At 37.3% G+C, this 72,089-nt stretch overlaps 2 protein-coding genes across 2 annotated transcripts; both read right to left on the bottom strand.

Moving 5' to 3' along the window:
• Nucleotides 1–26,505: 26,505 nt before the first annotated feature.
• On the bottom strand, nucleotides 26,506–27,640 carry LOC114357075 (glucose 1-dehydrogenase 1-like). The gene is made up of 2 exons (XM_028310524.1): nucleotides 26,771–27,640; nucleotides 26,506–26,598 (listed from the first exon to the last, which is right to left on the bottom strand). Exon 1 carries the CDS (start codon nucleotides 27,559–27,561, stop codon nucleotides 26,791–26,793), a length of 771 nt encoding a protein of 256 aa, XP_028166325.1. The 5' UTR covers nucleotides 27,562–27,640; the 3' UTR covers nucleotides 26,506–26,598; nucleotides 26,771–26,790.
• A 480-nt stretch (nucleotides 27,641–28,120) lies between these two features.
• LOC114357088 (glucose 1-dehydrogenase 1-like) lies at nucleotides 28,121–28,686 on the bottom strand. The gene is made up of 2 exons (XM_028310546.1): nucleotides 28,391–28,686; nucleotides 28,121–28,217 (listed from the first exon to the last, which is right to left on the bottom strand). The coding sequence occupies exons 1-2, from the start codon at nucleotides 28,684–28,686 to the stop codon at nucleotides 28,121–28,123; spliced, it is 393 nt and encodes a 130-aa protein (XP_028166347.1).
• Between the last annotated feature and the right edge of the window lie 43,403 nt (nucleotides 28,687–72,089).

Genomic DNA, 72,089 nt, shown 5'->3' with positions numbered 1-72,089 from the left:
AATTTGTCTGTCACAGAAAAACTTTATAGCGCGCGTCCCTGTATCAAAAACCGGGATAAAAAGTATCCTATGTTCTTTCCCGGGACTCATACTATCTCCATGCCAAATGTCGTCAAAATCGATTCAGTGGTTTAGGCGTGAAAGCAAGACAGACAGACAGACAGACAGACAGACAGACAGACAGACAGACAGACAGACAAACAGACAGACAGAGTTACTTTTGCATTTTTAATATTAGTATAGATAGTATAAAATAAAAAATATCAAATCGTTTATTTTTTGCAAGTAGAGCTCCCAAAGAGCACTTTTATTCACTCCAACCCTACACTTGATAATTAGATTAATTATTACAATTATTGAAACATACTTGTAAAAGAAATAGTACTAAAGTTTTTGTATGATAGTCAATATCATAGTTTATGGCTCCTCAGATATCATCTGATTCAAATTATATCCGTCTGATGTTATGAGAAGATCACAAGCTATCTTTTATAGCCTGCTCATAAAGTTGGTTAAGGGGAGGCCTACTACGCCTTTCAGTTTTGAAGCAAGTGCAGGAATGCTGTTGTCACTTCTCGCAATGAGGGCTATCGTTTTTATACTTAACAGTTGGCACCCCTGGCGATTGACAGGACCTTACTCTACAGTGGCGCAATCTTGATGAGTGCAAATACGATAGTCCTCCTACCACTTTCGCGCTCACCAGTTGGTGCCACTGTCTTCGCTACTAGCAAGTGACAGGACCTTACTCTACAGTGGCGCTAACTGGTGAGCGCTAAAACGATAGCCCTCATTCCTTTTTCTATACAATGGTTTCAGGAATTTAATACCTACTCATTATTGGCTATGATATTTACTTTATTAAGTTACTCTTTTACGATGGTTTAATTATAGCACCGTACAATTATTTAATAGGATGATGTTTTCTTGGAAAAAGTTATCCAGATTATGCTTGAACCACAGTACTAACGCGTGCAGATCGCCATCGCAGCCGCGATTACGGCGCGATCATAGGCCAATGACAGTTTGCGCACCTGTCATTGGTATTTGATCGCGCCAGCGATGGCGATCTGCAAATGTTGAAGCTTTAATTAATTGCCACAACATTATGTAAGACTGGCAAAACCTAAAACTACTATATTGTTTTTAGCATTTCTCGTCAATTTTGATGTGGTTTGATGGTCTATTTATCAATTAACCTTCTGTTTTATTTTCGTATTTTCCCGAAACTGTTTACATCTCATTTTCCTTTCCTAGCACTATTCGAAAAGGGTCTACAAGACAATCTAAACAAATTAACGCCGCTGGGTCTGCGGGTGTCTATGGGCGACGGTAATCACTTACCATCAGGTGATCCGTCTGCTCGTTTGCCTCCTGTCACATAAAAAAAAAGTTATCTTTTGCCTGAACACACTTTGCATCTAAGTCTCACTTTATTTTTGAGCAAGCTTCCCCTTAACAAAACAATATAATATAGATTTGTGGTCAATATCGGAGATAGCTCGTAACAATGTGGCCATACCTTGGTGGCAGATTATATAACATGGGAACATAAAATGTTACAAGGTGATTTTACCACCGCAATGAAAAATATAATATCTATTGATATTGTATGATATTGCGAGCCGTATTTATTTATTGTTTGAGCTTTTTTCATAGTATCGGTTTGCGATAAAACTTAAGTAGCGGCAATGAAAGTAAGCCGGGCATTTTTTGAAGAAAGTAAGTATTTTTTGTTTACTTTCTGTGAGGAGGTACAAGTCCTTTTATGAGTCTTAACTTCAATTATTGTCTATTTATTATTATACAAAAGTCGTGTCATTTGATTATCCCCTTTTGAATAGGATTTGGGTTTTTTTCTCACAAATACTCCCTATTAACTTAAGGCTTATGCACACAACATTTTATTTCAGCCGTTTACATTTTTTTAATTGATTCTACTATAGCGCCATTGCTGTGTTGCTAAATTAGATAATTTTATTGCATAATTACATAGATTGCGATAAACACGTAAACATGGTGTCGACGGCTCCTGAAAATAAACATGTGCATGAGCCTTTAATTTAAAGCAGCTACTTTTTAAGTTGCTCTTTATGTTTCCACTCTCCTTTAATTTCCAGTCAAGCGTGAAAGGCAATATAAACTTGTATATGATCACAACAAATCGGCCCTTCGGAGGTGAACCTAGTTTAGTAATACACATAATTACATACGTCACACCTGAAAATGGCAATAAAATTAACTATAGAGAAAATATACAACTCAATATTCAATTCATCATACGAGTAAGAAAGTACATTAGGTATCCTTTTTTACCATAGTTATTAATTTTTTTTTAGCGTTAAGAGTCACATTTCAAAATTATTCAATGATTTTGACCATTTTCAGAACAAAAACATGTTCAATTGAGTTAAAATCGCACAATTTTAGGGGTTAACACACGACACAATTAACCGGCTCAATCAGTGAACAGTCGCGGCTCAATCCAAATTTGATTGGACCTCAATCGACGTGTTGGGCTAGCTAAATTGCGTATTGACTAAATATAGGAGACTACATAGACGATCAATGACGTAAATAATTGACAGTACATGTTTATCAAACATAGTTAGAAAGATGTACAGGTATATTTTATAATAAGGATAACTGAACTTTTTAATTTTTGTTTATTTTTATAGATTCACACAAAAATTCAAAAAGAGCGCTGAAGTCCAGAATCTCTTTATGTTTACTATCGACCCGACTATTTTCTATCCAGTGACACTATTGGTTTTATGCGATGCCCCATTCTTTAAAACTAAATAATCCAATAAGTATGACTAAAAATCACAATCATGCATCTCAAAAGCAAATACTACAAACAGTAAATTATTTTTCCAAAATAAAGATAATATCTTTATACTTTCAACACCCCCTTCTGTAAACCAAAAGATTAAAAACTCCACGCAAACAGTAATAATCAAACGAGTTAAGTTTTGCTCAATTCAGTTGTTGGTAAGTGCGCCTTGGGGCATCTGCTTTGAATAATTCTAGGCACGGAGCTGTGATGAGTCTGCAGATGCCACCCTGGATTCGTCCCTGTGTTTTCTTATTATTACGTCGTTCACTTTTAAGCCATATTTTCAATACTCAATACTCAAATCTTTATTGCATTTCACAGTGTACATTAGGTCTTAAATATACAGTGTGAGTCACGTTAAAGTGTACATATGAAAATAGATGAAACTAGACCTATTTTTATCGCCAAAAAAGAGGTCAAAAAATTTTTGAGATTTTTTTTTTAATTTTTATAGAATTTTTTTTCTTCCAATTACTTATTGTAAAGAAAACGTAATAACTTTTAAACTAAGCGGTATATCCTGATAAAATAAAAACAGTAATAATGCTAAATAACAGGCGATACTAAAAAAAATACATAAAATACACAAAAAATGCCAACAAATAATAAAAAATGATACTTTTTGAAAAAAATCTGCTTTCAAATTCGTGTTTTTTTGTTTATTTGATAAATTTCTCCAATAAATGCCCCTATAACAGGTGGTTTTTATTACTTTGTATTATTCTCTATCGTATTATCTTTGTAAAACCAAAAATCGCACGTGTCTATCCCTATCACAACATTTGCTATGATCGTTTGAACAAAGGCCTGCCACAACATTATTCTCCACTACAGGTAGAGACAATTTTAATTTTAACTAAAATGCTTATTTTACTTCGAAATCTTTTGTTTTTATTTGAAATCCAACTTGTCTTTATCAAAATTACAAATCTAGAGCCATTTTCAGTTTCGTTGTTAACGAAGCATTGAATGGCGCGCTCGGATTGGCTTAGTTCAAACGATCATTGCAAACGTTGTGATAGGGATAGAGACATGCGATTTTTGGTTATACGAAGGTAATACGATAGAGAATAATACAAAGTAATAAAAACCACCTGTTATAGGGGAATTTTTTGGAGAAATTTATCAAATAATAAAAAAAAACACGAATTTTAAAGCAGATTTTTTTCAAAAAGAATCATTTTTTATTATTTGTTGGTCTTTTTTGTGTACTTTATGTATTTTTTTAGTATCGCCTGTTATTTAGCATTATTACTGTTTTTATTTTATCAGGATATACCGCTTTGTTTAAAAGTTATTACGTTTTCTTTATAATAAATAATTGGAAGAAAAAAAATTCTATAAAAAATTTAAAAAAAAACCTCAAAAATTTTTTGACCTCTTTTTTGTCGATAAAAATAGGTCTACTTTCATCTATTTTCATATGTACACTTTAACGTGACTCACACTGTATAATTGGATCACCATGAACCCTGTCGGGCACAACAACAATGATCCTTTTTTGGTGTACCTACTAGCTTTTGTCCGCGGCATCGCTCACATGTAATTTCGTCTGTTACAGAAAGACTTTTATTAATGTGCTTGTTCCTATTTCAAAAACCGGTGTACAAACAACCCTATGTTTTTCTTAGGGGTCATAAATTATATCTACCACATCTAAATCGGAATTCTTTTTTTATTTTAGTAGGATATCTAGATTATTACGTCATCCACGTCTAAGCCCCTTTTTTACTTTTCTGATACCGAAGAAAAGGATCGAAATGAATTCCATTACGTTTGTAGTAATAAACATTAGACAGACTGAAACCTTGGAGCTAAAACGATTTGACTGACTCGACGAATGTACGCTCCCAATAAAAAGCTTTTCCCGAAATTACGTTGGTATTACCTTTTTTACTTTAACCGAATTTACTAGGAAATTTTTGTCGGTTTATTTCAATTATAGACATGAAAAAAATACCGAAATTAAAATTATGTGCTCGGCAAAGCATTAAAGTTTTAATAATTGTTGGAATCTTTTCATATAATAAGTTTGTAAGTCATTTTTTTTTTGTAAAATAAAGACAATAAATAAAATATCATTTGACAATTTCACACAGCGCTATCTAGCCCCAAAATATACAATTAAATTGTACTCGTAGATTTTAGCAACCCAAAATTTGCACTGCTGGGAAATCTCTGTTGGAGATTCTGCAATAATCACCGTTCAACTACGTGGTGTTGCCTGTTTTTGCGTCGGCCAATTGTCAAATTCGAACCGTTTTTGGTGCAATTCAAAGCGGCCATTTTGCTGTGTTTCTAAAGTCTCTGGATATTTTCTTGTTTCGTTATTTCATTTAACCAGAAATAAGAAACCAATTAGCTTATAAACTAACACTGATTCACAGAAAAGTCAAGGCTCTATTTTTCTAGTAAAAAATAAACAACTAATCAGTACAGGTAAGTTTTCACTGCGGTTGTTAGGAAATACGCCGCGGGGGCCATCTGCTTTGAATAATTCAGCTCAGCACGCCGCGGTAATGAGTGGAGTCGTCTGGGAAAACAAGCATTCTGGATCCGGCCCTGTTTTTTGTCGGCTGGCAAAATTTTGATTGACTTTGGCTATGTCAAATTCAAACTCAAAATACTTTTATTGTGAACTGCATCCGTCGCGTGGGGCATAAAATAAATTAAGGACTTACCTTAATCAAAATCAAAATAAAGTCTAAATGTTAAGTAAAAGTCTAGACTTTAGACTATAAATTAGTTCTTATAAATCGTCAGATGGTCTTAAGAAATAAGCCTTTTTATGTCTCATAATTTTTTGCCCTACCAACACGTCTTCGAGACAAACATTTGGCAAGTGCTGAGAATAAATGCCGCAAAAAACTCAGTAATAAAAATAGAAAGAGTAGGTTTAATCTAACTAAGGTAACTAAAAGTTATTGACTTAATTAGGTACCTATCTAATGAGTCAACATTATGTCCTGGGATGAAGTCTGCCTTTATGGAGACTTAGTAGAGCAACTACTGGAAATTAGTACACAGTCCTACGTATTTTTTACATGATAAAACGTCTAGAGAACTATACAGGGTGTAAAAAAGCACAGCTTAGAGATGATGGTTCAGAGTCGAGTCAAGGATTGAAGAATATAATTATGAAAAATACACATAATTTAATTAAATAAAAAGTAAAAAAAATCATCACTAACGATCATATTGCACTCCTGAACTAAGAGCGTAGATTTATTATTTATTTTTAGAGATTTTTATATTAATTTGTTTTTTAGTCTTCACTTCTTTATGTGGTATTTTAGACTAGGCTCAAACTCTTAAAGGCTGTACTTTTTTCACCCTGTATTAGGCCTTCTAACTTTAGTACTCGTACAGAAACAGACAAAACGACATCGTTGTGTAGGTTGAATGTGATGATGTTATTAAGGTCAATGGTCAATAGACTCTGTAAGTTTCTGCGAACTACCTACATAATTGTTTTAGTAGTTTAGATGTAGGACGTAGGTGCTTAATTAAAGTTGCAGACGGGTTAATGCTTTCTTGCCTTTAATGAAGCGCTTAATGAGGATAGCAATTTTAGTAATAGACCTTTTTGATATTCCAATGTTGTTGGCGATATATTTGGCAAGTGTTGGTGTAGTTGGCCAAACTACTACGTGTTCTTGAGGAATAAAAATAATAAAAATTGTTAAAAGAAATAAAATAATAGAATATAGTTCACATCCTTGTGCAACTGACTCTGCAGTCTGCACGTCTTAACTTTTATATCATCATCATCATCATCATTTTCAGCCGGATCATTTTCAATCATCAGATTGGCCGGTTGGTAGCGGCTCCTCTGTAAATAACAGTTATTGCATTTGAGTAGTACAATCAAACCTTTTTTCTACCTGTTACCCTGTATAAGTACCTATTACTTGGTACTGGCTATGAAAAATGCACGAAGCCATTCGGTCGTTCGTTCTTTTCAGCCGAATGACGTCCACTGCTGGACAAAGGCCTCCTCCAAGGTTTTTCACAATGAACGGTCCTGCGCTGCCCGCATCCAGGCTCTTCTCGCGACCTTCACCAGATCGTCGGTTCCACCTAGTAGGAGGCCTGCCCACGCTACGTCTTCCAGCCCGTGGTCGCCACTCGAGAACGTTTCTGCCCCAACGGCCATCGTCTCTACGAGCTACTAGCTGCCCCGCCCACTGCCACTTGATTTTAGCAATTCTGCGAGCTATGTCGGTAACTTTACGAAGCCATAATTGAAGAAAAAAAACATAATTGACATTTAAAATCTCTCTTATTTACACTCCCGCTCTACCTCTGAATAATTTACTCCAGAGAATGCGACAGTAATGAGGGAACTGCGTCTACTGGGCCCCAGGGAAAACAACAACTGCTTCCGAGTCCGCCCCTGTCGTTCACAATTTACGAGTATTGTGGTATTGTAAGCTTTTACAATTCATACGTTATCTCAGAGCTTGCTTTCTTTGATAGTGAATGTAACTAATATTGAAAGCAATTAAGTATTAGTTAGTATTAAGTAAAATACGAAATATCGTTTTAAAATCATTTAATTATTTATTTAAAACTTACCTGTAGTTAAATCACTTTACATAAGGCAAACCTAATGCCCTTCAGCAAACTCCTCCAGTCATTTACCTTTAAATGAAAACACTTAGGCAGCTCCTAAACCTTCACCACACTTTTTCTCAGAAACGCGTGGAGATTTCAAGGCAAAATTCATAATCAAATACACAAGCCATAATGCTATACATTGAAAGTGGAAGAATTATTAGTGACCTACTTTTTGATAGATCCTTAACTTAAAACCAAGCCATAGTGGCTTTCTACATAGAATTTTTTAGTTAAAAACCTGGTTTTTTTTTAAATTATTTTTTTATCCTGTATTTTATAGGGTTAAAATACAAGAGTTAAAATAGTTTCTCTAATCGGGACTGCACTCAACGTTTCTCGTGTCGACAATCAGCTAGCATTTTATAGCCTAGCGCAGAAATAAAGTCTAGATTTTCTAAGCTGTGACAATGTTAGACATTGTCACCAACGAATGTAATCCTAGATACAGAAAAGGAAACAATTTCGTGGCACTAGCTTAGAATTTAAAGCGTTTTGTTGATGACAGAATAGTTTGTCACTTATGTTAAGTAAAAGCTAGTGTGCTTGTTTGTACTATGTAAGATAAGTATTATGAGTAGTAGGTTGTAGTTGTAGGAGTACCTATAGTTTGCACAGCGAGAGTTGAGGCAATCAATACGAGCAAAGATTTTTATCTGTATACGCTTGTCGCGCTAACGTCTTGCGTATTTTGACAGATTTGTGTGTTCTGTTTTCAAATATTACATTAGTGTGTATGTAGTACTTTATGTGTTCGCCTTAACTTTCGTTGCGCGAACTGTACTATCTATAATAATGATGTATGTAGACTATATTTATCAAGTGAATGTTGAACTTAAATTATACATATTTTGAACCACTTTTCACTTTACCTAATGGAAATCTAAGGCTAGATTGCACCATCTTACTTTAATTATCATCATCATCATCTCAACCATAGGACGTCCACTTTAACTTTAACATAAATATAAAATAATAGGAACTTATCTGACAAATAAACTTAAAGCTAAATGGCATTCCTATCTGAAACTTTATCACGAATCCAAGAAACTAATCCGAAGTCTATTAAGAAATAGAAACACAACATCAGGCTACTATAATATGGGTCGTTTAGGATGTAAGCATCTGTTACTCAACTTACAAAAACACATGAAAAAGTTATGAAAGTTTGTATGGGGAATCCATTCTGAATACTGATAAGGTAAAATCGCAAGGGACTGTTATCATAAAGTTTTCTTTGAAACAATGTTCTTATTTTAAACTGATATGAATGAACGATGTACAGCACCTAATAGACCCAATATAGCACCTATAACCAGCCACGTAAGGTTCTACCGTTTAGTGTGATGTTCCGTCAGTACAAGGGAGCTAGGAACCGAACTGTTCTTGAATTATAGATGGTGCTTGAATAATGCATCGCTGTGTCTGCCAGAGCTTAGGCTGCTTACATACTTGACGGTTATTTAACGAGGTGTTCCTTAGAGCATACCTAAGCTATTAGCACTTTCAGGATTGATTGATTTTGTTAGTGCAACCAATGGTGTAACCTAAAAGGTTCAATGAATAATTTAGGTGCACTTTGATGATGCCTCTGTTTAACTAATTATTGTTATTGATACCTGATGATTGATTATGATTTCTGTTTAACTATTTTTGCTACTTTTTTAACCCACCCGTAAATGTTTTTAAATCAGTTAAGCCCGATTTTCCACTGACTATAAAATGTATTCCATTGTATGCACCTAAAAATACAAATGCCCAAAAAATGTGGACCTTGAGAGAGCAACCTTTACATACCTTGATTATACAATTCTTGAGAAAAAAATCAAAAACTGGCGCTAGGAATAATATTCCATATTGCAAAGTAAATAAAAATACAACTCAAAGACAAATATCATCGTTATCAATATCTCTAACGCGTGAAAAACGTTCAGTCTGCAGCTGCCCTTATTCAATTCGCAAAATGCTAGATTTCAACATTGCAGCACATTCATCAACTGAATTGGTTTATTAACACGTATTTATCATACAATATTTATGCTGTATGGGATCGCTCAGTGGGTCATTATGTATTCATAATGACCCACTGAGTGTGGGTGTACCCCCATAGTGGATGGTGTTTTACAAACAGCTGGATTTTACTGTTGAGATAGTAACTTGGGAAGGAGTTATGAGTTAATATTGTTAATTCAAGATTACTGTGGTGTAGTAGTTTGACCAATCATAAGACGTCATCATCGTTTATAGTCTTTACTGGAGTGCCTCTAGCATGAACGACTTTCGTCTTCGAATCGTTTTCGTATTCGACAAAATTCGATACTCAACCTTCGAATTAAACGATAACGTGACAATTTTGATTGTCAAAATAAGTTTCGTACAACCATTTCTCATTCTAAGTTCACTTTACGACACGTTCACAAGGGCGCTGTTGAAGTTTTCGTACCTACTAAATATAATATCGTACAAAAGCAAGCCCATCTCTAATTTACCATACGAAAATGGAACTCAGAGCTAGGGAAAATTCACTAAGGCTGGGTTGCATCATCTTACTTTGACTGTAACAAACGTCAAATATCTGTCAAACTCCATACAAAAAGCACCCGTTATCGTTATAGTTACGGTCAAAGTTAGGTGGTGCAACTCAGCCTAAGTGTGCCTACACTGGGTGACACGCGACAGCGACAGCCCGGCGATTAAACGCCTATTCTTGTCAATTTCATAATTAGCTTGTCGCGACGACGGCTTGTCACTGTCGCGAGTCACCCAGTGTGCGCCCACACTAAGCGGATATTGGTTATGCCTTCACGCAAAAATAAAATCAATTCAAAAATATTTTATTCAATTTTGACCACTGGTGGCACTTATAAAATACTTATACTTATAAACTCTTTACAGTATTCTGCAAGATATATTGTGCAAGATATAATTATTAAGTTCCTTTTAAAAATCAAAATCGACGTGAAAAAAGTTAGGGGCAAAAAGCTACTCATTTAAAATTATCTGTCAGCTTATTTTGGACCTTAAATTATCTACTTGAGAGTATCTTTCCATTTCACTATTAAACCGTTTTAATGACCTAAAAGCCTGAGCAATGATAATGCCCACATAAACTCGATTGTGTTCGCATCTATGTGTAATTTCCCCTCAAGACCTCTTTACGATGCCATTACAGTTTTAACCACACATTCCAATGTATTTACGCCAAACATCGTATACTTAATTAGTGATGACCAAAAGTTATCGATAGTACCTACATAGGTACAGTCATTATCGATACTTTTGTTTACTTTGAACGAGTGCTTTTATTATTGTTGATCGATCGTGCGTGTCATGCGTGTAAGAAAACTTATGACTGTTTTTTGGTAATATTTTATTCTTACATTTTAAAGAGTATCGATCGTAGCTCTTGAAAAGCTTTAAACTAGCTAAAAAGTATTCAGAATGTGAGGATTGTAATACATAAATTAACACTTAAGTTACTTATAACAGGCTAGTACTTATTGTTTTTGATTTTTTTTATCCCTTTTTATTTTTTAAGTACCTATTTGTGTTTGTTTCTTTGTAACTAAATAATGATAATTATTTTGCAACTTTTAATTTTGATTTCTTAATTTGATGATATTAATTTACGATATTAAGAGTCTATCGACACGGATATCGATTACATCACTAGTTGTAAAGAGGACAATTGCCTTTATATTTAACGCCGTTATTTACGAGTTGATCACCGTTTTGTACCAACATAAAGCTTTGATATATATTTCTGTAAAACTTAAAGTGGGTGTAAATTCTTGCTTATCTCATTTCTGATAAGTAAAATTAATTATACTCGTATTAAAGTTAAAAATGCTTGTGACTATTTTACACTTGTATTTTTTAAAACAGTTGACAAAACACGCTCAAAACTCAATTCAATATGAGTCAAGGATTCTATTGTGTGCTTCGTCTAAATATTAAAATTCAACCCATTCCCCTGAATTTAAATAAATTCAATGCTTGTAATCTAGTCTTGTACTTTGTTCTGAGATGCAAGTGCAGACAGTATTTTTCTTTATTGATAATTATTTTATTAATAGTAATCCATAGACACTGAACCGCAAGGAAGAAGGGTCAGTGAAAATCTTCTATATCTTCAAAAATACCTAACCTAGCATTCTAACTGACCTTTTTACTTTGCAGTCCAGTGTAGAACTAGAGTAGAACAAAAGTCAATTTTTAAAATTTATATTTGACATAATATGCAGCCTAAATGATTGTCTATTCGACCAGCTATAACTCGCAGAATGTCAATGGATCTTCCACAAATACAGTTTAGCATCGACTCTACTGTTTTAAGCACCGTCTAGATCTTAAAAACCTGTCCGTATGGATATAAAAAGTATCTTTATTAAAAGAAAAGTTTAAAAACACTAATGAGAGTGCATTATTTCATTTAAAAACTTATCTACAAAGTTATTCAATTATGCGCCCACTTTGCATTCTGTTGACTATAAGTTAATATTTCATAGTTTTTGACAGTTCACTTTAAGAATTTTCATTAGGGAAAATCTTCGTGCTCCCTTCACAGTAAAGTATGCTTTATTTTGTCAATATAAAGGATTAAATTCCAGTGAATTTTTTTCCAGAAGTTGAACAGATGTCCAAGTTCTTTCTTGATTCCAAACATTTCGCTTACTTAATGCCGTAAATCAAACTAAGAGTAGCATTTCATTAATTAAAGCAAAAGTTTTGTACCTTTTAGTCTTTGGTATGAAAAATTTCATAAACTGTGTGCTTACCATGAGTTTATGTTAGTTGTGCTCGCTAGCGAGTACGTTAAAAATATCTATGAAGATTTTGTTTCTTGAAAGTAGCCGCTAGGGGCGCTGCACAATTGTCATACAATTAATGTCATTTTTTTACGCAGTCGCTAGCGAGCACACCTAACGTAAACTCATGGTAAGCACACTGTTGCTTACCATGAGTCAGTTTTCATTTCAGTACTTAAATAACGTTTTATATTAAGTCCATAATTTATGATCAAACAAACAATAGTAACTTCGAAATCCTCCTACGTTCTTCTGATTAATGTGCGAGTCCAGTGATAGTTTCCACAATGAACGGTCCTGCGCTGCCCGCATCCAGGCTCTTCCCGCGACCTTTACCAGATCGTCGGTCCACCTAGTAGGAGGCCTGCCCACGCTACGTCTTCCAGCCCGTGGTCTGAGCTGTTGGTGGTGGGAAGAGCCTGGATGCGGGCAGCGCAGGACCGTTCATTGTGGAAAACCTTGGGGGAGGCCTTTGTCCAGCAGTGGACGTCATTTGGCTGAAAAGAAGAAGAAGTGATAGTTTAACTTTCCTCCGGGACAAACTTGACCTTCACTGGTTGGGTTTTTAATGGCGGTCAAGCTTAGATCCTGGCTATGCAGGAGGGGCAGCGGTGGACACGAGAGATGGGAATAGTCCCGTTTTGGTCTCGTAATAAAGTCCACTTTTTGGGACTCTTAACAAAGTCTATTAAGCTAAAAAGGTAAAAAATACTCAGAATTGGTTTTAAATGTAAATGACTTCGTTACAAAAGGTGTAATAATAATTGCATATTAATCAAAATTCTAGGAAACTCCGATAAAAAGATATTTACAATTCAGATGAAACTCCAATAACCTTTGTAGGTCCTTCTAATGAAATTCCACGATGGATTCCAGATTCCAGGGAAAACGGTCAATGGGTTGGAATTAAGCAATAATATAAAGAACTCTTTTATTCTGTAGTTATTTTGTTCATACCACTTAATCCTACTCGTACAAATATTATATCGCCCGTATTCACAAACGATGCTTGCTTAAGTGAAGCAGTAAATTGAACGCACAGCGTTGAATAGAGCTTTGTGATTGGCTCGTGTTTCACCCTGTGCGTCCACGCGTACTGTGAGACCTCATAGTAACGCTTATGAATACGGGCGTAAGTGTAAAAGTTTGTGAATATGGATGGATTCCATTACTCTTTCACACAAACCCCACTAATTTTTGTGAAACTTTTTAGTATTAAGTATTTTTATACATCAAAAAAAGATACAGGCCATAAATTAGTGAGTTAATTTGTCAAATTACAAGTATATTGTCAATTATGTCCACCCACAAGATGGACCGACGACATCATAAAGGTAGCAGGGAAGCGCTGGACGCAGGCCGCTACCAATCGATCAACATGGAAAACATTGGGGGAGGCCTATGTTCAGCAGTGTACGTCCTATGGATGAAATGACGATGATGATGATGACAAATAAGTCGGTCATTATGTTGACAGCTAAATTTTACGCGGCTGACCCGCGGATAAAAGCTAGTAAGTCCTGAATATATTAAACTAAAATAATATCAAATTGTCTTGACAATTCAATAAGTGGAGCTAGACTTGTCACGTCCAAAATAATTATACTAACCCACTTCAATATTTCAAAGGTTTAATAAGTTTATTCCAACTGATGCTTTATTGATTTCGTTTGAAAGTTTATAATTTAATAATAGATTGAAGTAGACATTATCGAATCGTAGCGGCGCACGGTGCTAATTAATTAGTTTCATATGGCCTGCTAGCTTGATTAACAAGGGCGATTGATGCTAACGATATTATTCGTGGTGTATGAACAACAAATAATGTATGTACTTAGTTGGTGTTTTTCTCTGGCCTCACTAATTAGGTACTAGTAAGTAATTAGGTAGGTAAGTATTTTAAGTAATTTGCGGTATTTCTACTGAAAATCCTTATGATATAACTTCGCCTTATTTATTTGATACTAAGTTATGTCATTAAAAACACTGATAAATTGACAGGTCAGTCAGGTTTTCGGCCTTATGTAGGAGTTCTGTAGGTTTAAATGACATGGAGTTAGTGTAGGTAAGTTAAATGAAAGTATGATTGCTTTGCCGGAGGCTACCATATAGCATTTTGAACGCACCTTACGAGCTTTTATTCGACATGAATGCTTGTATTACTCCGAATCTGACCGTTCTCTACTTAAGTTAACCATCAGCTAACATACGGAATAACAGTTACTGGTCTCCCCATTTATATTTGTTCGTTGGTTCGTTTCAGCCATATGACGTCCACGGCTGGACAAAGGCCTCCCCCAAAGCTTTCCATAACGACCGGTCATGCACTGCCCTCATCCAGGTTCTTCCCGCGACTTCCATTTAGGTATATTATGAGGATCGTATTTAAACAACATTAATAAAATTGGGTGCAGGTCTAAAGGGCACACAGTAGGTACTCTAATAAAACTGTGCTTGCTCACTACATGCGTACTTGCATGCTGCATAGTTCTTGATATATGCTGCGTCCAGCGTGCATCGTGCTTCCCTGCATGCCAATGTCCACAATTTATTTATTATGTAAATCTCCCGCAACACACCTCCCTAAATCTCCAATATGCATGTTGCGTCAACTTAACCATTTTAGAAAATGTTGAACGCGTCCAAATTGGCAGCTCTCCAAGGGGCCGCAGCTTCGTCCAGATTAATTGTTACTACTTTTGCCAAATGCACTCTAAAGCTTTTATTTATGACGCGAATTTTGTATGTTTTCGCAAATATTGTATGGCATTTGTCTTTCGGGATCATGCTGTTTTAACTCGGGACTGGTGAAATGTTTTTGTGTTTAGATTAGATAAGTTTGTGCTGCAACATTTTTTGAGTCAACCGACAACTACCAACCGGGCGATGTGGAAAATCATTGGAGGACGACTATGTTCAGCAGTCGATGTCATGTGGCTGAAATGATGATGATTAAATACGTCCTTCTTGGATGTAGGTAGATGTTCTAGTATTTTCAAATAAAATAATTAAGCGCAGCATAAAGCCTCTGATTTATACCTACGTAACCTACGTAACCTTAACTAACAGGTTAAGAGCGTTTACGTCTAGCGTGGCATGTCAAGTTTAGGTAATTTCGATGCTAGTTTTATTCACACTAAAATAATTATGACTGTGTGCGTGTTCTCACGCTCTATAGTCAAATCAAAATACTTTGATCCACCATCGTAAAAGTATGCCAGGCTGTCAAGTGACAGCTCAAGGAAACTATAAAATCTTCAAATCTTCCAACACCGACTCCATAATTATAAATAATGGTATACATTAGTNGTAAACGCTCTTAAATTAATTTGAAACCGCGTCCAGTAGACCGGCCACGGCAGCTGTTGTATTAATTAATATAATATGACGGCCACCAGGATATTATGTACGTGCTTTCTCATAATACACCTTTACTTAACTTTTTTATTAGCGTAACTTTTATCAGAGATAAGTAGGATAATTATTGTTAAAAGCAAATATTTAGATTTTGAGGCAAAACGATCGCAAAATATGATCTGTATACAGTTAAACTCTGTCATTTGCTTTTTATGCTGTTGTTTGATGTGCTGAAGACTACACTCTTTCATTCTCCAACCATTTTAAGTAAATTATTTTTAATAGTAAATCCTATGCTTTTAAAAAAATAGTGACATCAAAATCAAAATTTAAGTATAATTCAAAATGAATTCTAACCAAAAAATTACAACACTTGACACCTCGTGAAAAATAGCTACTCCAAAACTCCTACAATCGAGCTCTCTGAAAGCGTAAAGATTTATTCAGAGGCAACTCTAACTGTATCCTCGATTCCTGGAACTAAGCTAACAGAGCGACGGGAACGAGTCGGGAACTTAAAACTTTTGATAGTTATTACCATGCCATTTCACATGTTAACAAAGCCTCTCCCGACTATCAGACTGCATGTGATGAAATGCAAGCGATGTAGTTTCACAGTGCAGGGCAAGTTTAATAGCTTGAACTATCAAATTACTTATTGATACCCGTATTGAAAAATCAGAATGGAATTAAATTTTATGTAGGTACAATTAAAAGTTCATCAACTCAGTAAGGGTATAAAACATTTATTTACTCGTAGGAACATAATTGAGTCGGAAAAATGTTTTTTGAAACAAAATATAACTGTGCATAGTGGTACATACAACTAACGTAATGAACCATTACCTACTTCAATTAATATTGGTTAAGCTCACACGATGGTTGAGGATTCCGGCTGAAGCTTTTGGCCTGATCATCACTTTCCATCAGGTCAAAAAACTCAATCCAAATGCCGTAATGTAAAACCAAGACACTGAATAAACAATTTTATATAATCTTTCAACAGTTCTTCGTAACTTTCGTAAATATCTGTAGGATTTTGTTGTATTTATATACCTGTGGGAACAAAATAGAATGGGTGTTACTTCCGAGTAAAAATTCTTATCGACTTGTACTCGCAAGATAGTGAATATTCTCGGAATTGACCCCATTGTTGAGTCGAACAAGCGATCCGAACACTCGTCTTTCGCTCCGGGCGCGGCATATCTCAGTTGTAAGTTGGAAAACTTTCCGATACCGTGTTGAGCAGTTATAGCCGCGCCATTGGGCAAGTAGGTGAAATGTTATTTTTAACGCAATATTCTTACGCTGTTGGAACATTTTATGTAGATTTTTTACCAACACTTAGCAGTGTAGAGTTTATGATGAAGTCTAAAATGTAAAACTTGGGGTGATAGAGGGAAAAATCGCGTACCTAGGACTAGACAAGGAAAATAATAATATCTAAGATTGCAGTTGTAAACGGAGTAGGTAGATAAGCTATAGATACTCCAAGCTTTGTCTATTTAGCATAGTCTACTTTCATTTCAATTACACTATAAATTCAATAATGCTTTTCTAACATGCTGAAGACAGAATAGGTATTACAGCTTTATTTTCATTCAACAAAATACTTCAAAACCATAAAATATTAAACCTTTAGAAGACCTAGATTTGCTGTTGCCTATTCTTTGTAACCAAATGCATTCAAATCTTCCGTCTAAAGTCAAAACCCTTCCAGCACAACATAAATAACAGCACACCTAAAACGCCGCAATCTTACAACGTCCGCGCACAATGCTCTAGAATCTAGAATATTCTTGAACATTTAAAGAACATTACTTCTATAAGCATCCCGCAATATATCAAAGCAGGATGAGGGTAGGCAAGATTTATTGTACGATGCAACATCTGGCTTTAACTTGGTGCATCATACATTTATTGTGCACTTCAGAGCCATAGCAGACATACCACTTTTAGCATCGGCGACTTTGCGACTGTATCGATGCAGCATCGCAATTTCGCGATTTCATGGTGTTTGGACGCGGTATTGGAATCGCGCGTTTTAGCGACTCTATCGATGCAGAATCACGATTTTATAATAGTCCAGTAGAATTAGCTTTTAAATCGGAAATAATTCCTACAAAAGATTTTATTGTTTTAATGGCTTCATTGGTTGCCCATTAAGACTCTCCTAAATTTTCGACTTCGACAGAGTTGTGCTTAAGTGGTGGGGGCCCCCGAAAGAGGCATTTTTTCGGTTTTCCGGTTATACCGCGTAAAGGACTTACCCTATCAAAAAGTGGTCTTAATGACGGTTGTAGGGCACTTAATCCTGAATTGAATAAGACCAAATTCATATGTTTTGGACAAACCGTTCTCGCGCTAAAGTTCGGCAAAGTAGAAAATATGTGTATAATTAATGACCCTCTCCACGTCCAATGGTTTGTTACCCACAGGCTTCCAAGTCTTGAAAAGAGCCACCTCAACCAGTGTAACCCTATCAAGGCTTACGAGCTTGATGCGCCTATCCTTGTTCGTCCCAGCCGTTCCTTAACTGCGGTTGCTGCACCTCTTCCTGGCACTCACCTGAACGACTCTGTGTTACCTACTGTGGCTGCCCCTCTTCCTTGTATCCTCCTGCATGACTACGTTGCCTAGCCGTATGCCTGGTCTAAGGTTCGACGCCAAAAATCAACAACAACAAGTTCATATTAAAACGCTGAAGAGTTTTTTGTTTGTTTGTTTGAACGCGCTAATCTTAAGAATTACTAGTTTGATTGAAATCATTATTTTTGTGTTGAATAGCTCATACATTGAGGAAGGCTATAGGATATATACAATCACTCTACGACTAATAGAGGCGAAGCAGTAAAGAAAAATGTTGCAAGCACGGGAAATAGTATTTAAACTATTTTCACTCGTACGAAGTTGATTTTGTGGCGTCGAACCTTGGACCAGGCATATGGCTAAGCAATGAAATCGTACAGGAGGGTACAAGGAAGAGGGGCAGCCACATTAGGTAACACAGAGTCGTTCAGGAGAGTGCCAGGAAGAGGTGCAGCAACCGCAGTTAAGGAACGGCTGGGACGAACAAGGATAAGCGAATCAAACTCGTGAGCCTTGTTAGGGTTACACTGGTTAAGGCGACCCTTTACAAGGCTTGGAAGCATGTGGGTATCAAGCCATTGGACGTGGAGAGGGTCATTAATTATACGTATATTTTCTACTTTGCCGAACTTTAGCGCGAGAACGGTTTGTCCAAAACATATGAATTTGGTCTTATTCAATGCAGGATTAAGTGCCCTTTAACTGTCATGAAGACCACTTTTCGATAGGGTAAGTCCTTTACGCGGTATAACCGGAAAACCGGAAAAACGCCCCTTTCAGAGGCCCCCACCACTTAAGCACAACTCCGTCGAAGTCGAAAACTTAGGAGAGTCTTAATGGGCAACCAATGAAGCCATTAAAGCAAAAAAATCTTTTGTAGGAATTATTTCCGATTTAATCAATTTTTGTGTTTAATTCTACTGGCCTATAACTTCATGCGTTCGGACGCATGACGTCTGAATCGCGAGTTTTCGAGGCTCTGTCTATCGATGCAGCATCGCAATTTCGCGAATACAAGCGTTCGGACGCGGTTATCGGAATCACGCGTTTTAGCGACTCTATCGATGCAGCATCACGACTTCGTGACTTCATGCGTTTGGACGTGGTATTGGAATCGCGCGTTTTAGCAACTGTATCGATGTAGCATCACGATTTAGTGACTTCATGCGTTCGGACGCATCATGTATGAATCGCGAGTTTTCGAGGCTCTGTCTATCGATGCAGTATCGCGATTTCGCGAATTCAAGCGTTTGGACGTGGTATTGGAATCGCGCGTTTTAGCAACTGTATCGATGCAGCATCACGATTTCGTGACTTCATGCGTTCGGATGCATGTCTGAATCGCGAGTTTTAGAGCCTCAATCTATCAATGCAGCATCGCGATTTCGCGAAACCAAGCGTTTGAACGCGGTATCGGAATCGCGCGTTTTAGCGACTATCGATGCAGCATCACGATTTCGTGACTTCATGCGTTCGGACGCATCATGTATGAATCGCGAGTTTTCGAGGCTCTGTCTATCGATGCAGTATCACGATTTAGTGACTTCATGCATTCGAACGCGGTATCGGAATTGCGCTACTCTCGCTACGTCGAGCTTCCGAATAGCGACTCAATCGTCGTATTTGGCGATTTTAAGTGTGGAAAGTATGGTCGCTATCTTCACCTTCTACAGATCGGCTAAATCGCCAATCGCCGATGCTAAAAGTAGCATAGTGTGCTGTGGCTCTCAGTGCAAGTTCTGGATCGGACGATTTGCATAGATGTAAGGTTTCCATCTCAAATTGTATGAAGTTAGCGTTTAGTTGGCGTGTAAGTGTTCCGTGTGGAATGATAGTAGACGTTTTAGTAGGGTTGTTCTAGCTCTTGCTGTATCGATTGCATTTGAATCACATCTAAATTTTAATAAAATATTATTCTATAAACCGGAGAGAGTATCGAAGATGTAGGCTTAATATACGACAAGGTCTTCCGCCTCGTCTGTCTGTTCGTAATAAATTCAGAAACTACTGAACGTTTTTTCATGCGGCTAAAACTCATTGAATTTTCAGCAACACAATTATAGTGATTCGTGATGAAGCTTAAGCTATTATCAAGGAGATAAACATGATTCTCATGTTTACTTTTTATCCCGGTTTTGAAAGGAGAACGCGCGTTGAAAGGAGATAGTCTTTTTTTGCTAAATTTTAAGTGACAATAGCAAATAATCGGACTTCTATGCTATGTGAAGAAGCTGGTATCCTTCCGTTTGGCCAAATTACTTTTCGCCAAATTTCACTTCGCAAACAACTTATCGCCAAAGTTTCATTTCCCAAATTAACTTTTAGCAACTGTTCTTTTCGCAACTAATTCATTTGGTCAAATTATCATTTGGCCAAATTTTACTTGGCAAATGTTTATATAGCAAATGTTTTATGTTGCCAAATATTATATCCCAAATAATTTGTTTGGTCAAATTGACACTTCACATAATTACCCACCGTTACCCACAAATCAAAGTATAAGGCACATAATCATGGTTTTCACAAGAATTTTATGTAAAACATTGNATGAAGAATAATTGTACCAAGTTTCTGTTTCTTCAAGTAGTTTTTGTTTCTATAAGGAACATACAGACAGACAGACAGACAGACAGACAGACAGACAGACAGACAAAAATTTTACTGATTGCATTTTTGGCATCAGTATCGATCACTAATCACCCCCTGATAGTTATTTTGAAAATATATTTCATGTACAGAATTGACCTCTCTACAGATTTATTATAAGTATAGATTAGAAAAATACATCCCAATTATGCCTANATTAGTAATCCGAAGAAGCTACAGTCATACCAAATTTTTGTAATCCATTTCACTTGTTCTAGAATATTTTAGAGCATTTATCACCCGATATTCCTCTAACAATAGCCTAAAACGGTTGTCAATAAGGTGAAATTTCACATCCTTGTTACGCGAGTTAGACATGGCCTCCCAAACTTAACTTTTAGCGATTAGGTCGATGTAAGTTAGCGTGAATACAATTACGTATAGCGAAAATTAATCACTAACAAAGTTTGTAACAATTCGCAAACTTTCGGTCAGCGGTTCCCAAGGATATTAATGAATCTATAGTTGGCGGGGGACGGGGAAATTGTGTGATAGAAGTTGTTGCAAGATTATTATAGGTACAAAATAAGTTGACATAGACTTTTGTTGGAAAAGCGTACCTACCTATTATACCACGAGCATTATTATATTGGTTGAATAATATTTAGTACATACTACGCAAGCAATGTAAACTGTTTACACATAAATTGACGTCGCTGCTGTCATCATTGCTGTCGCGAGAAATGTGTTCTGTTTTTGGGCATATTGCTACGACACTGGCCCCGCCCCCTTTTCACATTAAAAACGTAAAGTTGTTTATTGCTTTGTATAACTTTTTAATTTCAACCAGTTTGGTTTATTTTCTTACTCCATAAATAACTAAAGTTTGAAAACCGTTGTTACAGGCCTTTACTTAAACAATTTATTGACTCTAGAGATACTTTGATCGTGAGCTTTACTCGAGTTTATTTGTTCAAGATATTTTGAAATTTAGACTTATTCGTTTTGGTCACGAGGCAAGTTTGTGAAACAAATGGCGGAAAGTTGAGGTAAATTGCTTGTTTTCTTAAAAACTAGTAACTAGGTTAATGAGTTATTGCTTTAATTTTAAAAACAGGGAAGTCTCAAATTTTATTTATTAGTCACGTGATTCCAAACTTAAAAGATCGGTTTAATTAACTGAATTTTTCCTACTTTAGTTTATTTTACACACTGACACAAACACAAAAGTCTCGTCTTATTTTTGTAATTCTTGTATTTATTGCTTTAGGTAGGTAGGTATAATATTATGTAAACCACACCTTGAAGCCACGATACCCGAACGGTGAAGGGGTCGCACAGTCTTTTAAAATCACTTGGAAGCGGACATTTTTTGGTGAATAGATGACATGATTTAACAAGTAAATCTAAGTAAATTCTTAAAAGAAACCCGTGGTCTATCTTCAACAGCTTTCGAGAAAATTTTTTTTTAATTTGGCTTATTTTGTGTGTGTTAAAATACGATTTTTGGTTTATCTGTTCTTTTGTTGAAGTTGTAACACAATTGACTTATGTGAGTAATAAAGAACACAATTTCCCTTTTTTTTAGCTATACATCACATTCTAAAGCTTTGTAGATCCGGAGAAATTATAAAAAAACTGATTTTTGGTTTTTAATTTTTTAAATTTAAGTTGTACATTTTGAGCAATAACGAATTATTGCATGTTATAAAAGACCTTTTATTTTACTCACGAAAAAAAAATCACCGAATTTTGAGAACATACTTTTGAGAAATTTGCATTTGAAATTTCGTGTTATGCAACGCCTTCTGAAAAGCTCTTGGCAAACACAAACTTTCGTCATTGCTATTAAAATATTGTCTGGCGATATTGTACTGGTCAATTTAGTGCAAGGCAGGCAGTGTTTAGGGTTACTAATTTGTTCTATTACGTACTTCAGTCCGCACTGGATGGACAAATGGAGATCAAAGTTGTGATTCTCCACTACAAATGAGATTGCGTATTAGCAATGACAAAAGTTTGTTTTTGCCAAGAGTTTTTCGGAAGGCGTTGCTTAACACGAAATTTCAAATGCAAATTTCTCAAAAGTATGTTCTCAAAATTCGGTGATTTTTTTTTCGTGAGTAAAATAAAAGGTCTTTAATAACATGCAATAATTCGTTATTGCTCAAAACGTACAACTTAAATTTAAAAAATTAAAAACCAAAAATCAGTTTTTTTATAATTTCTCCGGATCTACAAAGCTTTAGAATATGATGTATAGCTCAAAAAAAGGGAAATTGTGTGCTTTATTACTCACTTAAGTCAATTGTGTTACAACTTCAAATAAAGAACAGATAAACAAAAAAACGTATTTTAAAATACACAAAATAAGCCAAATTAAATTTTTTTTTCTCGAAAGCCGTTGAAGATAGACCACGGGTTTCTTTTAGGAATTTACTTAGATTTACTTGTTAAATCATGTCATCTATTCACCAAAAAATGTCCGCTTCCAAGTGATTTTAAAACACTGTGGGTCGGACTGGCCGACTAGTGGTCCGGGGTACGCGGGTTTAGTCCCCGCTGCCGTTCGACTATTGTGAAGTGCTCACTCGTGATACAAGCATATTTAACTTAGTATGAATGAAAGGGAGTATTTATCTCTAATTATCTTTTTTTTTTTTAAAATAAAAGATCACTTCTGGGCGCGGGACAGCTTGCGCAAAAGCAATGCCTTATATTTTAGAGGCACATCGAGCAAGGGGTATCTTAATGTTCTCTTATGAAATAAGTAATTATGTATGATAGAAAAAGTGAATTCCGTAACAAGTGGGTTAAAGACCAAAACTCTGTCCAGATATCTGAATTCGCGGAAAATAAATCACGTTTGCGGGTGCATGTACCGTCGGCAGACAAATTAACGTCAGAAGCAGAGGAAGACTCAAATATTACTTCGCCACAGACGATACACAATAAAAAGTGGATGTGGTAGACTCGAGAAGGTCGAAGGAAGTACCTGGAAGCAGGCAGTGCAAAAGCGGTCGTCGTGGGAATTGTTGAGGGAGGCGTTTGTCCAGCAAAGGATGTCATTTAATTTTGGCTGAAACGAACGAACGACATAGTCCGTGTATTCCCAAACTTAAGCCTTGGGCAGACCAAACGCGGGGCAGTAGCAGCGCAGTTTGAATGCGGGCAAGTTGTAATACAAGAAACTCTTTGAAGTATGCCATACCAAATTTGAACGCGGGCCCGCGCTTCAACCGCGCCGCACTCCAACTGCCGAAATACAAACGAGGCGGCGCGGGTGCGGGACAGAAGCGGCGCGAACGCGGGCCCACGCTGTTGTATTACTATGGTGGCCATATTAGCATGACACACCGGACGCAGTGCGGTAGCAGCGCGTTGAAAGCGGTTTTCGAATATTTAATTTTTTGACAACCGCTCGCGTTGCAACTGCTTTGAAACTGCGCTGCTTTCAGTGTACCTCAGCCGCGCTGCACTGCTTCTGACCTGCGTTTGGTCTGTGGGAGCCTTTAAGTTGCAGAGGGCGGGGTACATAGCTCGTAGAACTGATGGCCGTTAGGGCAGAAAAGTTCTCGAGTGGTGGTCACAGGCCGGTAGTCGTAGTATGGAGGCCTCCCACTAGGTGGATCTGTCTAGTGAAGGTCACGGGAAGCACCTGGATGCGGGCAGTGCAGGACCGGTCGTTATGGAAATCCTTGGGGGAGGCCTTTGTCCAGCAGTAGACGTCATTTGGATGGTAGACCACCCACGGGGGAATCATTTATCCGTGGACGTCATTTGGCTAAAACGGACGATGGTACACCATGAAAAATTTCACCCGTCAAAAAATCCCCTAATCTAAAGGCAATCTTAGAGACAAGCTACTACATTCTGCTGCACTGTAAGCAGTGCATTTGCCTGCACGAGTTTAATCAGCGTAAATATCACAGTATTAGAGCACCACGACACAGTTCTGTAACATGGTAACATTGTTCTAGTAAATAAATTCCACCTACAATCACCCAATCACCCAGTTCCTAACTTAGATTAGCTTGTCCTACATACACAATATACAGGGTGTCCCAGAATGGGTGAATCAAACTGCTAGGGGATGTAGCTCTAAATACTAATGTACTATCCCTAAAAAATATGAAAAAAAAAATTGAGTTCGGATTTTTTTTTAAATAAAGTGCTCTAAACTCGAAATCTAGTCATTATTTTCAAAAGTTTGTTTACAGATAGACGAAGATCATGTACAATTAATATTAGTAAGAAAAAAGTACAAATAAACTCCAAACGCAGCAAATTTAGCCAGATACTTAGGCAAAGCTGATTTGTTTTCAATTTAAAAATATATTTTTTAGGGATAGTACATTAGTAGAGCTACCTCCCCAAGCAGTTTGATTCACCCATTCTGGGACATCCTGTATAACAGATTGCTTGTTACTTGATTATACAAACGTTGGTAATAGTTTATTATTAGTTTTAGAGAGATTGTTACTGGTATTCAATCTTGTGGGTTTCATTATTAAATGCTAATTTTAGCTGAAAATTTCTCTCACATTCATGAGATTATATTGTAACTTCAATAGTAGCTTTTTTGTGTGTATTACGAAGATTTTTTTAAGGTTTGTTCATTGAAATGCTATCTATTTGTATTGATAATATGATTGTAATATTATTTTACTTTACGTAACACTTCGATAAATGTATTATAGTTCTAATAATATAATTGAATGGTTCACACAATCACACCTATAAAGTCTACCTAATAAGTAGAAAACCTTGGAAATAAATTTGACAGCACACATAGATTTCTTATCTATGTCATAAGTGTAATAAATATTGATATAGATTAGATTAGTTCAGTTCGAAGTTCAGTTCGTACTCCAGTAGTTCTGGTCATATCTTATTTACTTTACTTTTAAAGCCAATGATATTACACGTAATTATCCTACTAATATTATACGAGTAATGCGAAAGTTTGGATGATTGGGTGTCTGGATGTCTGGATGTTTGTTACTCTTTCAAGCAAAAACTACTAAACGGATTTTGTTGAAACTTTACAGTATTATTGTTTGTAACCCAGATTAACATATAGGCTATAATTTATGCCGATCTGTGACATTAAATTTCAAGCGGGTGAAGCCGCGAGAGATATTTTTATTAGTGACGTAATGTACAAGTAAAGTTTTGCTTTTCATAGCAACTTACTAAACAGATACAAATGAATTTACCATAAAAATCAATGGCTTCTCGTGCTCATCTCAGTATTATAATTTGCTCCCGACGGGATTCGAATCCCCAACCGTATTAACGTGGAACATGAACCATTCATGGCATACCGATCCAGATAATGTTGTTCTGGGTAATCCCTCTAACCCCAACGCATTGACCGCATTCCGCCCAGCAGATTGCTTGCCACTCAGATTTAGAGATACATTGTTATGTTAAGTCACGTATTTGGGGGCTTTGGAGCGATAGCACTAATGTTTGACAACACTGCATAATATGAGGACGTCATGTAGGTATCATGAAATCATTAGGTAATGAATAACAAGACCCATTTGAGATGTGCTGCAAATAATACGAACAAAGTATGTATGAATAAAAAAAATATATATTAATGATGAAGTTCGGCTGTGCGTAAACATTTTCACTAACCAACCGGGTTTTCATCACGATATGGGGTATTTTATCTATGTTAAATGTATTTAACCAACTATGTAAAGTTTTATAAGCTGCACTTTAATTCAAAAACTTAAAGGGACTTTTCTAATAAATAATACACAATAAGAAGTTACCTTAAGTATATTAATAAAATAATAATAATAAATATAAATAAAAAAAAAGTATATAAGTAGTATATCCGTTAAGCTAGCACCCATAACACAAGCATTGAGTTGCTTACTTTGGGGCTAGCTGGCGCTGTGTGAAAATGTCCAAAGATTTATTATTATTATTTATTAACACAATATATATATAATTAATAGATATTTTTGTCTAAGTGAATTACTTTGAACGTGATAGCAAAACTCCATTATCAGTTACGTAAATTGATCCAGTGATACCAACAGCTTTGTCACTAGCCAAGAACGCCGCTAGCTCAGCAATCTCACTTGGTTCACTAATTCTTTTCAAAGGAGTTGCTGCTTTGAATGTCTCCCATACTGCTGCTTGAATCTCCGGACTGACTCCCATATTTTCAACGATATCGGTCCTCACCGGCCCAGGGCTAATGTTGTTCACGCGAACACCATGTGGCGCAAAGTCCAGCGTGATCGATCTCGCGAAATGATCCAAAGCAGCTTTTGAGGTGCAGTAAGCGAATCCTTTTTCCATCACCATTTGACCAGCAACGCTTGATATGTTTATTATATTCCCTTTCGTTTCAATAAGATGCTTGGCAGCCAGATTGGTCATGTAGACAGCGGAACGCAGGTTAGTGTTCATGACGTGGTCAAATATTGCCATGGCTCCTGCTTCAGTAATGCTGGCATTGCCACCCACTCCTGCATTGTTGACCAGAACGTCAAGTTTTCCAAAATGTTTTACTGTATCGTTGATGATTCTTTGAGCATCACTTTCTTTGGTAACATCGGCGGTGATCACAAGAGGCTTGTTACCGACCTTCGAGATACTTTCCGTAACATCTTTTAGTTTAGCTGCGTTTCTTCCAACGATGGCAACGTTCGCTCCCTCTCCAGCGAATTTAAGAGCAATAGCTGCCCCGATCCCAGAGCTCGCACCTGTCACTAACGCTACTTTATTGTTGAAACTCATTTTGCTTATGACTATTATTTCTGTGCCGCTGTACTTATTTATACGTTTTCAATTCACAAACACCCACTCTTGACTAGTCATCAGTTAGCTGTCTTATCATATCTACCACATAGATAATGGTATCTGTTTAATAATTAGTATCATTAGCTGATCTAGCAAGATTGTTATATATTGACAATAATATTTCTGAATTTAGTGATTCAGCTGGTAAGCTGGTGTTATTATTAAAATATTGATTTTGTTTTATTTAAAACTAGCTTCTGCCCGCGGCTTTGAACGTCTGATTTTGCCCGCTGGAAGATGTCTTTATCGCGGTTTCCTCGCAGTCATCAATCTGAACTCTTCTGTTATATTGTATAAAAACTTCAAAAAAAGGTAAGTACTTTCATTCGGACAAAAAGAAAATTTCTAGATACGATTAAACAAATGTATCAATCAACTAACAATGATAACAACATTTCATTATCTGACAAGTAATTCGATCCAGTGATGCCAACCGCTTTATCACTAGCCAAAAATGCCGCAATCTCGGCTATCTCTCTAGGCTCACTAATCCTTTTCATAGAGCTGATTCGCGGAATTTCATCGAAGTGGCTTCTTGAAGCTCCGAGCCGGCTCCCATATTCTCAACAATATCAGTCTTCACCGGGCCAAGGCTGATGGTATTCACCCGAACACCATGTGGCGCAAAGTCTAGTGAGATAACTCGTAAAATGCTCCAAACCGGCTTTTGAAGCGCAGTAAGTGAATCCATTCTCCATTGCAAATTGACCAGCAACGCTTCATATATTTATTATGTTCCCTTTGGTTTCAATTAGATTATGTTTACCAGCGCGATTGATGTGAACAGCAGCCAGCATTGTTTACCAGGACGTCAATTTTCCCAAAATTATCTACTATATCGTCGATGATCCTTTGAACATCATTACCTTTGGTCACATCAGCAGCGATTACAAGGGGTTTGTTACCGACTTTAGAGATATTCTCCAAAACGTTTCTCAGTTTGTCTGAGTTTCTTCCTACAATAACAACGTTGGCTCCCTCTTTAGCGAATTTAAGAGCTATGGCTGCTCCAAGCCCGGAGATCGCCTCAGTCTTGATCACAACTTTGTTGTTGAAACTCATCTTGCTCATAATTATTAGTTCTGTGCCTAAGTACTAATTTATATATATACAATCTTCAATTCCAAAAACGCTTAGTCAAGACTTGCATCAGTTAGCCGTTTTATTACAACAGATAGTGGTATCTATTTAAAAATAGAAATGGATTAATAATGAATGCCAACATATTTTCCGGATTCTGTGATCCAAGTGGAAATTATCGATTTGTTTTATTTTACAACTATCTTCTGCCCGTGGCTTCGAACATGTGCACTTTTGGCACAGATAAATATTTAATACTAATTTTCATCATACCGTAGTCCGTACTTTAAGCACGACACAATCAAATATTTCTTATTTCCAGTACTTCAATATTTTTTTCGTCAAAATGTAACTTATTTCCTTATCCAAGTATCAATCTTTCTAATACGAAAACTCAACCAAATATATCGAAAACTCAACTAAAGTCGCTGACATAGCCCGACGGATTAGCAAGCTGAAGTGGCAATGGGCAGGGCACATAGTACGCACAACTGACGGCCGATAGGGCAGCAAGGTTCTGGAATGGAGGCCGCGTACCGGAAAACGCAGCGTGGGACTTCCACCTACAAGGTGGACCGACGACATCGTAAAGGTAGCGGGGAAGCACTGGACGCAGGCCGCTACCAATCGATCAACATGGAAAGCATTGGAGGAGGCCCATGTTCAGCAGTGGACGTCCAATGGCTGAAATGATGATGATGATGAACCAAATGTGTCAGCATTTGAGACGTGAAAACATTAGGCAATATACTTATTTCTAATATTAGTAAGTGTAGTTCATTCCCATGTCACATTTTAGTACTCGGAAAACTACAATATCGAGTCACAGACGAACTACTCGTAATATTACTATTTCCCATCTCTTTCTTACTCACAATTTGCGCCCAAAAGGTGAACTCATTATTTCTCTCTCCAATTTGACTTTGATGCCTGCTCAAAACTTGGAGAGTCTCCAAACAATTTCTCTTTATTCGTATGTAAAAAGTAATATCTTGTCTGACGAACGAAAAAATACAAAATGTACCTGAATGTTTTTGTAGGTAACTAACGCCCGTATTCACAAACGATACTTGCTTAAGTGAAGCAGCGAATTGAATGCACAGCATTGAATAGAGCACTGTGATTGGTTCGTGTGTCACCCTGTGCGTCCACGCGCACTGTGAGACCTCATAGTAATGTTTGTGAATACGGGCGTAAGACACACGATCGTATAAGAAATGGTTTTATTTTCTTTTCGTCGTGCAGCCTTCTCATAATAATATTGAATCTTTGCTTTGAAATAGGTAAGTATTTGAATTAATTTTAGTCAGACATAAACATCATGAATCAACGAGTAAAATGAGATTCAAGATCTGAGGAAAAATACAGGTTCTCAAGGATAGGGCTTCCGCTGCCCTACCTTAGTTCCTCCGAAAAATAATATACTGTTAACCTAGAGACTAATAAAATTATCCCGAATTTGATGTCATTAGTATGCTTTGAGCCTCATAAATTCAGTTTTCTTTTCGCAATTCTTTATATTAAAGATAATTTTATGTTAAACTATCTAAATCTATTTAGGCCCGATTCGACCAAACTTTTATCCGAGAATAACTCCTGGTAAAACTGGCATATTGACAGTTTCAGTATGGGAAATATGTCAAAACTAACGATTTATTCTGAGATTAATGCCATGCCGAATACGTGTCTAGATATTCTCTTATCTGATATAGGTAGATAGAATGATGACGAAGTGTTTTTCAATATAATAGCAAAGCAATCCTTATAAACATTTACTTAGTAGAGAAAAAAGCAAACACCACATTGATCCTGCGTTTTAAAAAACATAGCAATTCTTACAAAGATATTTTTGAAGGACATAAAACTGATATAGAGGCAGATAAGACGATGACGATGGGTTTTGAAAACCATTGCAAAGTAATTCTTATAAACGTTTACTTAAAAGCAGATTCGATAATGACGTTACGTATTAAAAACTATATTGCAATACTTTCAAACGTATATTTTGATACTCATAAAACTGATAATGACGTTGAGGATTCATTTCTAAATCAATTAGGTACAAAGCAATTCTTAAAAATCATCACTATCAGGTCATTGTCTACTCTACAGGACCACACCCCTCTTTAATTTAATATAGGTAAACTGAGAATTAACAAATTGAAAGCCCCTAGATAAGTGGCAAAACGCGATGGTTGTAATTTCGAAATCCCCTCACGAAGTGAAGTCACATTAAAAAAAAATCCAGAGCGAAAGGATTTTGAAATTTTAGATCCGTCACGAACTCCTAGCCAAACGGATTGAGGAAGCAAAAATCTTCCCAAGTATTTTTTTAAATAACCTGTTTTTCTGGAGTCATGTCAGCTTTTATGCTTTTTCCCTGCTCTTGCCTATTCAATTTTCTTTGTCACTACGTAATTTGTCAAAGAGAGGTAATTGCAATGAGAAATTGCGGAAGATCTCGTTTCTTCTGTCCTGTAATTTGGCAGAAAGAGACACGGATATTGGCTGCCTAACTTAGCGCAATAATTACTCCATTGAAGTCCATACCTACTTTTGTATAGTCATTTGTGCATCAGAATACGTAATATTTTTGTTTCAAAATCTCGTCTATTGCAACTACATAAGAACCTACAGTGCTGTTTACAAACTTAATCAGGTACCTATTATTCTTCTAATTAATTTTGTACAATCTTCGTTCGTTCGTTTCAGCCAAATGACGTCCACTGTTGGACAAAGGCCTCCCCCAAGGTTTTCCACAATGAACGGTTCCGCGACCTTTACCAGATCGTCGGTCCACCTAGTAGGAGGCCTGCCCACGCTACGTCTTCCAGCACGTGGTCGCCACTAGAGAACTTTTCTGCCCCAACGGCCATCGTCTCTACGAGCTATGTGCCCCGCCCACTGCCACTTGATTTTAGCAATTTATTCTGCGAGCTATATCGGTCACCTTGGTTCTCCTGAATAATCTAATACAGCTTAATTTTTCATCGAAAAGGCGAAATCCATGTGTTGGAAAGAGTAACACTTCCTCATTACCTCGTGGCCTTGTGGTAATGAAAATTTTTCTATTTATATCATAGAAATAATGTAATTAAAATCTTATATTCTTAGCTAAATATGTTTTTCGTTACTCGTGTCGATTAATTAACTCATAATCAGAATCGAAAAATTTCCGAGCAATAATCGTAAGGAAATTGGTTTTCAAATAACACACAAAAGATTGAGTTTCTATTATTAAACATCATAAGGCCTCCTATAAGAATACAAGTATAATTGAAATAAATTCAGTAGTACTTCTATTTTACCTAGAAAAAATGTCTTAGACCCGAAAAGTAAAAATGATTGTTAAATCTTTTTCTATTGAGTGAATTAAGACATCTGAGGTCACAAAATATTAGTAAACCTAGTACAAAACGTCATGAGACGCCTTAGGAACTTAATTCATTATTTCAGACAACTATTCAAGTGTGCAACGACCCAAACGAGACGAGAAACTAAGGCTGGGTTGCACCATCTTACTTTAACTTTGACAAACGTCAAAAATCTGACAAAATCCATACAAAAAGCACAGGTTATTGTCAAAGTTACGGTCAAAGTTGGGTGGTGCAACCCAGCCTAAGTATAATTAATTATTTGAGACCCTCGTACTAAAATTTTAGAGGGCAGGCCTCCTACTAGGTGGGCCGACGATCTGGTAAAGGGAAGAGCCTGGATGCGGGCAGCGCAGGACCGTTCATTGTGGAAAACCTTGGGGGGCCTTTGTCCAGCAGTGGACGTCATTTGGCTGAAACTAACGAACGAACGAACTAAAATTTAAACTCTACTTGAACTGTAGTTTAACATTTACTATGGAAATGTCATTTCAAACCAGTGTTCATCCAAGGCTTAAAATGTAACTCAAGTTGATACGCGCCTCCGACTCAAGATAGCTATGTAATAAACATGATATTGAAGTTGGACCTCGTAAGCCTTTTGGATCTATCCCAATTATGTCACAACATTCCCTTAAATGTTATCAAGCATTTTCCGTCTATTGTGTGAACACCATTCAATTGGCAACCAAGCCCGAAAGCTCTTTAATTTGGTCGTATTAGACTACACCAATTATTTTTATTTGACTATCGACATGTTTTCAAGTAAATGAAGTAATTACGGCCAAATGTAAGATAGGTAATAAATAAACGATATGTTTTTTGAATTTTCAGTGCTTTTAAACGTTTGGAATCGGATTGTTGACTTTGCTTTGGAGTTGTTAACGTAATTAAATATTTTACAGTGAAGGGTTCTAAGGGCTAACTAACGCAAAGAAAATTACTGATTTTCAATATTGTATCAAGTTATCCTGAATCCTTAATATTTACTAACTAAAAGCATACAAAAACTATTTATTGATGAGTCGTTATTTGATAGAGACTGGAACTTTGTTTAAAAATTAAGTCAACAATCTTAACACAAATCAACTATTTGACTTGCAAATTATAATACCTTCAATCAACAACGATACCACGTGACCTCTGTTATGTAAAACGCCCGAACTTTATTAATTATAATTTTAATAAAACTTCTTACTATCGTAGAGATCTGTTGTTTCCCGTTTTATGATTTCGGCGCGGACAAGTTTGCCAGTAAAGTTTCCGTGATATCACCCTACGGGATCAAAAGACCTCGTACCAGGGTTACGAGGTATATAATGAAGAGCTATAAGTACAGTATACACAGTTATGATGAGCAAGCGCATGTTGATGGTGGCAAGGTATTGCTTAAGTTCTAGGTCAAAAGGTTATAGTTTTAAAGTCTTGGGATAAGCTTGCGTTCAGTAGAGCCGATGATAGTTCTCAAAGGTGCGCTTAAGTTTTTCGCTTAGTTAAATCGAGTAATGATGATGAAGATGAGATTATGAATCTTCCATTTTTTGACTAAAATTGTCTGTCTGTCACCAAAATGGAAGGTCATTTATACCCGACTGCGCCAGAGGAGGGGTTATGTTTTTATTGTTACAATATTTACTGTTGCGTTGATAGAGACTGGAACTTTGTTTAAAAATTAAGTCAACAATCTTAACACAAATCAACTATTTGACTTGCAAATTATAATACCTTCAATCAACAACGATACCACGTGACCTCTGTTATGTAAAACGCCCGAACTTTATTAATTATAATTTTAATAAAACTTCTTACTATCGTAGAGATCTGTTGTTTCCCGTTTTATGATTTCGGCGCGGACAAGTTTGCCAGTAAAGTTTCCGTGATATCACCCTACGGGATCAAAAGACCTCGTACCAGGGTTACGAGGTATATAATGAAGAGCTATAAGTACAGTATACACAGTTATGATGAGCAAGCGCATGTTGATGGTGGCAAGGTATTGCTTAAGTTCTAGGTCAAAAGGTTATAGTTTTAAAGTCTTGGGATAAGCTTGCGTTCAGTAGAGCCGATGATAGTTCTCAAAGGTGCGCTTAAGTTTTTCGCTTAGTTAAATCGAGTAATGATGATGAAGATGAGATTATGAATCTTCCATTTTTTGACTAAAATTGTCTGTCTGTCACCAAAATGGAAGGTCATTTATACCCGACTGCGCCAGAGGAGGGGTTATGTTTTTATTGTTACAATATTTACTGTTGCGCCCATCAAAAACAATACTTGTCAAAAAAACCAAGTCTCGCAACTCAGTTGTTCTACGGTAAAAAGTTGTGAGATCCATGTAATACCAAGTCCAGGCCAGGAAATCTTTAACGTTTTACATAAATATATTGACTTGGCCATCGCATGAAAACACGTGTAAATTAAATTATTTAGTGCGATGGCCAAGTCAATAATTTATGTAAAACGTTAAAGATTTCCTGGCCTGGACTTGGTATTACATGGATCTCACAACTTTTTACCGTAGAACAACTGAGTTGCGAGACTTGGTTTTTTTGACAAGTATTGTTTTTGATGGGATACATGTTTACTTCTTTCTTTCTAATTTAAACGATAATGACTCAATTTACCTAGATTGTTCTGTACATCGTTCAAAGTTGTCTATTGCTGGTATATTGTTTTAAACTTTCATGGTCACAACAGATTAATTAATTATGTGCCCGTAACATCTCAACCGCCAGTCCCTCAGTTACTCCGTGATAATGGCGCTTGCAACAGTGCCAAAATATCGGAGACTCGAAATTAAGGTACACACGGCCACAGTGTTAACTATCCATTTTGCTCTCGCTGTCATCAAATGGTGATTCTTTACTATAGAACGAGACGACATGACTAGCAATGGGTAGTTAACACTGTTGCCGATAGTACACGGTAGCAATCTTGTCAATAAGAAGTATTCTATTGTTGGTATGTTTCTACGAAACAAAATTTATGTGTTTCCAGTTGCGTGACCAAATTTTTCCAACAAACAGTTTTACGAAGTGCAAAATTTAACATCGGCATCCGGACACTTGAAACTAAACCGGAAGCCAGGCTGGAACTCTTCCAGAGTGCTTAACCGGAATGATCCGGATAAACCGGCAAATAAAACCGGGTAGCTAACGAAATTTTATACGGAGCTGGAAACAGTGGGACCGTTATTTTTTCCAACTCCCGTCGGCTCGACTGGGAAATATTTTTGCATAAAATTTTCATTTTCAAACCGATGTCGCGGGCTATTTCGTAGTTTATGCTGTTTTTTGTAACGTTTGTTCACAAGTTCCATGAAGGGTGAAATAACGAACGCTGTTGATTAAGGGTTTGTAAGCGGTTTTGTTGGAAACTTAAAGCCAAAAATAAATTGCCAGTTGCTATTGGCGCTGTTTATAGATTATTTCTACAATTACTTCATTCAATAGGTAGTTTAGAGGTTCTTGGCTCAAATACGGTTGGTGTAGTGGGATGGACTTCATTCCACAAAAGATCCGTTACGTGGTGCCATTACACACAAACTATTTACTCTTTAAAACTCACTCGTTATCTACCAATATGATTACTGAGCATTTTATTTATATACTTGAGTGATTTTGTTACATATGTACACATGAACATATAATACGACTGTGGTCCCTTTAGGTGCACAACATGATAAAACACATCGCTCTTTCTCTCTTAAAAATAACTAGGCAAATGAATAACACCCGCTATTTACAAAACTGCACCAGAAACTTGTACACAAAAAGCTAACCCTAAAAAGCGAGTGAAAAATATGTTAAGTGCTGATAATCTGTGTGCATTTTTCACCCGACACCGGGCTAAGGGTTAATTTGCCCCGGAGTGAACAGGGGACGGTGGAAGCATAATTTTTCATTTAACTGCTAAGCTAGCGTCTTATTTTTACTGTTTTTGCGGATATGCAGCTGTAAATTGTGACCGGGATGAACAGATGGGAGGAATGGAAACTATAGCAGTTTGAGGGTTAAATTTTACATTTTGTAACTGATAAGGGTTTCGTAATTTGTTCCATTTTTTGCTAAAAAAAACCTGAAAGATAATTTTAAGAAATGATTATTCAGTATTTGTTTTGGTTGTTAATAGATTTGGACTCTTTATGCTGGGTTCGATTCCCAAGTGGTTACCGGGTTAGTATATTCATCATTATCATTTAAGCCAAAGGAATATTCATAATTATCATTTAAGCCAATGATTTCCACATCGCCCGGTTGGTAGCGACCTGCATCCAGAGCCCTTCTGCTACCTTCATGAGGTTTTCGGTCCACCTTGTGTGTTAATATATTTATATGGTTAAATCAACTTTACTTTTCAAAACGTTATGTACTTCGGATAGCACTTTAAACCGCTTGCTTATCAATCATTTAAGCCAGTCAGAGGGTTAGAGATTTAAGTCTAAGGAAAAGTCTAAGTTGAAGTGTTTACTGACCAGTTTATTTTAGGATTACTTTATTCCTAACGGAATATACGAGGTCTCTGAAAAAAGACCTCGTATACAGGGCTATGAAAAATCAAGACTTAAAAATACCAGCGTAATCAAAGCTCCAAAAGCCGACCTAGTTCAGACTAGTTCGTTTTCTAAAGTGACCTGATTGTGTGCCGAACCACGGCTGAAGGAATGAACTTAAAATAGTGCTGTATTCGAGCAACTACAGAACAGCTCATCATTCGATTTTTTTTGTAAAGGCCAGCTTTAAGAAAAATAATAGGTAAATGAAAGTTAGAAATATTTTTTAAAAGAACATACTTAATGAAGAAATTTATTCATAATGTTCATTACATTTCAAATTTTCACTGTGTTACCTACTATCTTTTAGTTTTTATATTTGCAACTGTCCGCATTGCATGCCGTGGCAACCTTTAATTAAGACAGCACTTAGTTTTAAGCACTTTTAGTTATAGTAATTTCATGTATGCGTGTTTGTCTTGTTGGTTGTCCTAATAAATAAAATAAAATAAACATTCAAATGGCTAATAGCAATTTGTTCGTTTGAATGACGTCTACTGCTACATTTCTAAGGCATCAATTTGCATGACCGGTCCTGCGCTTCCCCCATCTATAGGTTCTTCCAGCGACCTCCACCAGATCGTCGGTCCACCTAGTGGGGGGCCTGCCCACGCTACGTCTTCCGGCCCGTGGTCGCCACTCGAGATCTTACTCGAGATATTCTTGGACATTTTACACTGCACCGCTAGTCCCAAACTAAGCAAATCTTGTACTATGGGTACTAGACAACGGATATAAACATAGGTACTTAAATATTTTTATTTTTGTAAATACATACATATTATACATAGAAAACACCTAGACCTGCCACAGAAATTAAAATTCATTATTTCAATTTCTGCCCGGCCGGGAATCGAACCCGGGACCTCTCGGCATAGTAGTCCGTTCTGAACCACTTCACCAAACGGCCGACTAAAATAAACAAAGTAAGTAGTGACTGGATGTCGTCAAAGGCGACAAATATGCAAACATCGGGCGTTCCCAACCCGTCTGGCCAGCGCAGGGAATGTATGCCAAGCCTCCATTTGCCTCTAGTAAATTACAGGGTCGTGCTCAGTGGAGACTAAATGACGTCATGACGACGAAACAAAGTAAGATCCTGAGATGTCGCCTCTAACTCTACTGGATGCAAAATAAATGAGTATTTCAGTTGGTATTTTCACTACAAAGATTCCGGCAATAAATGAAGATGGAATACTTGAATATTTAATACCTTTAACCGCAAAGTTTCTAACCCAGGAACTCAAAAGAAAGCCCTAGGAATTAGCATAGAGTTTCCAAAACTAATTTTCTCGTAACGCCAAAAACTTGAGTACCTTGAGCGCGAATAGGCGTCGTATAATCAAACTTTGGGACTGTGACGCTCTAACTGTATGCTAACTAGTATTGAGTGAACCGACTTCAAATTTTGTACAGGGCCGTATTTTACAGCTAGGACTCTGGCAAAGGATTTGATTACAATTTCAACCTAGCGTATATGTAAAGTTCGTATTTTGGTGAATTCGTATGTCAAGAATATGATTGCTTTAATAGCAGAGATTTTAAATAACTATTTATTTAGATTCTTGAATAAGTCATCTTTATTTGTCATAAAAGCACCCTTTTTCGTTTGGAAATATCTTTAACAGAAAACAAGGATTAAATTTGTGACTTTAATATACTCATCAATTATTATAACTAAGAATCATGTAAGCTTTGAAGTGACAAAACCTAGTATACTATCAAGATCTGATTCATTTAGCAGTTCTTTACAATTATTTACCTTATTAATCGTACATCCCTCGTTTTGGTTAGAAGGTCAAAAGCTAGACTTGCCAAGGGCCCCGAACTTCCCACGTCCCTGAACTAACAACTAGTTGGTAAGGGATAAGGAAATTCAGGTCAAAAGATAGTAGATAAACACATTGTCTTCGAGTAAGTTTTGCCAACATACCTAAAACGATAATGGAGAATTATTGCCTTTCCCTATAAGGGATGGTTATTGTTTTGATCATTACGCGTTAGCATTGATAACTACGCGTTTGATAGATTACTCTAAGGCTGAGCACCATCTAACTTTGGTAGGTTGTCTGGAAGAGATCGCTTCATAGCGATAAGACCGCCTAGTTGTACCTTATGTATTCCTTTTCTTTCTGTTCTTTTCTTTTGTGTGCAATAAAGTGTATTTATTATTATTATTATTTAACCGTAACTATAATATTATGTTTTTTGTATGGAGAATATGGAGATTGACAGATTTTTGACGTTTGTTAAAGTTAAAATAAGATGGAGCAACTCAGCCTTGGTGATAGTAAAATACTTGATAGAAAAGTTCACTAAAAATCTTTCAATTACAAACAGAAAACGTGGGACACAAAAAGGTATAAAATTAAACTTTGGTTATTTGTTTGTATAAAGTAATTGCTAGTTGAGAAGAAAGCCGAATCTGAGTCAACCTAATGAAAAAGAAATATTATACTTTCGTATGATAAGCCTTTCAGTCCGGTTGAGCCACGTTGAATAATTGATTTCAGTTGTTAACCTATTTCATATTCGTTCGTTCGTTTCAGCCGAATTTCATATTCATATTATTTATTTGCTCACTAAGTGTAGGTACATAAGGTCTTATAACTAAATACAGTGCTTAAAACTTAGTAACCTAGTTAACCTACACGACAGACCAAGAATCAATGGAAAATAATATCTTTAGGATCAAAAATAGAGGTATTATTGGTAGCTTGAAAAATATTTACGCACGGCACAATATGTTATTGTAGCTTACAGACCTTAAATACAAAATATTTTATAATTTATTGATCAAAGTTCAAACTATAAAGTTGTTATAGCAATTTTTACTGCTTTATGCAAGTTTATAAAAGTCATAGCCAATACAACAACTTTTAAACTGCAAGATAGAAGCTTTTCAACTTTTAACTTTGCTCGATACACGCCATAAAACTATAAAGGAGAAAGATATAGTAACTATAACTTCTCGTCAACAATACGAGTCTAAGTTGGATTTCTATTAAGTATTATAGGTTTATGTATTCTTGTTATGTGAATTGATACTTTATTCAGGCGTAGTTATATTTACGAGTAGGCTTTTTTTATTTTTTTTTTCATTTGCTTACTTTTATACTCTATGCTTAAAGGTCCACTGGTATAGAATGCTTTTAACATTAAGTTCACCTTTTATAGACTCTCTGTGCATTACGTACATGAAAATAGTCTTAGGCAATTTTTTAGACAAGATATGACGTAAAGTAGAGCGGACTCTACTATGTGTAGGACTAACATATTATTCGTCATACCTACCCAGTTTCATTTTATGTCACGCAACACCACCAGCCAGTGTTTAGTCCTGCATGCATTGTTGTTGTTGTTTCAGCCGAAAGACGTCCACTGCTGGACAAAGGCCTCCCCCAAGGATTTCCACGAAGACCGATCCTGCGCCGCTCGCATCCAGGCACCTCCCGCGACCTTCACCAGATCGTCGGTCCATTTAGTGATTCTAGTGGGAGGCCTGCCCACGTTACGTCTTCCGGCTCGTGGTCGCCACTCAAGAACTTTCCTGCCCCAGCAGCCATCAGCTCTACGAGCTATGTGCCCCGCCCACTGCCACTTAATTTTAGCGATTCTGCGGGCTATGTCAGTCACTCTGGTTCTCCTGGGAATCTCCTCATTTCTGATTCGATCGCGTAGGGAGACTCCGAGCATAGCACGCTCCATCGCTCTTTGGGTGACTTTGAGCCTTCTTATGAGGCCCATAGTAAGCGACCACGTCTCGACTCCGATGACGACCGAAAGACTTTTGTCTTGAGACACTGCGGTATTTCGGACGTGAGAATATCGCGAAGCTTCCCGAACGCTGCCCAGCCGAGTTCGATTCGACGATTGACCTCTTTCTCGTGTTGTACCCACTCCTCTGAAGGTTGGAGACACTACACTCGAAGTTGTTGACAATTATGTACCTATACCTAGGACAAACAGTCCAGTTAGGTAGGTCCAACTTCGAGAAAGAGGTCAGTCGTCGAATCCAACTCGGCATGCATATCTATATTATTATCTGTCTAAAACAAATAATACGAAATCAGCAATATCAAATAAAATGATAAACTTTCTCAATATGAAGTTCAGCCTTTTTTTAGCCAATTAACCTTTATTGTGTGGAGGAAAATATTATATTCTAAATCACAGAGCGGCAAAAGGTAGTGGTTTGTCCCCGACCTACCCTTATTATGCCAAATAACAAATAAATTATGTGTCCCAAGTAAGGGACAGTTTTTGCATCAGTGACGCATGAATACATTATATTTTTAGCATAAATAGTAAATTCTCGAGTGGCGACCACAGGCCGGAAGACGTATTGTGAACAAGTACTTCCACTACGTGGACCGACGATCTTTTGAAGGTCTGAACGAACGATTATAACAAATTGTGTAAAAATTATGTTAATTAAATATTTTATGTATTGAATATTGAAAATTTTCATTTAGGTGCGTTACGTTAAATAAATCTTCGTTATTTTTACTCGGTACACAATTATTTTAAAATGATGCTCAGTGGCTAATGCATGCTCGATCTTTCAAGTTTTCATAACATAATTTAATTTTGTAATAATAACTCAAAAGATAAAATATATTTTTCGAACAAACTTGTAAGAATCGTAGCGTCAATATTATTTTATGAGTTTACTCAAGTGCAATAACATGTTTTGTTTAGCATTTTTTAAATATCTCATTCAAAATGAAACATTGTTATTATAAAATGTAGGTAAATTTATAAAGCTTTTAACCAAAAAACAAACTCTTTAGCGTTATAATATTAGTATGAATTATGTAGGCAAAATATAGTGATTATTTACAGATTTCAAATTCAGTTGCTTAAAAAAAGTACTTATATTTTTATTAGTAAAGTCAACACTTCGCTAAAGAACTTCTAACTTTACCCAGAATCGCATAAAAACGTTACAGCCACTAAAGGAACCCCAAACTACTTTTAATCAGCATCGCCGTAAATCCTTCAAGTTATAATCGTGTAAGTCAGTGACCGAAGGTTATAAGATAAGCCCAGTTTACCCCATGCTACCCTTTTTAGCATATAAATTATACTTGCAAAAAGGGACGTGAGTCCAACGCACTAACATTATTGAATTACGTTAGGTTCTAAATTTACTCGGGTTTACTCAGGTTTATTAGTGAATTTGTACAATGTCGTGGAAGCACCAGTGATGGAAAGATAAGGAAAGAAATTCAATCTATCGAAGACATTGAAAAAGGACGTAACTGACTCGTAATATAAAGGAAATTGTATGATCTAATATCAATCTAAGTAATTTTGTTCTTGTCATGCTAACACGTCTTATTAAATAACTATCTGTGCGATAGTGGGACTGATAAAATAAAAATATATTTCAGTAAATGAAAAAACATGTCAAGTAGGTTTGTACGTAAGTAAGTAGGTAGGATAGGTTTGGTATTTTGTTATAATTGGTTTATTATTTTCCATCTACCACTGTCATCAGACCATCAGTCTTTAACAGAACTGTGACAGGTGAATAGCTTCAGAACTACACACATAAAGTTTCAGAAGTTTTTTATGAATACAATAAAATTAGAAGTTACTACGACACTATCTTCCATCACCATCACAGGTGCTCTCACTATCTCCGAATAGATTTGTTGAGATATAAAACTGATATTTATTAGGGTACGAACTGAGACACGATTTACTAACATTTTACAGGCCGGATCATTAAGTGCCTGATAACTAGGGTAGTTTATATCTAAGGCCCCGTTTTCACCAAGGTGAAGCGGGGCAGAGAAGTTTTCAGTTTCCAATCAGAGGGCGTAGTGTGAGTTTACATCAAACGCACTCGATATCGACTGCGTTAAAAAATATATGAAGATTTTAGTTCTTGAAAGTTTCCACTAGGAGCGCTGTACAATCCATCATACATTTAATGTAACTTTTTTATGCAGTCGATATCGAATGCGTTTGACTTAAACTCACACTACGCCCCCTGATTCCATTATATGCACATCTCCACTTCGCCCCGCTTCGTTGGAAATAGATCGAGCGGAGAAGTGTCGAGTGCACTTGTTTTGCTATAGAATTTGTATTGTGCATTTGAGCAATGCGTAGAAGAGCGTAGATGCGCGGAGCGGTTGCGGTGTTTCATAGATAACAATACTTGACAGCTGACAGCTACGCACAGCTCAGACATCTCTCGTCTCCGCACCGCTCAGCTCTTCTCCGCTCCACTTTGGTGGAAATAGCCTGCCAGCTTCTCCGCAACATCTCTCGTCTTCGCATCGCTCCGCCTTTATAGAAACCGGGCCTAGCCAGGGTCGTCACAATTTAAGAGTACTATAAACTGCCTGGAACAACGCTTTCGAGTTATTTAAACAGTTAATCCAGGATAGCTGTTGTTCCCGTAACAATACAGTTAACTTTTTATGGTAACTTTAAGAGGAAACTACGTGAATTGCTGATAATAAGATAAAATTAATAGATTTTGAGCGTCGAAGCAGCTGAGCCTTTTTAGGCGAACATTTAATTATTCATACCTACTTGAAATTTTATAGAATATTATATACGAATGCAGACAAGACCGTTAAACCTAAGCCTAAAATATTTCTCAAGAACAAAGAAAGAACTAATAAAAAGAAACAACAAACGATTTTGGATCTTATTAACGCATGTAAAACTATGAAATCTATTGTGTTATGTCAGTCCCTCGTCTTGTAAGGCACATCGGGTGTGTTTTGGTGCCATAAGCGGAGCGTTAAATTTTTTTTTACATACTCGTACCTAAAGTGGATATTTAGTCTATGCAGTTCATAAATAATATGTTCAATAAGTAAAATGTTAAATTCGTTAAATACCATTATGTATGAGTATAGCATGTCAAAAAGCCGATGTTAAATAGAATTTGATTGTATTTCTTGAACTAAAATTCTTTTTTTGTATTACTGAAAAACTTTCATGTGCAGACCTACCAGACCAGTGAATTGATAACCATACCATACCATTGTTGCAAAGGGAACACAAACCGCCCAGATGCGCTCCCTGTATCTTTCTATAAGATATTATGGTCATGCTAAACTTTGTGACGTCGTGAGGAACTTCAACGCACCATAATTTTGTAATTATTTGTTTGATTGACAATTAAAAATATACGTGTCTAATACATATTTTTTGATAAGAAAATAATAGATGGACTCAAAAAAAATTTTTGGAAACTAAGCATATTACCTCGCTCGCTCGTCTGCTCCCGCTCGTACTACAAACTCATACTTATTCTGGATCGCATAGAACTAAGTTCCATAAATCATCCGAAACAAAGACATTGACAAATGATAGTAATTGTATCGCATTGTTATCTCCGAGGATAATGATATCAATAACAATGTAACGGGTTGTTAAACGCTTTCCATTGTAAACTCTATCCCTCTCCCTCTCTCTTTGAGAGGGATGTTCAAAGACTTTTAGAGTATTTTTTGAAGAATATTAGTATTTTTTTGCACAAATTACTAATAGTCCCGTTATTTATTTATTTATTTATACTTCAATGCCAAAAATATTAACATTAGGCGAACTTAATGCCATAAGGCATTCTCATCCAGTTTACCTTTGGGTTATGCAGAAAAATTAGTTTGGCGGTACAAAAATTAAATAAAACAAAGCGACGGCAAAACAAATAAGCTACTTAAACACATACATAAATAATATATAAAATAATATAATAAATAAATACATACTAAGATGATAGATATAATGATGGATGACGATAAGTTAAAACAGAAACCATTCATGAACCGTTAATCCCTTGTGGAAAGCGGGAAGTACCTGGATGCGGGCAGGGCAGGACCGGTCGTTATGGAAATTCTTGAAACGACCTTTCTCCAGCTGTGGGACTTATGCCCGTTTTGAAAATCAATCCCTAATTTTTAAGTGACCCCTATGAAAAAAAAATCAGCCCACCTTCCAAAAACAGACCAAATTGTCCTCATGGGCAACCTTATTGTCTCCCACATAACGTTATAAAAGAATAAAGAAAATTAATAAATGATCATAACAATGAGTGATTTCTAGAAGTCTAGAAAATAAAAGTCCATTCTCTTACAAACTTGAAGGAAATCTATCTAACTAGGTACAAACTTGAAGTGTTGTAGGATCAAAAATCTGATCACGATGTTGAAACACAATCATTTAACAAATGTCGTACCAGCTTCGCCAAAGGCCAATTTTGGAAACTTCTTTCGAAATTTCAGGTATTTTCGTCTCTTTTACACACTCTCCGGGAGCAAGTTGTGGGATAGAGATGGATAGAGTCGAAATATCAGTCCTTTTACGAATTTTACCCCACATCTTCAAGTTATATGATAAATTGAATTCACCGTAGAGTTTAAGTTGACGCTAGCCCAACTTGGCGTAGTCACTTCCTTTGTAGCCACAATTTCTTTTGAAACTAAGTATATTGTGAGTTTAACTTTCTTTATTGTTGAGGTACTACGTTTTCTTGCTGACCGTACTCATTTTCAGTACATACAGTGACCACTGTGATGTCTTTTGTACCTAGTTGTAATATTATACCATTTTTGTGGTCTACTAGCGACTATCCACTACAAGTATTATTACAAATTCCATTTAGCCTCAATACGGGACTAATCAACTAATCCCACCTCTCGTTTCCACCGCTGCAACTCCTGTGTAGCCAGGATCTACAGATTGTCAGCCAATAAAAACCCAACCAGTTAGAGTAGGCGCACACCGTTGATTTTTCGTCGGCCGATAGTTTAGTCGGGCAGTTGATCAGTATGGGAGTGCGCACACTACGCCGATTCGATTTGGCCGATTTTTCATACAATTTAAAATCGGGCACAACTATCGGCCAACTAAAAATCAACGGTGTGCGCCTACTCTTAAGCAACGTCAAAAAACTGTGAAACTCCATACAAAAAGCACCTGTTATTGATTTAAAATAAAGCGGTGCAACTCAGCCTTAGATTAACAATGTTGAATACTAGAGACTTAAAATCTAATTTAATTAGGAAAACGTCACATCATTTAATTTTATAATTAAAGAGGCCACTATTTGACAGACTTAAAACACAAACTTGCCGAAGCATCTAACTCCAGTTTGCTTGTGAAATTGCATTTGTCCACGACAGTGTTTGCTCGGAACGTTGTTTAATCCGATAAAACTTACTACCACAAACTTTATGAACTAGCGTGGTGTCCTATGTCAACATACGCGACGTTAAGCTACATAACGCTACGCGCTATGCTACTAATTCACAGGTTTGCACTTCTGTACAATCGGGTAAATTAATAGGGTATCACGTAGGACTACCCCTATGGTACTTATAGTATCTTTTGTTACCCTCTTCTGTCTTTCCTCCTTCGTTACTGAAAATCCCAATCTTACAATGAGTGACTGGACGCCTTACCTTACTAAAAATCCATTAAAAATGACCGACGCGTTGTGAAAAGATTTTATTTTTATCCCATATTTTTTTGCTTGCGAAATTAGATACGAAATACATTTTTTAATTGGTTTTTCCTGGCCTGGGATTTTGTCCCTTGGCCGAGTGCGAAATTTAGGAACCATAGGTGTTGCATGTAATCCATTTGGATTGCAATTTGCATGTTTGGCAAACAGTCCCAAAACAAAAAGGCTACTGCTATGACCATACGTAAACTATAAAATCGATCTTTACTTTCAAACTCCCATTCCTATTGTCCCAAACTGCGAGTTGTCATGGCAACTCTAAACTATTCGACTGGAAAAGTCGGGCTATTGCAAGTTTTGAAAACAGATGCGCCCTGTAACTATTTGATTGTAAAATGTTTCGAGTTCAGTAAACTGGATTTAATGAGGTCTTTAATCATATAAACATAAAGGGTAGGGTTGTTATAATGATTATCACAAAGGAGAATGGAACATAATATTTAGTTTACTAAGACGGTGCATACTTTAACCGTAACAAAAATTAAAACGGGTGCTTTTGTATGGATTTTGACTTTGAGGCCGTAACCTTGAAGTAGTTTACAAATTTTTGCCCATGCCTTGTAAGGTGTCACGTCAAAAACCTATTTATAAGTAAAGTTCAAAACATTGTGACAGTAAAAAGTCAGCACTAATTAGGTACAATATAATAATATTTTCTTTCATCATCATCATCATATCTTCAGCCACAGGACGCCATTGCTGAACATAGGTTGCTCCCCAATGATTTCCATATTGCCCGGTTGGTAGCGGCCTGCATCCAGCGCCTTCCTGCTACCTTTAAGAGGTTATCAGTCCACCTTGTGGGTGGATATTCTTTAGAAAAAAAGAATTTTATTTTTGTTTACATATACATATTTGCTGCCTCTTGAAGTGATGAATCTGAGATTGTTTTGTGTTCATTGAAGTAAGAAATCAGGAAAATCTAAAAGTTCTTTTATGAAGAGGGTTTTTGTTAAATGAGGTACGAACATAGAAGATTATACTGTCGCACTCTCACACCGTACTTTGATTTTATATGAAGATTATTTACACTTCTTTTGTTGCAAGTACTCAGAAGCGAGCAAAGTTTTCGCTCTCTAGAAAATCTAAAATGCATAAAATATTAACAGAGTTCTACAGTTAAATTGATAAGTTGCCTAGAAGACATCGCTTATCAGGCACCTTTCGAAATCGTTCCTCTTTATTGTATGATAATTTCTAATATCCTTGGTCCATCTACAGTTGCTTTCAAAGGCTGTAAAGTAAAAAGTACGTTCTGATACTAAAAGTACGCCACTTTCAAATTAAAATGGTGACTTTTTAAGTATTTAGATTAGAGATGAAACGGATATCCGGCAACTATCCGGTAGGCCGGATATCCGGCCCTAATTTACTATCCGGCCGGATGCCGGATAGTAACTCACTATCCGGCCGGATACCGGATATTAAAAAAAAAACGACAATTTCCTATTAATAAAATGAAATACATTAATCTTTGAGGTAAATATCAATAAAATGGCTTACAATATTGACGGCTTTTATTTAAAGTCCAAAAAGTTACAAAAAAGCCAAATTAAGGCCTTTCAAAACGAATTTATTTTTCTGGGCTATTCACTCTAATGACGAATACATAGATAAATAGTAAATATCTGTTAATGTCGAAATATTGCCAAATAAAATAGGCGATTTTTTTTTCACTGATGGTCTGATGACATCATGCAACTACACTGGTCATCACAAAGATCGACCCTCCCGCGACAAGCACTTTTAAACGTATGCATCCCCACTTCCCACCAATATTGGCACCATTTAAAAGCCTAGTTCTAAACTTCATTTCATTAAAGGAAAGGTTTTTACCCCAAAAATGTGTCTGTAGAAGAATCCAGAGTCACTTCTTCAAAAAATAGGTAGTTACGCTTGAGCCGACTTTTATGGCTATAAAACTGTTAAGTTGGGATTAATCGCTATCCATCTGTTAAAGAGGACACGTGAGATCATTATTTGGTTTTATAACCATAAAAATGGGTCTAATTGATCCCAGAGGTGAGCCCAAAGTGAGGTCTTTTTTCAAGTCACATTTATTGTATATCGCGTTTATGTTAATCGTTTATTAAGAAATTAAATGTGTTTTTCTTTAAGGATATTTATTGGGCTTTCAAATAACACCAATATTGTTGGGGCACCATGACTGTGTCAGTAGAAACGAGTTTTACTCTAAAACGTAGGTGGGCCGATTTTTGTGATGACCAGTATAGTTAAATTTTCGCTATTCAATCACACACTCACGATTGCAGCCGAAATTGAACTGATCTGCCCCCTAGACAAGTGGCAAAATCTGACATTCTATTCGGACGGATTCGATTTTCCAAAAGTGTGACTAGTCTATTCTACTAATAGACCCACTGATCGCGTTCGAAGCACCTGCGCGGCACTATACTCGTCACGACATGCAACGAGACAATGGGCCAACTATCCGGCCGCCGGATATCCGGCTATCCGGCCTAGCAGCTGGCCGGATATCCGGTATCCGGTATCCGGCCAAACAACTATCCGTTTCATCTCTGATTTAGATTATTCTGTGCTTGCAGAAATTCAAAATCGTCGTAAGTCAAATAACATAATGTAGGTTTTTATAATCTGTGAAAAAAGTTAAGAACTTTAAGAATGTTTATATTTCACTATCCAATCACACTTCGGTGTGAATGGGTGCCATTTTATCCATACAATAGCGCTGTTTTGTTTTTCGTCGCCATTTTTGGGTGAAAAATGACCCTTCGAGTGTTATCAGCTCTTCGTGGTGGCGGTTAAATTGAACGGATTTAATGTAATTTACCCCCGCTGTTTTAGGGTTAATATTATGGGTGTATTTTAACACTGATCTTGATAATGTTAAATGAATTGGACAAAAAGATAAAATAAAAAGGATATTTTAGTGTGGTGAAGCTGTAGACATGCAGGCATTTACAATAGATGCTCAGTATTTAGAAAAAAATGAGCCTCCTCTATGAATGACTATGAGCCTCCTCCACTATAGTAGAAGGTTTTGCCATAATCCCCACGCTTGGCAGGCGGGTTGGAGATCGCAGTTTAAAAGATTAATGTTTTTCAGAGAGCGCTGCTGCCCGTTCTCTGTTTGATGCGTAGTCCCTAAGTCGCCTCTTACGACACTCGTGGGAAGAGTAGGGGTTGGTGACAAATGTATTCTACTCTGCCGTCACCACGACTTACAAAAACTCAGCCTAAGAAGTCAAAATTACGATTTTTGTCCCACCTGGGAATTGAACTCAGGATCACCAGGACTGTCTTGATAGTCCTTTAAATGCAAAATGTCTGCGTCTATGTTTCTAATTTTCCAATGTTGATGACTTGATGACAAAAATTGCTCTTAACAATAAACATCAAAAGCGACTCTATTTTAAAACCTTTTCCTTTAGGAGAGTGATGAATGACCACCAGTTAATCCATTCTTATTTTAACGGTCAAAAGGTTCATTATTCTCTAACACCATCAATCTTACATTTGCATAGCCAAACGCCTAGCAATATAAATTTCAATATGGCCGATACGACGTATAAGTACGGACCGGGGTCCCCATGAAATACGCATTTTATTACCGCTTAACCCTTTCCTGATATATTTTAATACGGACATATTTTAAGGACATCCGTTATTGGTGTCTTGACTTATATTCTGAATGTTCTACCCCAACTTAAAATGCGGATCCTAGAACTTGAGTTCAGTAAGGTAAAAGCCTAAGTCGTTGCCACAGAATGGCACGGCGGCTAACCTCATGGAGGTGGACACGGGGGTGTCCGCCCCCTAACGATGAGGCCCGAAGTGCGCGCGGAGTCCCCGCGCGCTTTGGAGAGAGGGCGTCCTATTCAGACGCCTTATGGGAGAGGCTGCGGCTGTAGCGTGGGGGCACGCACCCGAACAATTTGCCTCGCGGTGTGCCCCACTTAGCGCGACCAGAGGGACCCGACTGGTTTTTAGTGGGTAGGCCCTGCTCTTCTAGCAGGGAGAGCCCCACATAACCCATTGGCCCCCCCGAGCCATTGGGTATGCAACTCAATGCATTTTCCAGTAGAAAAAAAAAGGGTTTGTTCTTCTCTGTTAAAATATTTCATTAATATTCAGTATTTGAAACATGGAAGATGGCAGGGCAGGTAAACTGGCCTATCAGCTACATGTCTCTCAGGTAGTCATGAAAAAGTTGATGCTTCGGATCTTCTCCAATGAAATCCACAATGAAATCTTTCAGGATACCAAAGTATTTAACAAAAATGCAGCAAAACTAAAGTCAGATGTCAAGCATAAAATGGAATAAACTAGTATTGAGTACAGACCGTGTTTCTGAAAAAGTCTAAAATGGTGTTGAGCATGAAATAAAAAAGCTTTATTTCAAACTTTTTTTCCTTGTTTTTTTTTATCCACAACGAGGAAGCTCTTGGCCTGTATCTCACCTGATGGTAAGTGATGATCAGGCCGAAGGTGGAAGCGAGCTTCACCCAGAATCCTCAACCACGGAGGAACTGGCTATCTTACCTCTAACTGCCAGAACACAACAATGCTGCTAACATTGTTGTTATGGCGACAGACTTAAGTAAGATGGTGGTAGCTAGCCAGGCGGACTTAGAACAAGCCCTACCACCAACCTTATAAAACTACAGTTGATTATTTATTATTCAAATACTTATTATTTCAAATTATTCTTCTAAAACTAGTTAATCATCATCCAAATTACTTACCTGTGTCTGTAGTTAACAAACAACTGTAAAATTAAACTATTCAGGGTCCGGGGTCCCGGGGCGAAGACGTTGACAGCTTATCTATTTTAAACTTGGAGGCCTAAGTTATGAGAGGCAGTTCAAGATGTACATATTTTATTGATTATCTGGTAAATCTTTAATTAGATATCCCAAACAAGGTTTAACGGTAATACCTGAGTGCTACTAAGGCTGGATTGCACCATCTTACTTTAACTTTAACAGACGTCAAAAATTTGTCAAACTCCATACGAAAAACACCGGTTGTCGCTAAGTTACGGGTAAAGTTAGGTGGTGCAACTCAGCTTCAGTGTTCATAAAAGCGTAAGATGCATATGGAAAATACTCTGCTGTACAAGTAAAAAAAGAAACAGATTTTTTACGTCTAACAGATTGTCATTAAGAAATTGAAGTATATCTTTTAGAGTAATACTTCTCTTCTCTCCTTCATATTTTTTGCAATTACCAACCCGTGTGTTCCTAACTGTAAAAAAAAAACTGGTTTATTTTTAAACTGTATATTCTGATTCAAACGGATTTAATTGTATTTCTTATTTCTTGATATCAAACTATAATACTTTGTCTTATAAACTAAAATTTACGCAGGCGAATCCACGTGCAAAAGCTAACGTCTTATGAATTGTACCATCGTATCGCACCCGGACCGTGGACGCCATAACCGACCTTGATTGGATGTGGCGGATCTGATCCTATCAATAACTATCACCGTTATTACTCAACCCTGCTACTGATCGGTTGTCCTCGATTAACTGGACTCAGGATCTATCATCGAGTCGTAGGGTCAAGTCTCCTGTTTGCGTCCACCGCTCTACCTGCGTCTAAACGAGAGATTACCTACAGCAGAAGTTAGTAGATACCTATGAAACACAATATTGGTTTTCTATGTAACTAAATTACTATTTAAAACAGGCGAAAATAACAAAGTACCTACATGTAACAATTACGTCTATTACTTAGTAAAGATCCACCGGTGCACCGGTTACCGAAGATAACTTCATGTCATGTAAACAAAATTCTCACGTAAATACTGATAACGTTTTATTCAAAACTAATCATTTGAATCTTAAAATGACCATCTCAAAAGTGCAACATAATAAAAACTAGCTATCAATAAACACTTGTGTTTGTCAAAATAGCTTGGAATTAACGTTTCAATACCAAACACATTCAGCTTTGAATCATTGGCTTTTTAGCCACCAACCAACGTCCAACTTGACCATGCATTGAAGCATTTAAATCCCATTTCGCATCTGCAGACCTCTCGATTAGTATACGAGTTGTGCGATTTTGCAGGCGAATTTGAATTCGATGCCGCCTGTGCTCCTCTTTTTGAAGCAGAGTACCAATAGTCAATAGAAGCTGCCAATTTTGTAAATTCATTATGATTCATTATGAAAAGAATTGGCTCAAATAAAGACTGAACTGTCTCCATATCTTAACATTCACAATATTATATTTCAATAGATATTTCATCAAATCAAATTACAGCTCGGTTTCAATGTTATTTGGTTTTAATTGTTCCAAAAATCATCAGTTTCTATTGGCGCACACTATAAGTAATTTACTAGAGATCCAATACCTTGACAGTCTAAGTTTGGATACGTACCAATAATTCTGTTTCAAGGAATTTTTATAAATAAACGGTCGGCTAATTAGAGAAATGAACATCAGAAAAACAAGCAACAAAAAATGGATAGCAGGATAAACAAGACAACATTGGAAATAACAAGGCATTATCAGGCCATTACGTAAATATAAACATCGTGTAAATACTTCATTGTACCAAACCAAGTACTTCCTTGGATTAATTCAATACAAATCAAAACATTCATGAAATCTCACTCTACAAGTACTAAGAGTCTCAAATGTTGCATGGGGGTTCCTTTTAGAACTTAGGTGCAGGACGGGATTTTACGAAACTCCATCCCTAAAGTGGTAAAACTTGATTCACACGCACGAAGTCGCGGGCGGCCGCTAGTTACTAATAATCCCGTTAACCCACGTCNCACTAACACTTACTTAAGTTTGTCACACAAAGGCACAACTCCAAATTGGACCACAGTCGCGGGGGCCGGATTCGACAAATATCGGCATGTCTCTGATTCAGCCCTTCTAGCGGGAAGATAGACGAAAGTATGGAAGGGGCACAAAATGTAGAACTCTTTTATCTGATCATTGTTTTCGATTTCTGTGAAAGCCATCTTGTAGAACTGACGAAAATGTGCCTCTCTAGTACAAAAAGTAAAAAACCAAAAATTTTGAGTTGTGCCCCTATATTATTAAGGGTGCGACGTGGTAAGCTAAATATGCTTGTGTTACGTTCACCACAAGTCGGCCAATCCGACACCTTCACCGTTCGGCTATCGTTGCTTCAAATAATATATCTATTTATCGCCTTTTTACGTACTGAATTAACTCCAATTACATTTAAACAATACTAGCTTTCCGCCCGCGGCTTCGCCCGCGTGGAATTTTGTCTGTCACAGAAAAACTTTATCGCGCGCGTCCCTGTTTTAAAAACCGGGACAAAAACTATCCTATGTTCTTTCCCGGGACTCAAACTATCTCTATGCCAAATTTCATCAAAATCGGTTGCGAGGTTTAAGCGGGAAAGCGTAACAGACAGACAGACAGACAGACAGACAGACAGACAGACAGACAGACAGACAGACAGAGTTACTTTCGCATTTATAATATTAGTTAGGATTTGTGTTTGCTGCACGCCTTTCAACCCCGCGTTGGGCGCCAAAATATTACCTACCACCCATTCCACAACCAAAGTTGTTTACTTCAGACCCAATTAACTCTACAATAATATTAATATTGGAACAAAGGATTCCCGCCCATTGGCCCGCGAAATGAGATCTTTTGAAAATCCCGATCCGGCATGTTACGCGAAAATTACAAATTTGGGTATTTCTGTAACGTCACCGCTGATCCCATTGTGCTATGGTGGCAAAAATAAAATCAATTTGAGAGCTTAATTCCGTAGCAAAATTCGCTGGGAGTAGGTATACATTTAATTACTTCTCAAGGTATTATTAAAATGTGTTCTTCCCTAATCTGGCCAGCATGGGGACTAATGGGGAGTTTAACTAAGCAAATTCTGTTTGCCCATGGTAAATCAGAGATAGCTGTGCTCATTTCGTTCGTTTCAGTCAAATGACGTCCACTGCTGGACAAAGGCCTCCCCCGAGGCTTTCCATAACGACTGGTCCTGAGATGCCCGCATCCTGGTTCTTCACCAGATCGTCGGTCCACCTAATAGCTCGCAGAATTGCTAAAATCAAGTGGCAGTGGGCCGGGTACATAGCTCGTAGAGACAATGGTCGTTGGGGCAGGAAAGTTCTCGAGTGTCAACCACAAGTTGGAAGACGTAGTGTGGGTGGGCTCGTTTGGTGGAGACTGAGACTAAATGGTCTAATAATGATGATTTTCAGCAAATTAAGATCGTTATCCCGTCTGAAAACTTGCAGAAGTATGTCGGCAAAATGTAACATCATAAGCCTCAGCCTGACATTGTTGCAGAGTTGTTATTATTTTAATACTACCGCCAAGCGCTGAGTACGTAAATGAACTTAAGAGGGGTTGACATAACAGAAAAGGATGCGGTAACTCATCAGTTTGAAAAGACGTTCGTTAGTTTTGTTTCAACCAAAAGACCTCAAAAAAACAAAAGTTTCAACAAAAAGGGGGGCCTTTTTGTCCAGCAATTGACGTNGGCAAAGATATCCACAACGAACAGACCTGCAATTCCCGCATCCAGGCTCTTACCGCCACTTTTGCCAGATTGTCGGTCCACCGTGCGCTGAAAAGACGTGCAGCTCTATTAATTAATGATGAATAGTTCGTTCGTTTCAGCCAAACGACGACAGCAGTGGACGACTGGACACTTAGGTGGACCTACGATCTGGCGAAGGTCGTGGGATATCCTTGGGGGAGGCCTTTGTCTCACAATGGATGAATAATATTAAAGATTCAATCCATGACAGTCCCGCGACCTGTCATTGGAATAAGATCGCGCCGGCGATAGCGATCTGCACGCGTTGGTGTGGTTCAAACATTATAACCTCATTCTTTGAATGTTTTTACAGTGTCATCTAGTCCTAATTTTCCTAGTTTTACCATTTATCTTCATGATATACTTTATCAACACGAATCAAGAAAACGCGCACTGTATAATTTTCCACTACGTCATTACAAAGTTTTCTCTCTTATTAATATTAATTATAATGATACTTGTTCAGTAGTTACGTCATTGATTTAATTACGTATCATAATACTAACCGGAGGCTTCTTTTATGTAGTGTACAAGTTTTCTTATTATAACTTCCCTCGTTGTGCCGAGATTCGCGCCTTGGAACATTATTGCATTTTGCATGTCTAAGAGAAAATTTGTAAATTAAATGTTTTACACGTGTTACGAAGTTATGTGATATTACAAAACTTGCTGGAAATGGAGTGCCTGAAATGATATTAATTATACCTATTAGACTAGGTTGCCCGTGACTTTGAATATATAATATTATACTCGTGATATAGTTGTCACAGAAGAACTTTGAATTTTTAGCAGTTTGAGGTTGGTATTTGCACGAATCCCTATTCGTATTTGATTTCTATGATTCCGTATTAAGTATATTACGAATCGTAGTTCAGCAGCAGGCAGTAGGCAGCAGCGTCTGCGTGCGAAACTTACAAAAAAAACTGCGCTCGCCTGCCAAGCGTGGTGAGTACGGGCAATTTTCCCCCCTAATGGAAGAAAGCATTGGGGGAGGCCTATGTTCAGCAGTGGACGTCCTATGGCTGAGATGATGATGATAATGAATCGTAGTTCTTATACACGTAGAAAATTGTCTTCAGGAAATGAATCCTTCTTTCAAAATTATATCTAAATATGCGAATAAGATAAGGTACCTCTACCATAAAAAGAGTTTGTTGGTGAAATAAGTAAAAGCTCGGTTTATATCTCTTTTTCAGGAGCACTCAAATCCTACTTACAATAAAGTATTGCAAGGCTCAGGGTCTAATAAATTACTTCCCTAAAATTTCACTAAGAGTGGACTTAGGTCGACAGCAAAACCTGGGATACGACAGACCCTTATCCTCGAATGAGAACTCAACTCAATTGCGAAGTAATTGAGTTGCTTTTTGAGTTTCAGTTGTCAATTTGAAAATCTGCCAGAATGCTCGTGGTAAGGCGTGACGCGAGCGTAGCAGAGCCAAGACTAGAGAAGAATAGACCAGAGGAGTGGAGATGTACGTAGCTGTCAGCTGTCAGTTGTCAGATTGCTGTCACCTTCGGGTTTGCGAGTTGCGCTCGAGTTCGCCTGAAATATCTCCACTCCGCTCCGCGTGGTCGCCGCTGTCAAATCTATACTTTAGCGTGAGACTCTTCAGTGTTGGGCTCTTCTCAGGGTTTGGGTTCTTTTTAAAATGAAGAACACGACGCAGGAGTATGTTGGCAAGTGTGTATTTCGCTTCGAAGCTCACAATCAACTGGCTTGTTACTGCGAAGACGCAGTAAGGCAAAAACAATACAAACTAATACAATACAAAGCAATAAAAACAATAGAAACACCGCAGCCCCTAGTCGTGGTATCTTTTGGGCCGTTTGATTGGCCGACGCTTAGGGAGCGAACTGGAGTTGTGTTTGTTGGTTGGTTGTCGCATATGGCGCGAACGAGAGTGAGCGCGGCGGGAACGAGGCGAATCGGCCAGACTACTTGGATTGGCGATAGCTGGCGTTATTAGGCGCGCTACAATACTAATATTATAATCCTGAAGAGTTTGTATCTCAGGAACTATCAGTCAGATTTGAAAAAATATTTTTGTGTTGGCTGGCCCATTTATCAAGGAAAGCTTTAAACTATGTAACAATACCCCACAATGTTGCAAAAACTCGAAACTATTTTCACGCGTACGAAATCGCGGGCACAGCTAGTTCTATAGAAAAATGAGTCCGCCCGACACATATCTGCTCCTTTCCGTCTTGTTGGAAACCAGGCCTAATTTTTATCAAAATTTTAACAGGGTTTAATGGACGCTGATCTCGGCAGCTCATTAAGTGGCAAGTGCCAGTTAGCCCGTGTTGAGGTAAAAGCATCGGTGCTTCGGTAGTAAAGAGGGGAGTGGCTTCGCTCGTTATCAGAACACTAAAACATCAGCTCCTTACTAATTGTTCTCGATGAGACAACAAAGTCTTCTGATTTTCTGTCTCCCATCATCACAATAGTATCCGTTATAAACATTACATTTAAAACTTTTTGAGAATATGCTTTTAAATTGTCATTAATTTAGTACAGTGGTTCTTAACCGGTGGTCCGCGGACCACTGGTGGTCCCTGGAGGCATTTCAAGTGGTCCGCGAAGACATCGTAATAAACAAGTGACGTGACGTGATGAGTCGAGTCAACACAACGCAAACGGCGCACAGTGGGCGAGAAATCGACCTCCCCTTTCATAGGATTTTAAAAAAAAAAGTGGTCCCTGACAAGATAAAAAATTGGTAAAATGGTCCCTCGTGACTTAAAGGTTAAGAACCACTGATTTAGTATTATAGTACTGTACCATAAACAGGTCATTATTGTATTTGCTTTTACACTAACACAATCAAAGCTGTTTTTTTTTTTCAGTTGAAAGACGTCCATCAAAACTATGGAATATGGTACGACTTGTCAGGACCGGCAAGTATTATCCAAAGCCCTCACCAGGTTATCTGTCCATCAAGTAGAAGGCCTGCCTACATATTTTGCGTTAGTATTTTGGAAAAACATAATTAGGGATTGTTAGAGTCTTAAATAAAAGGATGCCAATGATTTAAATTTCATCCTGTATAATGCAAAGTCGAATGTAAAAGCAGGCCTGGCTCACTCCGCGTGGTACATCCGATAATTACCTACAGCGAAGCGCCCCGCCGGCGGGGATTATATCAGTCGAGTGTCACGCGCGCGCTCGTCAGGACGCTGGCGCGTGGCGTGCGTTGTAGTAGTATGATTATTATTCTATGATCGAAGTATTATTTAAAAATGGACATAAAGAGAAAGAAATATTGTGCGGCGTTCGGGTGTTTAAACGAAAAGTAATCTACCGGATTTATCTTTTTTTTTTCGCTTTCCAAAGATGCTGAAAGGTATGTTGGCCATGTAGGTAATCAATAATTCTTAGGATAGTATAGGAACCTAACCTACTATGAAGGATTTCCATAATGAATGCATACTTACCTACATACGTACCTCATTACAAATAAGTAGATTAATTATTTTTTCACTAGACAGCAACCCTAACAGCGTAAGAAGAGTTCAGACTTCAGAGGCACGCGATAGAAAGAGACAAAACTTGTAGGTGAATAAAATTGTAGGTACGTAGTGCTGTGCGAGCTGAATTCCACTGTATCGCGTCGTAGCAAGACTCGCATTTATTTAAATCGTCTTGCGGAGTAATCCTTCTGTACCTGTACTATTACTTATTCTGTGGTAAAAGTAATAGTAATAGGGGTAACACATAGTAGGGGTTACAGTACAAAGCGTTGCAGCTCTCAAGCCGAGCACGCTTTCGGATTACCGTCGTCACCTGCTCTCTTCCGCGCCAGCTAGCTTTGTATTGCCTATTGTTCCAACCTATTGCTCACCAATGTTAGATGCAACTCTTTAATTAACTTATTTGTTTCTTTGTTATTCATTTTCAGAAACTTAAGTCTGCGACAAAGGTGACTGATGCCCGTTTTCACCATCAATCTCTAATTTTTAAGTGACCCCTATGGTAACACATAACAGGAATTTTGTTTTCACTTAAGCAAGCATCGTTTGTGAATGTGGGCGTAAGATAATTTGGCGCCCAACGTGTTACTTGACTGGTTTTTATAATAGCAAGCAAACCGTTTCGCATACTCAGTGTCTAGTAAATCTTCCATTTGTTTACTAAGTGTCTGAAATCTGGTATTATGTCTGCGGGACTACTCTCCCTTCTAAATATTGCTGGCACGGTCGTCTGTCAACCGAGATAGTATTTCATAACATAGAGTAGACAAAATGATATATTTTAAGCCATTCCAGACGAGATAATGTTTTAAAAACTAGACAATATTATATTTTGATAATTTATCAAAACTTGATTCAATTTTAAGTAATACGAGTAGTCAAGAAGTTATATTCGTTTGTAGATAGATATCAACTTACATACAGAACAATGCTCGGGTCTTGGTTCAATTTGAATTTAAATATTAGAACCAACCAAAGTCAGAATCTGTCTGAGACACTAAGCCTGGGTTGCTTAAAGCCAAAGTAAGATAATGTAAACCAGCTTTAGGCTGAGTTGCATGGAGTTTGACAGATTTTTGACGTTTGTGAAAGTTAAAGTAAGATGCTACAACACAGCCTTAGTACTAATATTAAAAAATTGAAAAAATACTGAACGGATTTTGATGAAATGATGAAATTGAGGTCAAAATCTAGTATGTATATTAAGAGGGTAAAGACCAGTTTTTAACGAGTCATTGAAACTATTTCCAGAAGTTTTATTACAACTCCTCTTGACCTTTAATTTCGTTGAGGGCAGACTAATAGCTCGGATCATTCATGGGGCTTCGAACTTCGGCCCAAATTAATGAAAAGAAAATAGGAGTCTTTTAATTAATTTGGTTGCGGACTCAATTGCCGCTTCACTTTCCCCCGGCATACTCAGTTTCCTAAGGGTTTTATTGGCGATCATGCCTTAGAACCAGGCTATAGCTACAAGAGCTCAAGTGGTGGGAATAGTATGACTTGTATTCCTGTTAAATTAAAACCATAAGACTAACATATTCGCAAGGAACATTAATCTTACAACAAAATAAAAAACAAGTATGCATAACATAGGATTGCTTTTCTATCGAGAAAGAGTACAGAGAACTCATTCATTTTTACTCTTTTTGTCACACAGATGTAACGCCCGTATTCACAAACATTACTATGAGGTCTCACAGCGCGCGTGGACGCACAGGGTGACACACGAAACAATCACAGAGCTCTATTCAACGCTCTGCGTTCGATTTGCTGCTTCACTTAAGCAAGTATCGTTTGTGAATACGGGCGTAAGTACTAAGTATGCATTTTTGTATTGCGAGGTAATGCTGGTTTTAGTGTCCACATTACTCTAAAACGCTCCCTAGATGTTCATACAGATTGGCCGTGCGGAGCGGGTCCGCACCGGACGGTCCGCGTGACACTAAAAACAGTCAATAAATGGGCTTGTTGCTCCGCTCGCGGTGGAAACCCGCTTTAACAAACTAGGTATAAAAACAAAAGCCTACCTGAATTCTACAATAGTTACGAATAAGCGACAAAATAATGCATAAGACAGTCTTGCCTCTATTTAATGCTCTAGCTGGAGTAGGGACGGCAATAATCGGATTTATCGAGAAAAAGGTTTTGAAAACATATGAAAAGATGAAGGGATGTGTTAACTTATGACGTTTCGTTGAGGCAGGTCTTATAAAAATATTAAACAAAAACTGGTGTGTTTCTTATAAAAACATTCTCTGAGGGCCGGTTTTTTATGAAAAGTGGTTTCGAACTACATTATAATAAACTACTACAGAATTTAACATTATATTAAAAGTCAAGCTAAACGTTTCTTTAAAAATGCATTTTGCAAACATTTAACCACTTGTCATAAACGATTGGTTACTTTAACTACGAATCAAAAAATTGCCCTCATTTACTATTAATTCTTGATCGTTAGGTACGATAATCCAAGTTGCTTAACTAAGGGTAACTTAATACTATCAAATCAACTTTAAAATCCTTCCTAATGGTAGAGCTGATAAAACCCAGAGACATTTTAACGTTTAAGCAATTTAAAACTCATCTGATGAAGTAGACATTTTTACCGCAATTCTGATTACTAATGTAACTCACATCGCTCACATAAAAACCCGACCGTGGAATCTGAAGGTAGTCGCACATTACCCTCCTCGTTAATAATTCAAACATAAGTATTTATCATTATCGATACCGATTCAGCTCTACGAGATGAAATTCCCGCAATGCTTTCGAGTAGGGTTGCCGGCTGTCCGGTTTTTAAATTGGAATGCGTCCGGAGCCGTCCGGTCGGACTCCGACCATCGGGGTTTTCAATAGACTTCTTGTATTCGCATTTCGCCAATCTAAGGTAGTCTGGTTTTAATATAAATGGAAAAACTTAAATTTAAATAAAAATCTTGACCTATCTTCAAGGATAACTGTGTATGATTGAGCTACCTATGGGCGATCGGCTTCTAGTTAGTGCTCTCTGGAATACAAGACTCTCTCTCTCATCGTGGTACGACGGGATGAGCGATGAACATTGATACAACATGGATGAAATTGATTGTACATCTGCAAGAAGCATATTGAAATACCTGAAACAAACTTACCTCTGAAATAGTTTCCTGGCCCTACACTTTCCATTAGTTTTACTATCAAACGATAAACCTTTCTAATAAAAAGATAAAGGTAAAAATTATTCTATTTTGACCATAAGTAAACTTACATATTACACTTTGTGACTGTCTGGCCTTCCTACCCATTGTTGACTTCTCGGTTACTTTATTTATTGTATTTAAACTTCCGTGGTTTCTAGTTCTAATCCGAAATTAAGGTATATGGTAGCAATCCCGTCAACAATAATTATTCTCGGTTATTTTCTCAAGTACTGTCCGGGACTTCTCTGGTCCAGGCCTCTGTTCCATAGTTGCCGACCGTCTGGAGCTTCCCAGCCAATGTTCGGGGTTTCTAAACCCCTGTCCGGGACTATCCAGCATTGCCAGCCCTACTTTCGAGTAATTTCGACGTTCCGCGGTGCGTGACCGGAATCCCGGCGTTACCAATAAAGCAATTACTGGTACCGTCTAATTGCATAAGACGAGTTCGCTTGTAATTTTATTAGGGAAATCTTGTAGCTCGCTAACCGTAAACTTGTAAGAGGTTAGTGAAAGGCTTTTAGGGTAAGTATATTAGGAGGGTCGGTTTGTGATTAGAAATGGGACCGCGATTGAGATTAAGGGCATATTAATGTCCTTCTACGGACCAAATCCATGGGACCATGTGTATATTCTCATACTACAATACAATTTAATTTTAAACCCTACATCTATACTATTTTTATGTGTAAATATATGTAGGTATACCTGAAAATCCTTCAGTGGACTGGAGGCCGCGTAACGCGCAGCGTAGGACATCCACCCACTAGGTGGACGGACGACCTCATAAAGGTAGCAGGGAGGTGTTGTATGCAGGCCGCTACCAAGCGGTCATTATGGAAACCATTGGGGCAGGCCTATGTTCAGCAGTGGACGTCCTATGACTGAAATAATGATGATACCTGAAAATGTTTAAGGTAGCCTTTCGAACTAAGCGTCACAGACGCAGCGTCTTTAGCTTTGGTCTTAAAGGTAGCCTTTGGAAGCGAGTAAGTGACGCGGCGTTGGTGGCACAAGACCAAAGCTAAAGACGCTGCGTCTGTGACGCTTAGTTCGAAAGGCTACCTTTAGACGATGATATTTCCTACCGTATTTAGTAACGGTTGCCACAAGTATCGTGAGTGCTCAGGAAGGCATGTTCATATCGGTTTTAGAACATCGCTTGACTTTAATGTAGTCTAATAACGTGACTTGAGATTTACATATTGGAATACCTATTACATAATAGAGGTGGGCTTAGAAACTTGGGTTATTGTCGAATCTGTCGCAATAACAACTATGTTAACTGTATTTTATCGTTTCGGCATGTGGAGGATTCAGGGTAATACTCGCTTCCACCTTTTGCCTGATCATCACTCTCCATGAGGTAAAATACTGGTTAAGGGCAATTACAATATTAAAAATGCCTACATAATAAATATTTAAAAAATTACGGTATAGAGTTATTCAAATTAAAAGAGTCTTCTAAAAGTGTGACTCACAAGAAAAAACGGGACTATCCCCACCTCTCGTTCCCACCGCTGCAACTCCTGTGTAGCCAGGCAGGATCTACAGCTTGACCGCCAATAAAAACTTGACCTTCACTGTTTGGTGAAGGTCAAGTTTATCCCGGGGGAAAGTTAAACTGTCACTGAACCCGCAACGAAATTATGAGACGAACATTGGAAGAGTTCGAAGTTAAGGTTCGACTTCCCTCCATTGTAAAACATGCCCAGGACTTACCCCCTATATCTATTAGTTCCTAGTATTTACCTAAACACCCTTTAATGTCTCACCTAATTACAACCTCTACTATGTATTATAATACCAATTTAATGCTCCAACATTGGCTTACATTCTGCGGTCCCTCTCACCTCAAATACTATATCTTATATTATCTATAAGATGACGTGCCGTCATGATTACGTAGGCATAGTGCCAATATCAATTAATAATACATGTAAACGACGTTAAGCCACAGCTCGGAGAAATAAGACAGGTCAGGGTAGATCCCAAGGTGTTAATAAGAATACATTAAAATTCATTAAATATTAGAATATACTCATACTTAGTCAAAATCAGACAGTTCATTGAAACTATTCATGCTTCGATTAGTAGCAATCGTTGGAGTAATGAATGAACTATAAAAATCGCAAACTTTTTCTGTGAAAGTAAGAGTAGGTAGTATTTTTTTTTTATAACGACTAACATTAATCTGCCCCAAAAGTAATGTAATAAACATTTTCATTCTTCAATCATGCATATAAAACGCTCACTATGAAAATGGGTACAGTTTCAATCAATACAACTAGGGACGTACTACAACTACATCCAGCATTAAGTAAATGTAGAGTGACATGTCATAACCCATCTCCTTTACTTTGGTCCTTCGAACCAGATATGAAACCGAAAATCGACTTCTAGAAGTAGTACTTACCCTCAATCCTACCCTGAGTGCCATAAAATGTACTATATACTTTTACTAACATCGTGTATGGACTAGCTAATAAAAAGTTATAACCGGATTGGGCTGGCTGATCTCACGTAGCTGTTCCAAGCCACATAACACATATACTGTTACGGATATTGGCAATTATAAGACAATTGGTAGCCAATGCTCGACACCGTACTGTCAAATTGGCGTCCAACAGCCAATATTAATATACTACGCGGACGTATATGATCCTAAAGGACTTAGCACACTTATCATACTGGAAAGGGATCGTATCAACTCGAGGCCGTCAGTATTCTTTGTATGAAGCTCCAAACTGCAACGCACACCAGGCCTGTTCATCTCCGCGAGTTTACATCGAAAACAAAACACGCACGATGGCTCACCTACAGGATACTATTCGACAAGGCCTCACATACGAGCGAACATTGACTCACGCACGCGTATTCTTGTGTATGATGGAAGAAAATAAAGAAAATGGTGTACTAAATACTGTGCAGTATTTAACTGCCTAAATAATAATAAAAACACAGAATGTACTTTTTTAAGTTGCCTCAAGACACTGAGAGGTAAATAAGTAGTTGATATTATTCATGATAATTCATGCTAAATCATGTATTTCCTCCGCCATTTTCCGCAGTTTGGCTTCTCACGTCACATCATTTTACCGAAGTCAGCCCTATAGCTTCGGCGCAGTGCCGATCACTGACATTTGTCAACAAAATGGTGCTTGACTCTTGAGACAGGCTAAATTACACCATATTGTTAATGACATTGAGCATACATTTTTTTAAATACCTTCGCGAAGTAAAACTTCTGTACGTAGTACTTATTATTATTCTATGCGCACACTAATCCGCACCGACGTAGACGCCTCGCCTCGCGGTTGACAGCCCGCGTAAGGCGATGACAGCTCGCGGAAGGCGATACGGTGTTGATCCCTTTCCGAGTTGATAACGCACGTATTCACAAAAAATGTTTGCTTATGTGAAGCAGCGAATCGAAGAGCTCTGTGATTGGTTAGTTAGTCACCCTGTGAGTCCACGCGCACTGTGAGACCTCATAGTAATGTTTGTGAATACGGGCGTAAGTCTGCTATGACCTCATAGCGTACACATAAACGTAGGTAGCCTTGGAGTATTGAATGGAAAGATCAAACTATTGTTAAGATTTTCTTTTATAGACCATTAATACTTGCCCTTGCCCAAAGCGTTGTTAACGGTTTGATATCTCCGAATTTCTAAAATTAGAGAGATTTACTTAGTTTGTTTATTCTAAATTCCACCTGAGGGTAATTGATATTGAAGTCTAAGATGGAGCACGTTTACTCAGATAATAAATATAATATAATTGAAATTAGCACAACGCTTTTGGGACTTGTTTCCACGGAGACATCCTGTTTTCTGCAGGATTCCGTTTAGTAGTTTAATACGTGTTTACGTAAAAAACAGACCCGAATTTATAATTCGAATTTCAAACATGGCAGGCATTGGGGGAGGCCTATGTTCAGCAGTGGACGTCCTATGGCTGAAATGATGATGATGTGTCTTCACACGACAGTCTAGTTTTACGGGATCACTCAATCCTGCAAAACTGGATTGCCCTGGGAATGAGCCCGTAAACAAAAAGCTTTTCTTATCAGAAAAAATGACACCAAATTCATAACCCCGCTGTAAAACCAGCAACACAGAATTGATAGTACGCTCGGCAATATAAAAAGCAATTCATTCACACAGAAGAGAAGCGCCGTACCCGGGCAGGTCGTAAAAAGCAAACCGAGCATTTTATTGGGGTCCGTCCAAGGGCTTCCGATCGCCAGCACCGATTGTACGGCGCATCTAAAAGGGGATTTACACGATTCTATCTCTTTAGAGCAACGTTCATGACAGTTTTCAGTTAATTCCGAAATTGCTTCGCTCTGTTGTTGTGCTTACGAAAAAATATTTCGCTCCGTAAAGTGATTGTAAGCGATCGAGAAAACAAATTTTTGACGTCTTGTGTTACGGAGAAATTAAATGCGTATGTTATTACGCACTTTTTAGAAGCTATGTGTCTTGGGAGAATTTAATAAGCTGTTCATACAGTGCACTTTACTTTCATTAACTCAAACGTCCAAAAAGTAATAAAACTCGTGCACGAAGGGTTCCGTACGACAATTTTGTGGTTGTATGGGAGTCCCTTAAATATTTATTCTAATTTAATTAAATTATTCTTTTTAAAATGAGCACGGTACCGTTTTTACCTTTGGTTAGTATTATATCTGTGCCTTTGGGTACGGAACCCTAAAAATAAACAAAATAAAACTCGTCGCGTGTAAACCGCGCTCGGTCGTCGCGGGCAATGATTTCCACGATGACTATACCAGCTTGTTGACAGAAACGTTTGTAATAAAGTTCAATGTCTCAGAAAATTGATGTTTCTTTTTATACTCGGTTTTAAGCCGTAAAAAATAAGGGTTATGTGTAACTAAAGAGCCCAGATTTTGTACTTGGACCGCGTTATTGAGACATTCATGATACAATTTGTGTAAAGTAGAAAATTTAGTTCCGGGGCAGGAAATACAGTACAAATAACTACTTCATGACGTGTGATTTATTCAAATTATTTTTTAGCGTCATAATTAATGTTTATGTAATTGTCTAACAAACGTAAAAATATGTCAATCTTCACACAAAAAACACCGGTTATCGTATACGAGTAGTACGGTACGGAACCGTATCCCATTTCCGGACAAGATCTACAAAAGTTTTATCGAATTTTAACTCTTTAGATTAAATATGAGTTAAATGAGTTTTTTAACAATGCGATGGTCAGCTAGACATTTGTACAAACTAATAGTTTGTCAATATTTGAATATTAGTAACAAAGTTTGACTATTAGTTGTATTGACTACGGACACTACGGATTAAAATACTGACCTAATTAAGTAGAGATACATAATAATAATATTATCTACTATGTGCTAGGCTTTCTAGAAGAGAGAAATAAAAAGAATATAGGTACTTCTTAGATAAAATTTTGCTCATCTCAACATAATTTACCTACACGAAATTTACTCTAGTAAATGAATTATCCATGTAAAGTGGTTGAAACACCGTGCGTTGTTTATGTTTAATCAGCGGCTCGTTTTGATTAATTAGATTAATTAATTGGGTTTAATCATTAGTTAGTTGTCTAGAGATGTTAGGGGAATAATAATGTTCAACTTGCCTGCATAAGTTGGCAGCGAGTTTTGATTACAAAGTTTTTAATAAGTTTTAGTATTCATATCGCATTTATAGCTTTGGGGCCGTCCATATATTACGTCATTCTAAATTAGGGGGGGGTTGGTCTGCGGATGACGGTAAATGATAGATAGGGGGGGGGCCGCCGCTACTGATTACATATAATACTAGCTGCCCGCCCCGGCTTCGCCCGTGGTACTTACGTGTATTATACATATAAACCTTCCTTAAGAATCACTCTATCTATAAAAAAAAAAGGTGATTCTACAAGTGTTTTAATTTTGTCAAACTGGTAATGACGTCAATTTTGGGAGAAGGGGGGGGGGTCATTAAGAAATGACGCTAGGATGATTGTAGGGGGGGGGGGTCTAAAATCTGAAAAAATCGATGACGTAATTTATGGACGGCCCCTTTGCATAGTACCTAATACCATTATTTCAGATGTAGAGTTAATAATTCAGATCGACAAGAAGTTTCGGCAATCTTGTTCAGAAATATATGCGATACTAATGCCTGTTTTCACCATCAATACCAAATTTTTATGTGACCCCTATGGTAACACATAACAGGAATTTTGTTTTCAAAGAAAAAAAATAGGGATTGATGGTGTAACGGGTCAGTTTTTTGATCCGTAATTAACACAACTAATGGTCAAACTTTGTTACATACTAATGGCCAATATTAACAAGCTGTAAACCAATAATTAAATATTAACGAACTGTAAACCAATAAGTAGATAACTATTGTTTAGAAATTTTTGTCTCGTAACTTAACAATTATTTGAGTTAGAACTTCTAACATAATTAATGCGACGTGTAAAAGAGCCTTTTAAAAGTCTACCTGCAAAGAATAAACTTATTTTATAGACCAATGATCTAAAGAAGGACTAGCTTCTACTTCAGAAGCATAGAAGCAAGCCTGAATAAGAAAAGTCCTGCAAATAAGAAAACATACAATAACATATCCCAATACGTTTCAACTCGATCTACAACCGAAGAAAATAGGTAAAAAAGTTACACACCGAAACACATTCGCTGTTCCCATAAATGCCAATACCAACGCAGGTATATAAAGTAAGTTCTCATGTAGGGGGTTCCCCGGGGAACGAAGGAACGATACACCGCGCCCGGGGGAAGAAACAATCTGCTCCATGGAAATTGGGGTCACCGTCCAGTACATGATATGATGGGCTTGAGACGCAAAAGTTATGTGTTGCAAGCTGACCCGGCGAACTTCGTACCGTCTATATTAATCGGAAATAATGTAGGATCCTAAATCTACTAATATTATAATAAACTTAATATACTATAATATTACAAATGGGAAAGTAACTGTCTGTCTGTCTGTCTGTCCGTCTGTCTGTCTGTCTGTCGGTCTGTCACGCTTTCACGCCTAAATCACTGAAGCAATTTTGATAAAATTTGGCATAGAGATAGTTTGAGGCCCGGGAAAGAACATAGGATAGTTTTTATCCCGGTTTTTGAAACAGGGACGCAGCAGGGACAAACAAAAAACAATCAAATCTTCTCTCTTATAATATTTAGGGTAGATACGGGCCAAAATTAATCAAAATGTTAGACAAACCTACATAGTCTATCATTTAACTGTCAGATAAGTAAACTACAAGGTGTAGTTTTGCATAGCAATGGCGCAAATAACAACTGACACTTTTTCAAAGACCTATGAAATTTACACTATGCACAAATCTTGATCGTTCAAATAATGCTGAAATCACTGATCTGAGTCTAACATTTCAGACTCAACAACAGAGAAGAACGAAGTGATTTAAACAAAACTTTCCTTTTTTTATAGCTACAGGTAGCATCCGTAACTACTGGACAACCACCCTGTTTAAAGATGTTGTGCAATATCGTGAAATAATGGAAAAGTATGAGAATCTTATAATAGGCTGCGCCTTTTTGTGTGTTGTCGCACTATACTGGAGTATCGTTGTGAAAAACTTCTCGTTTTACGTTTATGGATAAAAGGATTTCTTGCAATATCGCCTTTTGATATTTTGTCAATGCTTTCCACGTAAATGTAACTTTATACGTTCCATTTTATTTGAGGATTCGGATACGATATCCGATCATTAAAATATGAAACGTGCACCTTACTGTCACGTTTAGTAAGGCTGTAGTGAGAATATGAAGTCGTAGATAGAATAGAATGCATGTCGAAGACTGAAGACTTAAGCCACAGAGTTAGGTCTATGTGCACTTAGACAAAAACCACCTTATAATCTTGTTTAATTTCATCTTTTTATAGTGTTACAGCTGTTATGACTGAAGTTTCTCAAGCAACATAGAAATGTAAGTTGTTTATGTGAAATAGTTACTGAGATTCTTGCGCTGCTTTATTTCAGCACTGGTCCATATTAGTTAGTATCCCGAAGCAATAGTAGGATTGGGACACAGAGCATGGAGCATCGAATCCATGCTCTGTGGGTTGGGACGTCTAAAAGTGCACTTCCTAAAGTTATTAATAAGCTCCTAAGCTTATTTGCAAAATATAAACTATATTGATTTTGAAAAATAGTGGTTCGACTACACGTAAAAGGTAAGTAGCAATTTGGAGGCCTATAGTAGTTTAATAGAGAAACAAATAGAATTCTTTAAAATAATATCCCATTTACCTACTCAAAAGACGGCAAGAATGAATTTAATATGCAAATATTAAATTACCACTACTGTAAGTTGGTAATTTAATTAAAACAACAAATTATTTTGCGCAGCTAAGATTATTAGAACTAAGTCTTAATTAGCCGCCAGCACTTAAGTTGGATATAGTGGAAATATATTCAGAAAGGCATGGCATCCCTATCTAAGAATTAAAAGAATTATTAGATAGGGATGCCATGCCTTATTATTATAATGTGTAAAGCAGTGTCGCTTTAAGGAAAAAGATAAATCTTTTCATCCAACGCTCCAGTGGACACCTTTCTCCCACGGTTTTTTCTGGCAGAGCTGGAGTTTGTTTCTGGCAGTCTAGGTAGAATAACATCCCAAGACTTCCAAAGAAGCGGGTTTACTTGTCATCGCATATGATTGCCACTTTAATCAAAGAAGTCGCAAAATACTCAATACTCAATACGTTTATTGCTTCCATAATCTTGGCATTCTTGTAAACAGCTGACTCACACACTTGCGTCGCCTTATCCTGGGCCAGTGTACAAAAGACTATAAAATAACAATATTATGATTTAATCTTAAAATCCCATGTCAGGTAATAATGCGTGCGCATACTGTGGCCATTTACATTGTGCATCTAGCAAGGCAGCTGTAAGATACAGACTGCATAATTAGACATTTCTTAGACTAAGCCTAGCTTTATTTTAAGACTGCCTAATGAGTGCTGGAGTGTATAGGTAAAGTTAAGGTAAAGGCTTTATTTTACATGAATTTATTGAAGTTGACTTCTTTTCAGAGCACAGGGCAGGTTGTTTTTTCTCAAAGGTAAAAACACAGGAACACTTCGTTGTTCGTTAATTTGTCTTTTTACCTGTCTGAGCGTAAAGACGGACGGAAGAATTAGTTTTTTTTTATACTAGACAAGGCAGTAGTTGTAAATCGTAACAGAGTTCAAATAAGTTGCCTATGCCTCATGAATATGCCTTATGAAAATGCCTTATAGGGCCAAGACGTAGTGTGGGCAGTCCTCCCACTAGGTGCACCGACGATCTGGTAAAATTCACGGGAACAACCTGGATGCGGGCAACACAGGACCGTTCGTTAGGGAAATCCTTGGGGGGACAGGGAGGCCTTTGGCTAAAACGAACGAACGAATTTCCTCATGAGAACATAATAAGGATGAAGTATTTGTCTTTACTAATGAACTTAAAACAACTGGTCTTTATTAAATTAAAATGGACAAAGAGTATCTTGTCATCAACCGTCTTTAATTTAGACACTTATAATCACCATCGTCCAAAATAATCAAACTTGAGTTGTTTGCTCACGAATTTAAGTGGCAATTTGTCGTCGAAATATTCTGTTAATATCAATCTGATTATACCGACGCTTTTAAAAGTATCTTTTCTCGAGAATGATGAAGTAGGGGAAGTAATTTTAAGACAAGTATAACGGAGATGGTAAATAATTTATTGTTTTATTAATGAATATTAAAAGAAGAAGTTGGGGAATTCTTAGGATCGAAAAATACTGAACGGTGTACGTCTGATTTCTTTTTCTAAGCTTTTCTATCTTGGTAGGCAATAATTAGAGTCAGTCTATGCTGAACTAAAAGCTATGCCTTTATTTCTGTTGACAGTTGACACACTCAAACCACAAACACATAAGTACCCAGCAGGAAATTAATCCTGGATCCTCAAAAAGCTTGTAGCTTGCCACCATCATCGTCATCATCAAGTCATTTAGTCTCCACTATAGGAGCTCGCCTTCCTGCTACCTTTATCAGGTCATCGGTCCACCTTGTGGGTAGACGTCCCACGCTGCGTTTTCCGGTACGTGGCTTTCACTCCAGAACCTTGCTGTCCCATCGGCCGTCAGGCTGGATGCTGTCTGCTACCAACCATGCGTTGTGGAAGTCATTGGGGGAGGCCTATGTTCAGCAGTGGACGTCCTATGGCTGAAATGATGTTGATGATGATAGGAGCTCGACCCTCTCTAGCTCTCATCAGAGGCCGATGAAGGATTTGGTTTAGGTACACTTCTCGCACTGGCTAGATGGGATGTAGAGATCAGACAAATTTCCATTAATCATCGCCTTTTAAACATCACGAGAGGGTAGAGGCTGTGGTCCTATTAGTAGTCATCACTGTCATCACCAATATAGTATCTTCTTCTTTTCGTGTCGACAACAAACCTACACAGTGTCAGCCCAAAACTCCGCCACAAGAGTGGCGTTGTCAGTAGCACTCATCAAATCCTCCTGAGTATAATGTAATAGTATAATGGTCGTATATACTGGTAACAACAACAGCCGTAATTTCATTTCACTAATTCCAAACATTATGTAGCACAAGTAAACTAAATGTAAACTAAACCGTACATCCAGTTCCTTTTAAAGTTAAAGCCGGGATCGGGAGCGATTAATTTCGCCCCGACGATTGCCGGCGAAAGGTGTTGAACTATGGCGCGCGTTTCCTCTCT

This window comes from Ostrinia furnacalis, unplaced genomic scaffold (genome assembly GCF_004193835.3).
Source record: "Ostrinia furnacalis isolate ACB-3 unplaced genomic scaffold, ASM419383v2 OfSCF3022, whole genome shotgun sequence".
Taxonomy (NCBI): Eukaryota; Metazoa; Arthropoda; class Insecta; order Lepidoptera; family Crambidae; genus Ostrinia; species Ostrinia furnacalis.
This window is presented reverse-complemented; position numbering and strand designations above follow the sequence as displayed.

Bases quoted from the DNA above. Each gene is read 5' to 3' on its own strand.
- LOC114357075 (XM_028310524.1), bottom strand. From the start codon at position 27,561: ATGAGTTTCAACAATAAAGTAGCGTTAGTGACAGGTGCGAGCTCTGGG.
- LOC114357088 (XM_028310546.1), bottom strand. From the start codon at position 28,686: ATGAGTTTCAACAACAAAGTTGTGATCAAGACTGAGGCGATCTCCGGG. The intron at 28,218-28,390 runs GTAAACATAATC...GAATACCATCAG, and splicing joins TGTTCACATCAATCGCGCTG to CCTTGGCCCGGTGAAGACTG.